This window comes from Protomyctophum bolini (assembly GCF_963924005.1).
Source record: "Protomyctophum bolini genome assembly, chromosome: 3".
Classification (NCBI taxonomy): Eukaryota; Metazoa; Chordata; class Actinopteri; order Myctophiformes; family Myctophidae; genus Protomyctophum; species Protomyctophum bolini.
The window spans coordinates 50,392,235-50,464,323 of NC_137864.1; the positions used below are offsets into that span (position 1 = coordinate 50,392,235).

At 42.8% G+C, this 72,089-nt stretch overlaps 1 protein-coding gene across 1 annotated transcript; it reads right to left on the bottom strand.

The window, feature by feature from the left end:
- Nucleotides 1-2,615: 2,615 nt before the first annotated feature.
- On the bottom strand, nt 2,616-43,232 carry cplx2a (complexin 2a). Its single transcript, XM_080759246.1, has 4 exons — nt 42,900-43,232; nt 41,695-41,825; nt 10,512-10,693; nt 2,616-4,601 (listed from the first exon to the last, which is right to left on the bottom strand). Exons 2-4 carry the CDS (start codon nt 41,723-41,725, stop codon nt 4,413-4,415), a joined length of 402 nt encoding a protein of 133 aa, XP_080615372.1. The 5' UTR covers nt 41,726-41,825; nt 42,900-43,232; the 3' UTR covers nt 2,616-4,412.
- Between the last annotated feature and the right edge of the window lie 28,857 nt (nt 43,233-72,089).

Here is a 72,089-nt window from a genome sequence, read left to right on the forward strand (position 1 = left end):
TCTACTACAATAATATATTAAACTGTATAGTGTACGTTGTGTATGTTTTTTAACAGTTACTTGTGTGTGTGTGTAATATAATGGATGGCAGCTATCTGGAGAAAGTATGGCTAAAACAGTTATCTCTATAAGGTCAACCAGAGAGTCAGATTCCTTGGGAGAATGTCCACGTTTCTGAACAGAAATGTGATTTTGTAATTTTCTTTTGTTTGGGGGGGCTCTGGTTTAATGCCATTTTGACTATGCCTGGCTGTTCCTCTCTTGGTAGGCCTACACCAGCGCCACCAAAATGCCCAGAACAAATTAGATAGATTAGTACTCTAAACTTAATCCCTGCAGAACTCGCTTCCTCCCAGCTCACTTTGACAGCTTGAAATGGCTCAGAGTAGATGAGAAACTGATGCATATACTGTAGGATTTTGAGTAATGTAGCTCGGACGTTTTGGACATAATTATGAGGTTTCCATAGATAGACGGACAATTTGCAAGCACTGTCGGGCCCGGATTAATGCACTAGATTTAGGGTCTGCGGCCCTGCAGCACCAAGCTCTCGGGGGCAAGTACAGTACAGTACAGTACAGTACAGTACAGTCCATCCCCGGCCCCAAGCTCGGCTACAGACCACCGGCCACCTCCGGGAGACCTCCGCCGACCGCCGGTGCCTCGCGCCCTATGGGTCCCGGAGTACCCGCTTTGAGAACCACTTTGACACCACTGGTGTCTATAGCAGTTCTTTCATTTTCTTGCAAAAAAGGTGAACTATCTATACAGGTGTTTGTTTTTGTTTAATTAAGAGATATTTACTGTAGAGTATATACTGTAAAACAAACTGAAAATACTGCCATGCAGTGAAGGTTTTATTCCTTTGTTGTTCAACTTCTTCAAGTGGTATTTTGCTATAGACTTAATCCTAATTTATGTCATGCCAACTTGGATTCTAGCTTGAGGCTAAATTCTCCCTCTGGTCCATTCCAACAATTCCAAAGCTCTTTTCCTTGACCTCAGATGTAGCGTCTGTCCAGCTCTTTCTTCCTCCTCTCATTCTCCTCACTTTTTAAGCTTTCTCCTCTTTTCCTCGTCTCATCCCATTGGATTATGTTTCAGTACCAAACAGAGACGGAACAAGTTGATTTAGTTGGCTGTGTTTCATGTGAACATTTACGTTCACTATTTACATTTTCTGATTCCTCATTCCTCCCATGTGTGCTGCTGATGAGGTCTTGTTGTGTCGCTGTCAACCTCCTGCAGTTATTTATGGCTTATAAGAACTCTGACTTTTTACTTAACCCATTAAGACCTGAGGTCGATTCCACAAATGCCTTCTAAATCAGCAGTTCTCTTTGCTCTCAGTTCTCTGATTGTCGTGTAGACATGCAGACACCGACATTTTCAAAAACGAAAAAGCTATGTTTCATAAAAATACCTGTGTAGGTGTGTGTGTACGACGCGAGCCATCTAAACGATGAACTAAAGCTGTTAAATAATTGTAGTTAAAAAGTACAATGTCGTAAATGTACCTCAAAAGTAAATTATACTGTACATGACTTGTGTAAATCTCCTTTTACAGTTACCTTTCACTACCTTGGTTTCATACCAAACTGATTAATATACTCAACACCTCTACCCAATTCTATTCTTTCCATGATTTTTGAGAGAATGCTGTCTATGGTTATTATTATCCAGGCTACTAAAGCTTCCCGCTTTGTCCTTAGTAACTGGGACAAGCAATTCTAATGGCATTGAGTCGGGTAGTAGTATATGCCATATACTGTAGTTGAGGAGAATAGGGATATTTCGCACCAATTCGTTTAAAAGTGGAACATTTTGTACAGATGTAGCCCAGGGCATGCTCTATTGATTTAGCTAGGGCATCCGAGCCGGCGACCTTGCTCGGACTGCTTTAACCCATTCTGACCTGAGATCAGATTCATACGAGGTTTCCACTGGACACACACTGTTCTGATTAACCCATTCTGACCTGAGATCAGATTTAAAAAAATGTCAGTCGTTCTTCGATTTTTCAAAAATAGCAGACCTACAAGCTCGTAGCGCGCCACTCGGTGGCGCACTATGAGCTTGTAGATCTGCTATTTTTCAATAGCTAAAGCATAACATGATGCCAACACCAAAATGGGTTCCCGTTCAGAATGGGTTAAGTAGTATGTGACGTGTCAAACTAGGGGGGTTTCATGATTCTGAATCCATTCCAAGCATTAGTTCTGCACGAAAAAACACTCCTTGGGCTAAATTCGGCCGTATAGCCACTTGCCCAATTGTGCCCAAATGTAATGTAACCTCATCACATTTGGGCACATTTGTGATGCCGCTTTTAGCCCTAGGAGGCTTTATCTCTGCTCCTCCAAGGAGGCTTATCTCTGCTCCTCCACTAATATGGATCATAAAAGCAGTAAAAGTGATAAAGCTATAGCCTCAGACTAGCATTTTCCGGGTGTTCTGCAGTAATCTAGTCCAATCTGGTCCATATGCCACAAACGAAACAAAACAATGATCCTATTTACATCTCGTCTGTGTGTGTGTACGTACAGTGTCTCTCTGCGATGATCAGACAGCGTCATAAAAAAAGAGATCACAGCACAGGTTTTGTCTGTGAACAAATTTTTAAAGATTTTTATTGATTCTCAGGCAGAAAACATACAACATGGGTCCTTTATTGCTTAATGGCATTCCATTCTGCTTTTCCTCGGCCGGCACATTCTCACATTCAGTCCAACGATGCGTAGAACAGAATCACGTCTCCTTTTAAAACGGTTTTTTTCCTCCCCTTTCTTTTTACTGAGTTATACTCCGTTATACAACAGTGTCACGCTCCGAAAATAGCCGATCTAAAAGTTCACGACTCGTTGAAAAAACACGCGTGTTGTGAGCTTGTAGATCGGCTATTTTGGATGCGCGACCCTCTGCCGAACGACAAAAGTAGAAGTCATGAGGCTTTAGGAAAACATCAATGAAAGCCAAATTGCAGTGTGTGTATATTTTACATATTATCTGAGGGGGCAAAAATATTGTTTCTCTGCAGAATAAATAAAGCCACCCTGCTTTTCTGGTCAAAATACTGCTTGACTTGAAATGTAGAAATGATTGTTTAACATGTTTTCACTGGTTAATCCCCTCTTACAGTTTGAAGTGAAATCTGATGGTGGTGCATGTACAGCATGTACAGTATACGGTTACATAGTTGAACTCTCAGTTTTGTGGCTTGAAAAGCTGAAGGTTTGTGGCTGTTGAAACGAGGCCTTTTTTAATTCCTCGTACAAACACACAAAAAAAAAAAAAACCCGTACACCTGTAAATGAAAATTCCTGAATGCAATATACACATTGTCATTATTGTTATTATTGACTCGTTTTTGTTGTTGTTGTTTGACAGGATAGTGAAACCACATTCAAAATCAAGACTTATTGCCTTTTAATATTTTTGCGTGACAAAGACGTAAAGGAGAAAGGGGGTGGGGGTCGTACATATTTTACACAATAAACACCTGACCAGACAAATGTCATGCAAGACAGTAAGAGATACAAATAACAGAGGGATAGCCTAAATGTCTTATAGAAAAATCCTTGAAACACTTTACGACAGATATGGACGTGATGATGTGTCGGGGGGTCTCAGGGGGGGGGGACGGGGGAACGGACAGAGAATGCATTATAACACTAACTACATATGTGTGTGCAAAAAGTTTTGACATAAATCGACATAAACATGGAAGAACAACGAAAACACAACATATAGCCTTAGTAGTACACTGATAAGAGTCTTCAAATTTCCTTTTTAAAATATGGCTTGTCGAGTTATTCTCTCATTTATATTTACTATTTTATAGACAGACACACAGTTAGTATGATTATTTTATTATTTTTAATATGATTATTTTGTCCATCATGAGCCTTTTTTTTTTGTATATACTTTGTTTTATTTACAAATAAATTTGGTGAAAAGCCCGGTGGACAGGAAGATTATTTTACGGTGCTGCTAAACATCTCTGCACACCCACTGCAGAGAGGAAGAACAAGTGGTTACTCTAAAACTTGTCAAACTAGAAGGATAAACAATCTAGTATATTGTGTCTTCAACATCAGCCAAGCTAACTTTCATCTGGCCATATTGGCCTTATACCTTTTGTCTATGGCTGCAATTCACATGGGTGGCTCAAATCATGATTTTCCCACCAATGTGACAAAAGACTAAACCCACATCCTTTCCCCACCCTCCTGTTGTCAGACAACAATGTCCCCAAAAAAAATCCAAAGCTTTGTCATTTTGGATGGGAAAAAACAACGACGACGACGACGACAACAACTCACACGGTTTGATTTGAGCCAGCATTGTGAACCTCTAGCCTCTCTGGTTAGCTAAGCTAAGATGCCGTCGGTGTCAGCGGTGTTATAGCGGCCCTACTTCTTCAGCATGTCCTGCAGTGGCCCGGGCAGGTACTTCATCACGGTGTCCATGATGCTCCCCTCTTCCTCCTCCTCGTCACCGCAGCCGGCCGGCACCAACTTCTTGGGCTTGGTGAGGCTTCCCTCTGATTGCTGCTCCATGGCGGCGGACTCGTCCACTACTTCACGCTTCTTGATGCCATACTGCAGGGAATGGATGGAAGAAGAACTGGGGTTTTACTTAACCCATTCTGACCTGAGATCAGATTCTAAAAAATGTCAGTCGTTCTTCGATTTTTCAAAAATAGCAGACCTACAAGCTCGTAGCGCGCCACTCGGTGGCGCGCTATGAGCTTGTAGATCTGCTATTTTTCAATAGCTAAAGCATAACATAGTGCTGACACCAAAATGGGTGCCCGGTCAGAATGGGTTAAAGTATAGCAAATCTTCTTGATGCCATACTGCAGGGAATGGATGGAAGAAGAACTGGGGTTTTACTTAAAGTATAGCAAATCTTCTTGATGCCATACTACTGGGGTTTTACCCATTTAGGCCTGACGTCGAAATTTATAAAATGTCTTCTAAATCCTGACAGTTTTCTGTCAACACATTTTCACGATTTTTCTAAAAAAGAAAATTCTATAAAAATAGCAGACCTACAAGCTCGTAGCGCGCCACTCGGTGGCACACTATGAGCTTGTAGATCTGCTATTTTTCAATAGCTAAAGTATAACATAGTGCTTAGTTAAAACACCAAATGGGGTTCCTGCCCAAAATGGATTAAAGTATAGCAAATACCACAATATTGAAATACTCTGTTACAACTAATTAATACTCTGGGGGAAAAAAGGTTTGTATTCAGATTATTTACTATACCAAAAGTATTGCAGTCAAAATATACTTAAAGTAAGCTGAAGTCTACAATAAGCCTTAATTGGTTAATGTAGTGTTTTGTGATAATAATGAAAGTAGCTAGTAACGTAAAGTGTAGGAAGTAGTATACCCATGTAAAGTATCTTAAAACTTTACGTAAAGTAAAAATACAGTAATTCAGTGAATGAGCCAAGAGCATTTAAGCCCTGTACACTACGAATAGCCAAAATAGCATATATCTACAAGCTCACTACACTGCAACACTTGGGGCCGATTCATACTCCTGTTTCAGAGCCGAATAAAAGTCGGTTCGGTAATGTCACGTAATTTGAGGTTCGGGGGGGGGAATTAAAAGACTTCAGTGCACTGTGCCTACACATGTTGCGACCGCAGGTATGGTCGGGGGGGTAGGACCAAGTCTCATGGGATTTGTTTATAAACATTTTGGTATTTGTTTATAAACATTTGGGATTTGTTTATAAACATTTGGGATTTGTTTATAAACATTTGGGATTTGTTTATAAACATTTGGGATTTGTTTATAAACATTTTGGGATTTGTTTATAAACATTTGGGATTTGTTTACAAACATTTGGGATTTGTTTATAAACATTTTGGATTTGTAAGTCTCATGGGGGGGGGTAGGACCACTACCAGTTGGCCTGTAGTAAGTCTCATGGGGGGGTAGGACCACTACCAGTTGGCCTGTAGTAAGTCTCATGGGGGGGGGGGGTAGGACCACTACCAGTTGGCCTGTAGTAAGTCTCATTGGGGAGGAGGGTGTGGGTTAGGTTCTGTCACCAGCTGTAGCTACAGTGGATGTTTGAAGGAAAACTACCAGACCAGAAGACACAGACACACACATCCAACCCGTCCCTTTCCTATTTTCCTTGCGATAACACATAAGACAACATTGTCCCAGTAAAATCAGAGCATAGCAGTGCTAAAAGGCTATTTGAGGACGCTTGGAGCAATGCTGTCAGACCGTAGGGATTTTGCGCACGCACGCGTGCGTGCATGTGTGCGTGCGTGTGTGTGTTGATAGCTGCTAATTAATCCATCCCTCCGTACCCCAGAGCCATAGCTTCCTGTTGACATGTTTTGAGCAGCGCTAGTCTGTCTGTCTGTGTCCTACAGCAAGAGAAAACATTTTGGTCAGAAAGTCAGAAATAGAACCTAGTTCCTCAGAATCTCTGCCGACTGCAGCTGCGCCTCTGATGTTGTTCCACAGGATGTCAAAAAGGCTTCACCGTGACAAAGTTAATCAACTATCTATGGCATTGGCTCTGACACGGACAGAATAATGTCTTAATCTACTGTACAACCTTATTGCTGTTTATTGGAAGTGTGAGGCTGAGCCATGCAGGTGTAACCCAGGTCAAAATAGCCAAGTCAATAAAATAAATATCTAAATATAAATGGATTTAGGATATAAACCAGGTTAAAATACACTAACCAAACTTCTACAAAAGCGCTTTAACAATGAAAACTAAATGGGATTTGTCTAAGACTATTTTACTATAAAGAGTACAATGTATGGGTTTATATTCTATCTGTATTCACATTCATCTACTTGTGTAGTATGAGAGCCCTGTAAGGTGCTCTGAACAAGCCAATGAACCAATTGACCAATCAGGTCTCTCAATTAATAGACTGCACTTTGAAGAATCACCAGCCAGGTGATGTGATTCAGCTAATTACATGCTGCAGAGCACAGAATGTTCTGGAGAGACTCCAGAAGAACAAGAGAGGAAGAGAGGCCCTCCCCAGACCACAGGCCCTGTGGACTTTAAAGAGACCTGGCCTGGCCTGTTTTTAAAGTCCACAGGCCCTGTGGACTTTAAAGAGACCTGGCCTGGCCTGTTTTTAAAGTCCACAGGCCCTGTGGACTTTAAAGAGACCTGGCCTGGCCTGTTTTTAAAGTCCACAGGGCCTGTGGTCTGGGTCTTCTGGAGTCTCTCCTGTCTTAGACAAATCCCATTTAGTTTTCATTGTTAAAGCGCTTTTGTAGAAGTTTGGTTAGTGTATTTTAACCTGGTTTATATCCTAAATCCATTTATATTTAGATATTTATTTTTATTGACTTGGCTATTTTGACCTGGGTTACACAGGCTTTAAGTATAGAGCACCGAAGTCTGACGTCACTTCCAGTAGAGGGCGTCAGTCCCCAGGTTCATGTATTTGTTTAGTTGCATTGAAATCCCCATTGAAGCGATTTTAGATCGCCTCATATAACAACTGTGTTTGAAAAATAAACATGTCACCCCGGCCGCTTCACTCATATGGATATGAAGAATCAACTGACTGAGAGAAAACGCTAATGTTACTGCTGCTGAATTAGTTATGTTTTCGCTAGAAGCAGACTGTATCATATTTGAGTGACTGACTGTTGCAAACGATACAGAGACACCTCCCTAACAATAACGCCGAGACAGCTTGTTTATTTTTGGACCACAACGCTTATAGTAGACGATATTAAGATCACCCCATGTTATTCTCCATAGAGAAATTACTTCCGCGAACCAGGGGAATCGTCGGGATGAGCGAGTTACGTCAGGACTTCGGTGCTCTATAGCATGTTGAATGTGTACACAGAGGGTAGTAGCATATAGTAGCTGCTATGCTACACCATCTATCTATATCCATATTTTAACTTTTTGTGGGGTTTTTTTGGTAAATTAATGCCCTACTTAATCATACAGAGTCACTCAAAAGTATCAAATCTAGCTTGCAGATATGTAGCATTTGAGCTTGTCTGCTACTTTTGGTATTTTTATACCAAATATTATTCATACTATATGAGGATTAAACCCGACAGACAAGATACTATATACTGTACGATATATTATACACTGTATAATGCACTATACAGTATACACACATACTGAATTATATTGCGGTCAAAATAATACTTATCTATTGGGAAATGAACCCTATAGTCTTTGATAACGTCTTCTTCTAAACAAAATGCCAACTCTCCAGAATAATCCATTCTATGTTTGTTTGTTTGTTTGTTTGTTTTTGTTGGAGCAGATCAAGGGATAAGCCGTTCAGGGAGATGATGACAGGAACGCTCGTAACAAACGCCCCGGGAGTTCAACCCGTCCTCATGGGCCAACAAAACAAACGCCCCGGGAGTTCAACCCGTCGTCCTCATGGGCCAACAAAACAAACGCCCCGGGAGTTCAACCCGTCCTCATGGGCCAACAAAACAAACGCCCCGGGAGTTCAACCCGTCCTCATGGGCCAACAAAACAAACGCCCCGGGAGTTCAACCCGTCGTCCTCATGGGCCAACAAAACAAACGCCCCGGGAGTTCAACCCGTCCTCATGGGCCAACAAAACAAACGCCCCGGGAGTTCAACCCGTCCTCATGGGCCAACATCCCAAGAAAAGGTACGGAAGCTTTATAATCTCTGGCTACATCTATGCTCTCTCTCTCTCTCTCTCTCTCTCTCTCTCTCTCTCTGCAGTGAGCTTACATAACATTATACCACCATGCTACAGTCATGCAACCTGAGGGCCAGTGCTGTCCCAATTTATAGGTGTTTTTACCAGTGTTTTCTTTATCTCGAGGATGGATGGTCGGCGGTTTATGCAACGCGTTAGCATTTCTGTCACGTGGTATACATACATTCACTTCAGTTGACGGAATAAGCGGTGTGGTAATAATAATGCTTATTATGACTGATCATTTTGTTTGTACTCTTGCCTGCCATTTTGTTGGTGTGTCCCACAAAAACAAAATCAAACAAAAAAAATAAACCTGTGTTCCGATGGAGCCAATGTAGATATTATTTAGGACCAAGCTCTTCTTAACCCATTCTGACCGGGAACCCGTTTCGGTGTTAGCATCATGTCATGCTTTAGCTATTGAAAAATAGCAGATCTACAAGCTCATAGCGCGCCACCGAGTGGCGCGCTACGAGCTTGTAGGTCTGCTATTTTTGAAAAATCGAAGAACGACTGACATTTTTTTAGAATCTGATCTCAGGTCAGAATGGGTTAATCAGACCAGTGTGTGTCCAGTGGAAACCTCGTATGAATCTGATCTCAGGTCAGAATGGGTTAATGCTTTTCATTGGTGCAATAGACAAACTTTCAACCTGTCATCCCTATTTTGGGCATTTGGCCATTTTAGACGATAAATATTTCTGAAATAGTCCAAATAGCAGATCCACTAGCTCCCAAGGTGCAATTCGTGACGCATTGTATAAGCTTGTATAGATCGGCTATATTAGCTACTTAATTCTTTCACAACAAAGTATGAAATCGGACATTAATTATGAAAAAACTAAACAGAAATATGGAGAAAAGATACAAGGTTTCTATAGACAGTTTGTGTTTTTCTTGTCCTGCCACTGTCCTTTAATAAGTCTTTAATGTTGACAGACTTGACACCCATTGGCAAAAATTGCAGCTTGCAACTTTAAACACAAAAACAGCATTCATCAAATGACAAATATGGGATAATGTACATGACTTTGTTGCGAACGCAGTGAGCACTTACTATGAGACCTAGCAGATCATGTCTGTCCGTGTGTCCGTCCGTCCGTGTGTCTGTCCCGCTATCCAAATATGGAGTGTGTTGCATCGCTTACTGTATATGTGGACCTTGTCCCTTTTGTGCCCATATATGGAGCTGAGTGATTTGTTTGTTGTGGACCTTGCCCCTTTTGTGCCCATATATGGAGCTGAATGATTTGTTTGTTGTGGACCTGGCCCCTTTTGTGCCCATATATGGAGCTATTTACGATCTGCGTTTGCTTCCCGCGTTCGCGCGTCTTACTCGTAGTTTTACCTCCTTAATTGTATACATTATGTTCGTCGTTTTGTCGATGCCCCTCAGGCAAGTGTATATACGGCTGGGTTATTATTTTATTGTTGATGTTCCTTGTACTGTATTTTGACACACCTGCTGAAAGAACCTTTAACCCATTCTGACCGGGCACCCATTTTGGTGTTGGCATCATGTTATGCTTTAGCTATTGAAAAATAGCAGATCTACAAGCTCATAGCGCGCCACCGAGTGGCGCGCTACGAGCTTGTAGGTCTGCTATTTTTGAAAAATCGAAGAACGACTGACATTTTTCTAGAATCTGATCTCAGGTCAGAATGGGTTAATCAGACCAGTGTGTGTCCAGTGGAAACCTCGTATGAATCTGATCTCAGGTCAGAATGGGTTAAATCTACAGTATCTACAGAGTGCGTGCATGCGTGTGTGAGTGCAGTGTCTTGTACCTTGTCCCTGATGCCTTGCCTCATGCCTTCCCTCTCGGCCTCGATCTTGGCGTACTTATCCTTCCTCTCCTCCTCCTCCTGCTTCAGCTGCTCCAGTCGCTCCGCCTCCTTCTCGGCTGCGTCGGGGTCCTCCTCCTCTTTCTCTCCCCCCCCCATCATTTTACCCACATCAGGAGGGCCTCCTGGGGGAGAGAGAGAGAGAGGAGGGGGGGGGGGGCAAGAGGGAGAGAGAGGGAGGGGGGGAGGGGGCAAGAGGGAGAGGAGAGAGAGAGAGGAGGGGAGGGAGGGGCAAGAGGGAGAGGAGAGAGAGAGAGGGAGGGGGGGAGGGGAGGGGGCAAGAGGGAGAGGAGAGAGAGAGAGGAGGGGAGGGAGGGGCAAGAGGGAGAGGAGAGAGAGAGAGGGAGGGGGGGAGGGGAGGGGGCAAGAGGGAGAGGAGAGAGAGAGAGGGAGGGGGGGAGGGGAGGGGGCAAGAGGGAGAGGAGAGAGAGAGAGGAGGGGAGGGAGGGGCAAGAGGGAGAGGAGAGAGAGAGAGGGAGGGGGGGAGGGGAGGGGGCAAGAGGGAGAGGAGAGAGAGAGAGGGAGGGGGGGAGGGGAGGGGGCAAGAGGGAGAGGAGAGAGAGAGACGGAGGGGGGGAGGGGAGGGGGCAAGAGGGAGAGAGAGACATTGATGATGAACTGCCCAGTGAAGTCTTAAAGATTAAAGGACGACACCTTTGGGGTGTGTGTGTGTGTGTGTGTGTGTGTGTGTGTGTGTGTGTGTGTGGATGGGGGGGGGGGGGGGGTTAACATAGAATCACAATAATTTTAACCACTTTATCCATTTAAAAAATAGCAAATCTACAAGCTCACAGTGTGTCACTTTGTGCCGTGCTGTGAACTTGTAGATCTGCTGTTTTTGAAAATCAGTTTCAAAGTATCAAATATCTCAACACATTTTCAGACGGAGGGTCCTTGGCTTGAAAACGGACTTAGACCCTCTATACTGAGTTGGCACCGTGCTCTTTCCTTCTACACCAAATCACACTGTGCTCTTTCCTTCTACACCAAATCACTTCGCCAAAAATTGCCACAACATGACACGTTGTAAGCTTCTACATTGGCTATTTTCACCATGTTTGAAATAGGGCTCAAGTGATTCATTTATTTCCTATAAATGTATTGGATTCAAAAGCACAATATTTGTCCAAAAAGACAAATACTCGAGTACAGCTACTCACTTATTTAAGTACAGTACTCAAGTAAATGCACTTCCTTACTATCTATCCACCACTTGACTCTGGTGAGACCTGAGAGTGGCGAGGGACAAGAAGGCCAAACAAACCGTACGCAGGGAGCTCTCAAAAAGTTCTCAAAACTCAGCTTATATTTTTAACAGCCTACAAAGGAAGAAGCAGAGGCTTTCGAATTCAGCTCACGCAAGCTTATTGTCCGCGGCACGACAAGCCTCGGCAAGCACCACAAACACGTCTGAGTTTTAGGCTGAGGCTGTCTGGCGGGGCGAGTCCCTGAAGTGCTGAGTGCTGAACAAAAGAACAAGAGAACGGAAGGGAAAGAACCTGTCGCAAGGCATTGGTGGATTAGAGGAGGGTTATTAGGAGGGTCACAAGGATTTGGAGGAGAGACCTAGGGACGGATAATGATGAGGGAAGGTAGGAGACATGCATGGAGGGCCAAGAGAAAAGAAGGAAGAAGGATTTAGCACAATTTTAAAAAGAGTCAAAAGACCCACAAGCTGCCCCTAGAAGCTGTGTTGCCTTCTCACACCCAGCTAGACCAAAGGGGTTTGAAACAACTGATATTTCCATACTTGGAGCCCCCACAGTATTTTGGCCGTAAAGGGTGCCTCTTTCCTCTAGTGACCTACGTATACATCAGCAGCTGGGTTCATCCTCCCAGGAGCACGAATCCCCAATTCCCCCACTGCAAAATCCATGGCAATCTGCCCACTACTAGATTTAGAAATATCTTCTCATATAAAAATGTTTGGCAGAAAGCTGCAGTTGATTCAGAAAAATCTTCTGCTTGCTAACACCAGAAAGTAGAGCACGCTCCAGTTCAAAATGTACTTTTGGTTTATGAAGCATTGAATTGTTTACATCCAAAATACATCTCTAGATCTTGTGCTACATCGTGAACAGTCCAGACTGCTCCGGTCATCTGGGACAGCTCTGGTTTGTGAGTTAGAGCATCGTGAACAGTCCAGACTGCTCCGGTCATCTGGGACAGCTCTGGTTTGTGAGTTAGAGCTAAATGCGGAGAAGCAGCAATGTTCTTTTTTTTGACACAACATACTACATCTGGTACAAACTCTCAGTTCTTGTAAAAAAAATCTTTTTGAATAAGCCTCGTTGAAATGTGCTGTACAAATTGAACTCTCCTCGCCTTGCCTTAGAGCCCTGCATGCCGCTGGTGGGGCGAACAATGAGGAATAGGAGAGAGTGTGGCAAGAGAAAGCAAGTCTATCTTGTCTGAAACTTTATAACTTTATAATAAGCCCAGCTGCTCCAGTTAGAGAGATTACACTGAACAGGATGAGAAAGAGAAAGGTATAGATGGAGAGACAGAGTTGGAGGAGAGGAGATAAGGAGAAGAGGAGAGGGTGGAGGAAAGGATGGGGGGTGGATTGAAGGATGACAGAATCGCATGCAAGCGGCAGAGGGAGGAAAGAGTCAGAGGAGGGAGGCCAAAGGGGGTGAAACGGGGAAGGAAGTGAAGCGAGAGAGAGAGAGAAGAGAGGACGGAAGGACCGGAGGGAGTCGACGGGGTTGTGGGGTGGAAAGAGGGATGGAGAGATACGCCAGAAGGAGCTAGAGGAATTAGAGGAAGAGAAAAGAGGGAGGGAGAAAGAAAGAAAGATGCAGTAGCCAACAGCAGAGCAGCTGGCCGTTGGATAGCCAGCGTACTGACAGAGACACCGCAGCGAAAGAAAGAGGGATGACATTGAGAGGAGAGAGAGAGAGAGGTGGGGGGTGAGAGACGGAAGACAGGGGAAGGCAAAGAGAGGAAATGATTGACAGAAAAACACGAGGAAAGTTCACGTCAGCGGCAAAAGAAGAGACAAACAGCGGGGAGGGTGTGTGTGTGAAGGGAAGCGAATAGGAAAAGGAGAGGTTGCTATAGTATACACTATGAAAATGTAGAGAAACGGAGAATCAGATATATTTTTGATACCCTGGTATTATATATTGATTTACAGTAATGATGTAACAGTGTGGTGATGAGGACAGATTTAATGCCGATACAGCAACATCTGCTTGACTGTGATTCACTCTCTCTGCTCTCTCATAACTCCAGGTGTAATGTGTGTTTGTGTGTGTGTGTGTGTGTGTGTGTGTGTGTGTGTGTGTGTGGGGGTGCGTGCGTGACACAGAGTGCTGTATGGCCCACATTTTGTGCATGTGGGCATGAATAATTGCAATCCTGCACCATTGCACGCATACAGTACCATTGTGAATGCATGCCTATGCAGTATTATATTAATGTATACATCCTGTGTGTGCCTCCAACTTTAACCCATTTAGGCCTGACCTCGAAATAAAAAGATAATCTTCTAAATCCTCAGTTCAGTTTTCTGAAATAAATATTTTCACGATTTTTCAAAAATAGCAGACCTATACAAGCTCGTAGCGAAATTATAACAATGTTTAAAACTCCAAAAGGGGTTCCCGCCCCCAAAATGGGGTTAACCATAATTTCCCCCCCATGAACACAAGAGGTTTAATCCTCATTGGATCATGATGACTCACCACCAGACCTGCGGCACAATTGATATCCTAATAAGATAACGGCTCAGCACTGGTTCTTTCCTATCGAGCACTTTACAAGAGACTCTTTCTTCATATTAATGCCAAAGCGAGCCCCATCGAGCCAGGTGTATGGTTTCTCAAAAAGCTTTTAGAGCACTCACATTTCTCTTATTAGTGGAGACGCTTATGGAGGTTCTAGGGAAACTGTGCTTGATTGTCCGTTACCTTTCAGAGACACTGAGGCACTATATGAACAGACATTTTGATTAGATTTTTTTGAAAACTGAAATGCATTAAAAACCACATGGGTATACCCATGTGGATTTTCACAAGAAAGTCCAGGGACTTATTTCCATTGAGGTCCTCTCACATTTACAGATTAATACGTTAAACATACATTACACTATACTCTTTGAAACGATCATTAAACTGTTAAAACCGCCAAAGTATCTGTCAACTTTATATTTTAGCGTTGGCTTTTCAAAAATAGCAGATATAAATCCCTTATTTAAATCCCTACGGAGGAAAAGAGCTGGCGGGCTTTAATAATAGAAGCCATTGTATGTGTGTAGTGTACTCCTCTATAAGGTCACACCTGGGAAAATGTTACAGCCGAGTAAATCATAGACAGCAGAATGTCTAGCCATTGTTGTTCCTGCCTGTTTATCCCCTAATGGGTGGCAGTTATTTTTAATACAAAGGACACGTTCTGTAAGAGCCAGCAATTTCTGCCAGGGGCCCATGATGAGCATATATATGTCGTTGGGTGAAAACTTTAAAGGTAGAGTAAGTGATTTCACTCAAAAAACCTTAGGTTTCGTTTTTGGCTGTGGGACCTAAGCCTTCATCCAATCAGGATAGAGAGTCAAAAACGAAACCTAAGGTTTTTTGACCCCCAGGGGTTAACTGGGGACAGGGAGGAACTCCTTATATGGTCAGCACACTCTATTGTAGAGAGGATTATCACAACAAAACAAAAAAATAAGTGATATTTGAATTAAGTGAAATCACTTACTCTACCTTTAAACGGTTACTTTCATGCAGGAAATGCAAAAAATAACCTGTGTTCCAATTGCCTCAATGTTGCGATTATTTAGTTACAAAGCTCTTGTTAATACTTTTCATTGGTTCATAATTTTATTTAAAAAAAACCCACACTTAACCACTTTCATATGCCACCAACTTTCATATAAAGCTAGATAAAGTGCCCCTCGGGGCACAGGTCTCCACCAGGGCAGGTCAGGTCAGGTTGTGGCCTCCTGGTGGTGCTATAATTGGTCAATGTGAAAAGGGTAACTTGTTGCACCCCAAGATGTAGAAGGTACGGGTTTTTTGTATGCAATGCTCTCTCATTCTTTGAGCGACTTAAGACCCTTTCCCACTTTCACTGAAATGCAGTAATCCACTGGCAATGTTCCATATTGGCATACTGTGGGAGCTGGAGCTATAGCGTGTATTTCCGTTGTACTCTCCATTACATTAAGGACCACAGGGAGTTCAGAGTGTTCTCTTTGAGCTACAGTCTGAGTCTTGTTGGCGGCGGAACACACGAGAAGGTGTCACGTGCATCTCTGAGCATTCATTTACAATTTAACCAAAAGTGTGTGTGTGTGTGTGTGTGCGTGCGTGCGAGTGGATGCATGGTCCTGTATCAGTATGCAGGATCATGTTGAGAATCACTCCATTACACTAACTCTAATGCTGTTGATTGTAACCTATGAAGAAATTAAATGGCTCCCAGCGTGACATGTGGATGCTGATAGGATTTAAATTCTGCTCCCTGATTATCCAGTTAAGAGTTATTTTATAGGGTATAGGCCGGGTGTGAAATCATCATCATCAAACCCGGAAGTTCTGCGGGAATGCCTATACTGAGTGGAAAAAAAACGACTTTCTGGCCTTGACAGCCCAGAACATACCCCATGCATCCAAAAAGAAAAGTCCCATCTCATTGTATTAAACGACGTTAAACTCACTTTGCCACTCGATTTGCCACTTACCGGTACTTTATGCATGTGCATACCCTCTATATACTTTGGGCAGTAAAGGCCGTCGGGATCGGCCTTTACGGTGCCTGGAACGCTGAGCCACGGCCCAGGCCTTAACCCATTCTGAACGGGAACCCATTTTGGTGTTGGCATGCATGTTATGCTTTAGCTATTGAAAAATAGCAGATCTACAAGCTCATAGCGCGCCACCGAGTGGCGCACTACGAGCTTGTAGGTCTGCTATTTTTGAAAAATCGAAGAACGACTGACATTTTTAGAATCTGATCTCAGGTCAGAATGGGTTAATCAGACCAGTGTGTGTCCAGTGGAAACCTCGTATGAATCTGATCTCAGGTCAGAATGGGTTAAATTGTAGATTTTGATTAACTCTTGAACTCCTCTATTGTTTTGTTGATTGATATTTAAAACATTCAGTCCCAGTCCCACATAAGACGCACCTGCAGGTACATGTTGTTAAAGACGTGGACCAAGGAAGATAAAAGTATTTGAAGTTGGAAATGCTCAAGTACAATTTTGAGGTATTTGCACTTTACTAGTACAGTACTTGGGTAAATGTACTTAGTTACGGTACACCACTGCCTGTAATTATTCTGTGGGTTCATGCATGTCCTTTAGTGGCTCAGGAGGAGGTGGAATCGGAGGGTTTGACCCCAGCCCCTCCCTGCAGCATCGTGTCCGAAGTGTCCTTGAGCAACAAACCTTAAACCCATTCTGACCTGAGATCAGATTCATACGAGGTTTCCACTAGGACACACACTGGTCTGATTAACCCATTCTGACCTGAGATCAGATTCTAAAAATGTCAGTCGTTCTTCGTTTTTTCAAAAATAGCAGACCTACAAGCTCGTAGCGCGCCACTCGGTGGCGCGCTATGAGCTTGTAGATCTGCTATTTTTCAATAGCTAAAGCATAACATGATGCCAACACCAAAACAGGTTCCCGGTCAGAATGGGTTAAACCCCAACTGTTCCTGAAGTGTAGGCCGTGCCGGGCTGGGCAATGTGGACAATATTTATACTATTTTGTACTAAATACCTCTGTAGATATTGTGGTTATTATTTATTTATTTATTCATCAATTCAAAATTGTATTGAACATTTAAAAAAAATAGCTAAAATAGCCAAAGTGCAGATCTGTTATTTTCACTTTTTGAAAATTGTTGAAAGTATATATTATAGTTTATATATCTATGAACTATAATACGAGGCTTAAGTTTAGTGATTCAAACGCTAATGTCACGTCACATTAATCCATTCTGAACGGGAACCCGTTTTGGTGTTAGCATCATGTTATGCTTTAGCTATTGAAAAATAGCAGATCTACAAGCTCGTAGCGCGCCACCGAGTGGCGCGCTACGAGCTTGTAGGTCTGCTATTTTTGAAAAATCGAAGAACATTTTTCAGAATCTGATCTCAGGTCAGAATGGGTTAATCAGACCAGTGTGTGTCCAGTGGAAACCTCGTATGAATCTGATCTCAGGTCAGAATGGGTTAATATGTCATTATCCAAAATCCCAGATAGTCTCATGTCATGATAACTGACCATGCACGTCGGCCACTTTGTTGCCAGGTGTAAACCTGGGCTTATGATCGCTCGTGCTTCCACGTACTTGCGTGCGCGCGCATGTTTTTAAATATAATTTTCGTCCGGGGATTAATTAAGTATTTCTATTCTATATAAGACTAGAGCAGCACTTTTATACATCTTCTCTGTTGGGTGAAACCTCATATGTCCAAAACTGTTTCTTTTCAGGATTCAAATTCAAAAGTAGCCGACCGAAAAGCTCAAAACGTGCCGCTTGTAGATCTGCTACTTTTGTATTATAACTTTTGAGTGGTGCCTAACCGCTCCAATGAACAGCTGTGTGTGTGTGTGTCTGTCCGTATGTATGTATGTATGTACTACTGTATGTATGTTTGAGTACGGACAGCTGCAATACCGCTGGGTGAACTAAATGGGGCACTGTTGAGCAGCGTGGCCATGCATGTCTCTGTATTTGACGCTGTTGTATGACCAAGCAGGACGTATAATGTTTGAGAAACAAATCACAAAAAGTTAAAATGTGGAGATGGACAGGTTTCGTTCTGACAGCACTAGAATGCAGTCCATTTGGCATTCACCATTGCTAGTGTCTCTCTTCCGTTGTGCAGACGCCAGTGATTCTGGACTGCGGTCTCCCAGGACCCGGGCAGCCACGCTGCTGCCTCCATTCTCATTCAGCCAGGTAGTGCATGGCATTCACCTGCTGTTCCACATCCAAATGAGCTTCTTCTAATTAACCCATTCTGAACGGGAACCCATTTCGGTGTTCAGCATCATGTTATGCTTTAGCTGTTGAAAAATAACAGATCTACAAGCTCATAGCGCGCCACCGAGTGGCGCGCTACGAGCTTGTAGGTCTGCTATTTTTGAAAAATCGAAGAACGACTGACATTTTTTAGAATCTGATCTCAGGTCAGAATGGGTTGATCAGACCAGTGTGTGTCCAGTGGAAACCTCGTATGAATCTGATCTCAGGTCAGAATGGGTTAAACAGAGTTAGAACACTGGCTCACCCAGGATCGGAGCCCAGAAACAAAAGTACATTTTTAGATTCTGGTTCTGGTCAGGATGATTTGGCCGCTCTCGTTGAGCCAGGAAAACATTTTATATATTTGCTGTCGGGCAGAAACCTCTTATCCCCCATATCCTAACTTTTAGTTTTTTTACGTAAATTAACTTACATACTACAACGTCTGGAAGTTTTGAGCTTGCATATCTGGTACTTTTTTGCTATTTTTGAATTTGAATCGTGAAGCGCCTTGGACAGTCAGAGACGATATCCATATTTAAACGTCCGTGGATAATGCCCTACAAGAGGGACACGCAAAGGACAGCCAACAATCTGGTACTTTGCTAAAGCACAGGAGAGAGAGCGAAGACAATGTGTGCAGGAATATAAAACATGTCTCGGGTGCAGAATGCATTTTTGTAGATGAATTATATTCTGTGCATTTCGGGGGCTAAAATGCACTCAAACAATTACTAAATGCCCCCAAAAATAATTTAAGGGGGTCAGAAAAAAGCCCCTCCACAGTTTTGTAATTGTATAAATATCCGGAGGCATTAACATTGCATTATCAAACATATTATGAAAATGAGTTGTAAGTAAAAGACTGGAGGATTTAGAAGATTTTTTGTAAATTTTGAGGTCTATTTGGTTGAGCAGTCTTGGGGGTCTGGTTCATATTAAATCTATTTGGTTGAGCAGTATAACCTGCAGGTCTTGGGGGTCTGGTTCCTAATTACTGAGAACTGTGCAGAATCTGAAGATTATATTTGAACATTAGTATGATATTTTCATCAAATATTCTTATAAAATAGTTGATATGTACCGTAGTTAGAGAACATGCTATTTGGACATACTGTACATAGGAGAGTGCTGACTGGGAACATATATACTGTAATGCGAGCACTGCATATCAAATCGCCCTCCCCTCTCGCCAAATTCCCCCAAAAAGTCCCCCTATCAGTTGAGGGGAGGTGGGGCAAAAAAAACAAAAAGCCCTGAGAAACAACGGTTAATTTCTAACCATGGGCTAATGTGTGTGATACGGTGTGATTACAGTAGAGCACACACACTGTATAGCCTACAGAGTTATAGCAGCTTCAATTCCACTTTTCACTTTTCTTGCACATTACCACCAAGGTCACACAGCCAGCCATCTTCTCATAAAATATCTCTCTTCCTCTGTTCTACTCTTTCTCCCCCTCCCCCCCCCCATTCTCTCTCTCTCTCTCTCTCTCTCTCTCTCTCTCTCTCTCTCTCTCTCTCTCTCTCTCTCTCTCTCTCTCTCTCTCTCTCTCTCTCCCCCCCCCCCCCTCTGCTCCCTGTCGTGACTTTGTAGGATAGATTGTAGAATGTATTATTTATAGAATCTCTGGACATGTGCCCATTTACACTCTCTCTCTCTCTCTCTCTCTCTCTCTCTCTCTCTCTCTCTCTCTCTCTCTCTCACACTCTCTCACACACACACACACACACACACACACACACACACACACAGTTTCACATACACACTTTTCGCTCTAAGAGGAACTCAAGGTCGGTTTGATGAATTGAATTTGATTTGCTTCAAGGGAGCGGATAGGAGGAGATGGAGGTGCGTGTGTGTGACTGTGCGTGCGTGCGTGTGTGTGTGTGTGTGTGTGTGTGTTGTGTGTGTGTGTGTGCAAGGAGAGGGTGAACCTCCAGGCCAATCAAGTGATGCAGAGCTGTAACCCTCATCCAATCACATTTACAGTGCCTCTACTGTAAATGTGATTAACCCTGTTTTTAAAGAGAATCGCATCTCTCAAGGTATAAGTAATCAATCACGTTTTCCCTCCCCCAAAGCCACAGAGCTCTGTTGAAGGCCAACTTGCAGGTTGCACATGTTCAATAACCAATGTGGGTCAGCGTACAGTAAGGCACTTTCAAGAAGAACATATTTTAGGACGGGATGCCAATTTGATATAAAATCACTTAATCAGAGGTCACACAGGATTCAGATTAAATAAGAACAACAAAACAACAAACAAAATTCGATTTGTCAGTTATGAAAATGGTCACACGTTGTTAAGCTTGTAGATCTGGTATTTTTTGCCAAATATTCACCCCAAAATAGGGACACTAGGATTCATGTAGTTAAACCTTGAATAAAAAAATGCACTTCAGACTACCTGGAAGTATGTGTGAAGTGTTTGCCAAGTGCTGTGGGAACTAACCATCTCTGTAGCCTCATTAAACAGGCCAGACCCGACACTGCTTAGTCATCATCGCGCAAGAAACATCTTCAGCCTTTTCAGTTATTTATTGACTATAAAATATCACAGCACTGGAAATTAAAGTTAAAGTTAAGTTGTTCAGTTTGTTTCGCTTCATTCTGTTCTGTTCTGTTTTGTCTTAATTGCTCACTTCTGTTCAGATGTATTTATTTATTTTGCTAGTTGGTCCACGAGCGGTAGAGGTTTGTAGTGTAAAGTTAACAAAGGCCTCGCGAACTGCTTTCTGCTTCCATGCGAGGGCGTAAAGTGCCGCGTCAGCACAGAGAAGGCGAATTAAACACTTTGAGGTGGAATACGTTTATTGTAATGCCTATGGCAGTGTAGCCTAAAGTATCATGGGTTGCAGTGTTGGAAGATTTTTATTTTTTTACTAAAGTAATAAACCACATTTATGCAAAACCGTAAAATACTGATCTACAAGCTCACAACGTGTCATGATGCTAGTATAAATATTTGCCTTTGGTAAAAAAAAAAGAACACAAAATAAAACCCTGCTGAAATGACTAACCAATCAGGAAGTAGACAGACAAATCGACCAATAACAAAGCTTCTAGGAAAATCTTTGAATGCACACTGTGGCTCCTATAGATGAGTCACAGACAGAGTTTTGGGAACGTTTTACCCATTTGCTGGCCAAAAACACAAAGTAAAAAAATAATTATGCACTATATTGCTTATAGCTACTTGAAGTAGAAGTACAGAAACATGTTTCTCCATCCTCTTGTGAGAAGCACACTTGCGTGTTAATAACTAGAAACATACATTTAATCCTTCTGGCTGGCAGGGTGAAAACCTCCAGGAATCCCTATAGGCTACAGTTATATTAAATTTGGATCCCCAGGTGTCCTTCCTTTGGTACACATGCAGGGGGCTACAGGAAAACTATGTTTATCTTTTCCATTATTTGGTTAACACAATGGAATATTATTTAACCCATTCTGAACGGGAACCCATTTTGGTGTTGGCATCATGTCGTGCTTTAGCTATTGAAAAATAGCAGATCTACAAGCTCGTAGCGCGCCACCGAGTGGCGCGCTACGAGCTTGTAGGTCTGCTATTTTTTGAAAAATCGAAGAACGACTAGACATTTGTAGAATCTGATCTCTGGTCAGAATGGGTTCATCAGATCAGTGTGTGTCCAGTGGAAACCTCGTAATGAATCTGATCTCAGGTCAGAACTCAGAATGGGTTAAAGGCCGACTTGCAACAAGCAGAACAGAAGGAAAGGAAGCAGTGGGTTGAGGTCTGAGGAGATGAACCTCATTAGGAAACGTTCTGAACCAAATCAACCGATGCATTGTATTGTCTTGGGCTGCAAAACACGTGATCGACTCAAGGGGGTCATGGCTCATGTTACTGCATACTGTTCTGGGATCAGCCACTATAAGCACAGGCACAGCAGGTGCTCCTGCTCGTCACGCACAGTTTGCTTTCCAAACTGAATTAATTTGGTTTAAAGTGATTCCCAACCTGTGGGCTGGGGCCCACTGGCGTGAGGATATACTGTATGTTAGTGGGCCTCCAATGCCAAAACACTCAGATTTGAATCATAATATTAAACATTATCTAAAAAAAAAAAGAAGTTAATTGTGATATTGATAAATAAGAATTCAATTGTACTATGATCCATTGATCCAGTGCAGAACACAATCGAATGATTGATCATTTAAGTATACATGCTCAAGCCCACCCATCTGACCACTTAACACATGGGTGGGCCACAAACACAGAATTTTGGCCATGCCATGATGGTAAACTAATGCTTATTGTACACTTACTTGCATGCTGAAAGTAGCCGATCTACGCATTGTGCTGCGGCACGTTGTGAGCTTGTAGATCGTCTATTTTCAGAGCGCAGCACCCGTTCCACTAGTCCCTCCCTAAGATTTTAGTCTCGTTTTTATTTGTTGGCAAAATTGTCAATATGATTTGTCTTGGTTTTAGTCATCATAGCTTAGTTTTTATGTAGTTTTAGTCCGTGAGAAAAGGTAGTCGACAAACATTTTCATAGTCGGCGAAGTGTTCACTGCGTGCGTGCGTGCGTGCGTGCGTGCGTGCGTGCGTGTGCGTGCGTGCGTGTGTGTGTGTGTGTGCGTGACTGTGCGTGCGTGCGTGCGTGCGTGTGTGTGTGTGTGTGTGTGTGTGTGTGTGTGTGTGTGTGTGTGTGCGTGACTGTGCGTGCGCACGCTCCAGAATCCAGATCATTGTGGCAGCGAGTCAGAAGTGAGTTAACAAAAGCATATTTAATCTGCCATCTGTTACTTTGCTCTTCACAACACTGTCAGATCTCACTGCAACTCATTTGAAGTCACTCATCCTGTCAAAATCTTTATTTTCAAAAGCTTTGCTTTTTAGTAAAAAATTATAAAATAAATAAATAACTGCCAAATTCAGATGAAAATGACAGTTTTGAAGTTTGTGCTATGTGACCAGTTTTGGTCAGTAACGCGTTACTCAGTAATATATTACTGTAATATTATTACTTTTAGTGTAACAGGCTATTCATTTTGCCAAGACAGTAATCACAGTTTGGGAACTATTGGCGTACAGTATGCAGGTGTGTGACTATAGTCTGGGGCAGATCCGTGCTCCTCGGTTAAATCTAGAGTTGATTTAGTCGACTAAAATGTATTTTGGCGGACCATGATTAAATCTAGAGTTGATTTAGTTGACTAAAATGTATTTTGGCGGACCATGATTCAATCTAGAGTTGATTTAGTTGACTAAAATGTATTTTGGCGCACCATGATTCAATCTAGAGTTGATTTAGTTGACTAAAATGTATTTTGGCGCACCATGATTCAATCTAGAGTTGATTTAGTTGACTAAAATGTATTTTGGCGCACCATGATTCAATCTAGAGTTGATTTAGTTGACTAAAATGTATTTTGGCGGACCATGATTCAATCTAGAGTTGATTTAGTTGACTAAAATGTATTTTGGCGCACCATGATTCAATCTAGAGTTGATTTAGTTGACTAAAATGTTTTTTTGGCGGACCATGATTCAATCTAGAGTTGATTTAGTTGACTAAAATGTTTTTTTGGCGGACCATGATGGTTTGATTTATACTTGGCTGTGTGCCAAAAATATCAGATCTACAAGCTCACAATGCTGCGACACGTTGTGAGCTTGTAGATCGGCTATTTCCGGAGAGTGGCACCTGCACACAACCGAGCATAAAATGACTTGTCTTAAGTTCTACTGGATCTCTTTCCACAATAGTCTAGTTTTTAATTTGTTGACGAAATTGTGAATATATAGTCTTAGCTTTAGTCATCATAGATACATATAGCTTCGTTTTAAAAAGGTAGTCGACGGACATTTTTCATCGTAGCTTTTGTCGACGAAATCAACATATATACAGTGTTGCTCCATACAGTTCAATGCAGCTCAGTACAGTATCATTTTCTTGTGACTAAAATTAATTAATAATGTTGGATCAACTGGAACAGGGTTCTATTTTCGTTAGTGCTAAACCCCCTTATCCCTCAATTAAACTTCTTCGCCTTTTTTTACTATTTTGAAAAACATTTTTGGATAGTTCAAATAGCCGATCTGATCTACAAGCTCACAACGTTTTGATGTAGATCGGTGAGTTGAACAATTTAAGAAAAAAATGTAGGGATATGGGGTTTACCACTAAAATAACGCGAAAATAGAGCCCATTTCCTGAAAAGTTAACACACCCAACAGTGACGCTATCCAAAGTATAGCTCACAACATTCCATGAAATGTCAGAACATTGTGAGCTAGCCCAGGGGTATGTGGTACTGTAATGTGGTACTGGTACTGTACCCAGGGGTATGTGGTACTGTAATGTGGTACTGGTACTGTACCCAGGGGTATGTGGTACTGTAATGTGGTACTGGTACTGTACCCAGGGGTATGTGGTACTGTAATGTGGTACTGGTACTGTACCCAGGGGTATGTGGTACTGTAATGTGGTACTGGTACTGTACCCAGGGGTATGTGGTACTGTAATGTGGTACTGGTACTGTACCCAGGGGTATGTGGTACTGTAATGTGGTACTGGTACTGTACCCAGGGGTATGTGGTACTGTAATGTGGTACTGGTACTGTACCCAGGGGTATGTGGTACTGTAATGTGGTACTGGTACTGTACCCAGGGGTATGTGGTACTGTAATGTGGTACTGGTACTGTACCCAGGGGTATGTGGTACTGTAATGTGGTACTGGTACTGTACCCAGGGGTATGTGGTACTGTAATGTGGTACTGGTACTGTACCCAGGGGTATGTGGTACTGTAATGTGGTACTGGTACTGTACCCAGGGGTATGTGGTACTGTGATGTGGTACTGGTACTGTACCCAGGGGTATGTGGTACTGTGATGTGGTACTGGTACTGTACCCAGGGGTATGTGGTACTGTAATGTGGTACTGGTACTGTACCCAGGGGTATGTGGTACTGTAATGTGGTACTGGTACTGTACCCAGGGGTATGTGGTACTGTAATGTGGTACTGGTACTGTACCCAGGGGTATGTGGTACTGTAATGTGGTACTGGTACTGTACCCAGGGGTATGTGGTACTGTAATGTGGTACTGGTACTGTACCCAGGGGTATGTGGTACTGTAATGTGGTACTGGTACTGTACCCAGGGGTAGGCAACCTTAGGCACCAGGGCCAACATTGGCACAAAGGAGGGTGTTCACTGGCACACTGGCAAGTGTGTGAGAGAGTATTTTTGGTTTTAAATAAACTATTTTAAAAAATGCAGTCAAATAAATGAAGTCCCCCAACATTTGTGTGTAAATTACATCCTGCATTCTACATTCATTAAAACTGAACTCTGTCATTGCCCGGACTAATGATCATTATAACAATGTGAAAGAAATATTTAAAAAGAAGGAAAAACTTTATATTTGTGGACAAGCAAAATATGATTTTTTCATGTGGTGTCATTAAAATTAATTAATGTTGATATGGCAACAATGACGATCTAGAAAATAAAAACATGGCACTTAATTTAAAAAAAGGTTGCAGACCCCTGAGCTATAGCCTATACTTCAATTATATTCCTTTTCTCCAAACTTTTGTCTGGTACATTCATATTTAATGTGACAGATTGTATCTCACTGAATATTTTTGGAGAACACCCCTATAGAGCGCCGCAGTCCCCGCCCCCTTTCAGAAAAGCGAGTGGCCCAGGAAGTGGAAGCCCCATGCATTCTGCCATCGGCACTTTTAATATAATTTATTTAAAGACGGTTACGCCGCGGACAAAGCCAATTCGGATCGTGACGAATCATGACAATGAACACAATATTTTGGGACGATCAAATCATTAGAAAGAAGAAAAGAAAGGCAGGAGACAACACTATTTGTTTTGTTTTTCGTCTTATAAATTATTTGATCGGCCCAAAATATTGTGTTCATTGTCATGATTCGTCACGATCCGAATTGGCTTTGTCCGCGGCGTAACCGTCTTTAAATAAATTATATTAAAAGTGCCGATGGCAGAATGCATGGGGCTTCCACTTCCTGGGCCACTCGCTTTTCTGAAAGGGGGCGGGGACTGCGGCGCTCTATAGTGTGTTGTTGACACGTGACATCACACTATAAATATAAAGTTTTTGACTTGTTTACTTTATTCGAAAGGAATCAACAACCTACAGTTAAAGTTATGGCCAAGGGACTGTGTGTGTCCACATACAGTACAGGCTCCACATATTCTGTCCAAGGGACCGTGGCTTTTATTAGCTCTTTAAAGTTATTTAAATTGGTATATTGAGTGGGCTATAATCTTTAAATATATTAAAATATAAGTTTCCTTAACCCCCACAAAACAAATGCTGGAATCTAATCATGTTAAAATGATTGCATGAACTGCTAAAGCAGTGGATGACGTCAACCAATTGTCTGTGGACCACCAGTGGTCCCTGAGGGGCTCCAGGTGGTCCCCAGCTAAATGGATAGTTGTTAACCAAATGTCCACATACAGTAGGCTCCACATATTCTGTCCAAGGGACCGTGTGTGTCCACATACAGTAGGCTCCACATATTCTGTCCGGCGTGCTGACATAATGAGGCGTCTACTATTACTAGACTCGTGGAAATCAACAACTTCTTATAACAACATCTGACAAAGTTCCATCTCCCCATCCAAAAAAGGATCAACTGTGTGTGTGTGTGTGTGTGTGTGTGTGTGTGTGTGTGTGTGTGCGCACACATGTGCACTGTTTTCTGTTTTAAGATTGTTCAAACATCTTCGCGTTGTGAGCTTGTAGATTGTCTATTTTTGTGTTTCCGAAATATAAAATAACTAAGTTCGCTGGGTACCCGGCCCCTGGGAAGCTCCTCAAGGACCCCAGCTGGGTACCCGGCCCCTGGGAACCCCCTCAAGGACCGCTGGTGGTCCTCGGACCCCACTTTGAGGAACACTGCTTGTGATCCGTGCACACCAATGGTTCTATGAATGAAATGCGGGAGGGAATGAAATGTCACATTGTACAGTATAGTACATTATATGACTGAAACGAGGGAGGGAATGTGACAGTACATGTTCACTGTAAAGCGTACACTTACTATACCAACATATTGTGGAATACCTTGTATGTCAAAAAACCGTTAATTTTCAGCAAATGGAAAAACATAACCTCTGTTCCAATTGTTAATACTTTTCAAGGGTTAAATATTTATAACACCAACAGACAGAATCAACCACATTCACTTTCAAAATCTTTCGTAAATAGCCGATCTACAAAATGGTAAATGGTTTTTTATCCAAAGCGTGTGATCGTGCATCACGCATTCACACATTCACACACCGATGGCGGAGGGAACCACGAAAGGCACCAACCTGCACATCGGGAGCAATTAGGGGTTCAGAGTCTTGCTCAAGGACACTTTGACACAAAGGGCTGTATTTTGCGTGTCTTAAGTACCAGGTCTTATTCCCTAACTTGAGTAAACTAAAGACCTGGAGGCGTGGTCAATGCTCTTTGGCTATTCTGAGTGGCCAAAGAGCATTGACCACGCCTCCAGGTCTTTAGTTTACTCAAGTTAGGGAATAAGACCTGGTACTTAAGACACGCAAAATACAGCCCTAACTCTGGGGAATCAAACCAGGAACCTTGCAGTTCCCATCCAGCTGCTCTACCGGCCTCTCTCTACCCCTGAGCCACTTGTACATGTTCTATAGTTTTGATGCTTTGGTGTGTTATACGCTGTAGTATGATCAAGTAGTTTACGAAAAAACAGTTAAAGTTAAAATACGGAGATACAAGGTTTCTGTCCAACAGCGACGATATAGCTGCTGGGATTAACTCTAACCCTATAATGAGAGTCTGCCACTATCTTTGGATTATACTGGTCAGTATAATGTGTAGAAATTGCAGTATTAACCCATTCTGACCGGGCACCCATTTTGGTGTCGGCATCATGTTATGCTTTAGCTATTGAAAAATAGCAGATCTACAAGCTCATATCGCGCCACCGAGTGGCGCGATACGAGCTTGTAGGTCTGCTATTTTTGAAAAATTCGAAGAACGACTGACATTTTTAGAATCTGATCTCAGGTCAGAATGGGTTAATCAGACCAGTGTGTGTCCAGTGGAAACCTCGTATGAATCTGATCTCAGGTCAGAATGGGTTAAATGTCATTGTTAAATACTTTATCAGTCTAAAGCAAGACAGAGCGGATTGTACACTGCCTGGCTCCCAGTGGAAGTACTCAGATACCTTCATTTTTATTAAAGTATCAATACCACAGTATAAAAATATAGGCCTATTCCCGTAACGTTATATACAGAACTAGGAACAGTACAAAGATAAATGTACTCAAAAAATAGAAAATCTACAAGCTCACAAAAGCTTTGGGGTGTGAGCTTGAAGATCTGCGATTTGTCCATGCATGTATGACTTGGTTGATGTACACTGTAATGTACACTGTACACTGTACACTGTAATGTACATCTACAAACTAAGTAACTAGTAACTAAAAAAAAAAGTAACTAAATTTGACTCTGAGATGTAGTACTTGAGTAAATGTACTTATGTTACTTTGTTCCTTTATCTTTATTATTGCGAACGCAGTGAGCACTTACTATGAGACCTAGCAGATCATGTTTGTCTGTCTGTCTGTGTGTGTGTGTGTGTGTGTGTCTGTGTGTCCCGCTTTTGTGCCCATATATTGAGCTGAGTGATTTGTTTGTGATTGATGCAACACACTCCATATTTGGACGTATAGCTGCTTTGGTGACTCCTTATATGGTTATGGCTAAGTTAAAAACTTAACTTAAAAATAACTTAACTTAAAAAAATAATAACTTAAAAATAAATCTTAAAAAAACCCAAATATGTACGAGCTGCGTTCGCTTCCCGCGTTTGAGCGTCTTACTTGTTATTATTGCGACTTAAGTCGCAATTACTATGAAAACCTGAATTTTCATGTCAGTTGTGTCGTGTCACGTTATGTCTCCATATTATGGTCACGCCTTGTGACAAGTCACGCCACATCACGCCTCATGACACACTCCATATATGGCTGTCTGGAGAAGACTGCATCATCACCTACATCTGCATATATGGAGCTGGCCAGCAAATCTACATCTGACCTCACTGACACCAGATTAATAGTTTGACTTCTTAATTTGTGCCGTATTAATATTAATTATAAGAAGCTCTGTTAATTGGGTCAGGCCTGAAAACGTCAATTCAAATAAAGGGGGGGGGGAAAGGGCCATATATGGGCATTCCCAGACGATGCCCTAATACAATCTCTGTTATGCCCGTATATGGAGATGCCGTATTAAGAAGCTCTGTTGTTTCAGCGTGACCTCGCCCTTTTGGTTATTATTATTATTTAATAACCAGTTAAATAACCAAAAAGCCTAAATGCATACAAAGTAAACACAAACCCACACATACCGTATTTGCTGATTTTGCAAACTTCTGTGGACAATACGTTTTTTTTATTTAGCATTATATACACACTGTGTGTGCGTGCGTGAGTGCGTGTGCATGCGTCCGCGTGCGTGTGTGTGTGCGTGTGTGTGTGTGTGTGTGTGTGTGTGTGTGTGTGTGTGTGTGTGTGTGTGTGTGTGTGTGTGTGCGTGTGTGCATGCGTGTGCGTGTGTGTGTGTGTGTGTGTGTGCGTGTGCGTGTGCGTGTGCGTGTGTGTGTGTGTGTGTGATTTACAACCATGCTGTCTCTTGAGGCTGAACAGAACAAAGATATATGGCTCACAACACAAAGCTCCGAGGTCACAGTAAAGGTCATTTAGGGACAACGGTGTTTGTCATTGACATTTTACAGCAGTGCCTCTCAAAGTTTCAAGGACCCACGACTTGGGGTGCAATAGCTATGAGAGTGTGGAAGTGGAACGAAATGAACCCATAATGGTGAATTACAAATTTGTAAAAGGGTCCATTTGTTTTCCAAATAGCAATAATTTAGCTTCTGTAATAATAATTTAGCAGTCTTTGAGACACAGTGGTTTAGTGGCAAAGGGCCCTCCATATACACAACACATCTGGATGACATCGACCCTGAATTGATGAACTGACCAACCCGCAGCCTGCAGTTAAATTGATGAACTGACCATCCGCAGCCTGGAGTTAAATTGGAATTTGTGAAATCGGTGGAACTCTTGACCCTCCCCCCCGAAGGATCGGTCAGGGATGAGTGAATAGGGATGAGATCAAAAAAATCTAAAAGAGAAAATCAATTTTTATTGGCAAATGTCAAGCTGACCTTAGTGGTTTCTATTAGCATCTTAAATGCTAACACGCTACCAGCTGACATGTCTCTGTTGTGCCATTGTTACTTTCCACTATAGCTACTGTAGCACCCCCTAGAGGCCATGCTGCTCTTTACACCCAAGACCCAACCTCAGTCACCAAAGTGGTTTGAATATTTACAATGGATTTGTATTTAAGGGGTGTGGTGGTGTATATTGTATTAACTCATAATTGTAAACACAGACAAAACCTTAAAGTTAAATTAAATAAAGTGTATATGTACCATAATTAGAAAGTTAGAAATGAGTGGTTTCCATCAACCAGTTTTCATGCACATTTTGGATTTTGCGCATAAAGCTTTCAATGTAAATGTAAATGTATTTCGGGAGACGGATTTTGTGGCTTAATGAAATAATGTAATGGGGAGGGGGATGGAAACACTTGCCTAATGCGTGTGCGTGTGTGTGCGTGTGCGTGTGCGTGTGTGCGTGTGCGCGTGTGTGCGTGTGTGTGCGTGTGTGTGCGTGTGTGCGTGTGTGTGTGTGTGTGCGTGTGTGTGCGTGCGCGCGTGTGCGTGTGCGTGCGCAGCAGATCTACAAGCTCACAATGCTGCAACAGGTTTTTCGTGCGTGTGCGTGCACACACAGTATACCGTATTGCACCGAATATAAGACGACATGATTATAAGACGACCCCCATTTTTCAAGACTCATTTAATGTCAAATAGTCTAGCCCCCCATTATAATACCACCCTGTTTAGTTTTTTAGGATATTTCCATTGGAGAAAAAAAAACGTAGTCTTATATTCAGGCCAATAGGGTATATAGTTTTACATAAATGTTCTCTTCTAGGGGTCCCCGACACAAAACCTTTTCAGAAGGGGGTTTGCCGCCAAATACACATCAAAATATTGAGAACCACTGCATTAACCCATTTTGGGAGGGAACCCTTTTTGGTGTTTTAAGCATTATGTTCTATGCTTTAGATATTTAAAAATAGCAGATCTACAAGCTCATAGCGCGGCACTCGGTGCCTCGCTATGAGCTTGTAGATCTGCTATTTTTGAAAAAATCGTGAAAATGTGGCGCAAGTCTTTGAATATGTATTCTTTCAGAGTGAACGTTTTAAACTCAAATCTTTGCTTCTGAGGGGGTCCCTGGAACAACATATTTTCATATGGGGGTCGGCGGACAATTGCATATAATCTTTGGGGTCCTTGACATGAAATATTGAGCACCATACTGATACAGAAACATAGTTATTTCAGAAAACTGTCAGGATTTTTGAAGAGATTTTTAAGTCTAAGTCTAAATGTTGGTGGTCCCCAGGGCCAGGCCCTATGTTGAGAAGAAGTGATGCATTTCAACTTGTTATCTGTAATAATTGCCCATAGTAGAGTAACGGCTTTAAGGAGCTCAGCCGTTGCTCCATCACACTCTCACACACGTCTCGGCTGTGATGTTGTGAACTGAAAACTGGAAATATTTTAATTGGGGAGTAGGAAGTCCTCAGCCAAAACAAAATCTAATTCTCTATTCCTGGCAACAGAATTCATTCTTCAAAGTACTATATCCCAATGAGATATAGTGCTCTAAAAACCTAGATGTATTGTAAACATTGCCTATCTCGAAACTAACTCATCTTAACCAGTTGAAGCCTGCCTGTTCAGGGGGTGTTAGCCAACAAGCCCACACAGCGTGTGTATCGACGTAAATAAGTGAAACCGCTCAGAGCAGAGCTGTGAAATGTTCCAAGAAATGTTTGTTATTGTTCAACATTCTAGTATTCTAGTATATTGTTCATAACATTCAAAATGCTCAGCTATTTTTTTTATAGACAAAGTATAAAATATGTCTTAATTGGGTGAGTACATGTTTTGTACCTCAAAGTTGTACTTATGTTCAGTGCAGTACTTAAGTAAATCTACTTGGCTACTTTCCAGCACTGGGATTCAACCAGTGCACATACAGTACATACGTACTGCAGTAGCAACAGTCAGAGCGACAGGCCAAGGTCATAATTTGGCTGCCAAAAAAGGGGGAAAAAGAAAGAGATTATTATTCTGTAGCCTTCAGGCTGAATCCTGCTGACTCATCATGCTAACATATATATATTTTCTTCTAGATCTAGAACCAAGGAGCCTTCTTGGCGAATAGCTTAATGTACCGCACTACCGCACGCACACATGCGCGAGCACGCACGCAGACATGTACGCACGCACCCACAGACACACACTATTTCTTGGCGAATGCCTATACTGTAACTGCCTTACTGTTGGAGTTCTCACCATCATGACATTTTAGTTGATTAATTGTTGCACAAATAAGTGTGATTAACGTAATTTAATTGTCACCCTGACGAAGGCATTGTTGCCGCAGCGCGTAGGTGTATTTTGTATTCTTGCCATGCAATAGCCAGACTATTAAACCATTCTGAACGGGAACCCCTTTTGGTGTTATAGCATCATGTTGTGCTTTAGCTATTGAAAAATAGCAGATCTACAAGCTCATAGCGCGCCACCGAGTGGCGCGCTACGAGCTTGTAGGTCTGCTATTTTTGAAGAATCGAAGAACGACTGACATTTTTAGAATCTGATCTCAGGTCAGAATGGGTTAATCAGACCAGTGTGTGTCCAGTGGAAACCTCGTATATGAATCTGATCTCAGGTCAGAATGGGTTAAAGGCTTTGGACATTTTCCGCAAGAGTGCCTTAATTGGTCTGTTACCTTTCTTGCAAATCAAGAGCACCCTGTTGGGGATGTTTGCTTCAGCCAAACATAGACACTCCTTTCTCTCTTTCTGAGTGGCGCTAACCACTCCTACACGCAGCAGTGTGTGCCTGTATGTCTCTGTATCCGCATGTATGTCTAAGCACGGAAGTACCTTTTTTCACCACCAAGAGTCACTGTTTCGCAGCCTAACACATTTTAATCATTTATTTATGTCCACATAAGAGATACAAATACAAGGACACAAATATTTACAAGGTGCCGTACAGAATGCAATCAGCAAATCCCGAACAAATACCCACACACCCTTCAGGGGTACAGGTAACAGCGTCTTCGCCATATTTGGCGGCTACCGATAGTGGAAGATATTGCACAGAATTTTGCAAGCCGTTTGGCTGCTTTTTTTGGCATCCCAAGTTGTTGGAAGCCTCTTACAACCAAACTGTGTACATGTCCTAGGCTGCACACACAAATATTCTCAGATCTACAAGCTCACAACGTACAGTACTACGAAGAACAGTACAGTACAGTACTATGAACTACAGTACAGTACAACGAAGAACAGTACAGTACAGTACAGTACAGTACAGTACAGTACAGTACAGTACAGTACAGTACAGTACAGTACAGTACATACAGTACCACTCACTTCAGATGGGTCTGATTTCTTTCGTAATTGCGAGGCAATTCTCATTTATCTCTTAAGTGTTTCTTAACTCTTGTAAAATCAGACGCAGTCCAAACAATGACAATGTACAATGACTGTCAAAGCTGGCAAGTGGCAATGCCACAAATGGTCCACCATTTGTGAGTTCGATCATTAGACACACAAATGCCTTGCTTGCATCTATGCTTCGGCAGTGCATGGTTCTCAAAGTATTTCATTTCAAGGACCCCTAATTTAGTATGCATTTAGGATTGGGCTATACAGACCCCATTCATTTTGAGTCAACAAATGGACCAGTATTTGATTACATTTGTACACTGGTTTCTTGGTCCCTATAACTATCAATAATTTAGCTGGGGACCCCCTGGCACCTCCCTAACGACCCTTGGCGGTCCCCAAACCCCACTTAACTCAATCCAATCATTTAACTCATTTTGTGGCGGGAACCCCTTTTGGTGTTTTAAACATTATGTTATAATTTAGCTATTGAAAAATAGCAGATCTACAAGCTCATAGCGCGCCACCGAGTGGCGCGCTACAAGCTTGCAGGTCTGCTATTTTTTTTTTTATCGTAAAAATGTGGCGCAAATCTTTGAATATGTATTCTTTCAAAGTGAATGTTTTTAACTTGGGTCTAAATGTGTTAGAGAACACCACCCATGCATTTACTGTAATGTAATCAAGTAGGGCTGCATTAATTTACGAACAAAAAACACAAAGTTAAACTAAGAGGTTTCTGTCCTATACAGCAATGACATATTCTTCATGCGGTTTAAGAAGCAAGCTTGAATCAATACTTAATCAATAATTGAATCAATAATTTGACCTCCTGTGGGCCTGCATTCTCAATGAGTATATCTGCAATAGCATGCAGTAGCTATCCGCAATAGCCTATAAAACTGATACCCACCCCTCAGAATTTCCCTGGGGATTACATGCCAGTGAATATTGTAATTCAATTGTATTTTGTAGAGAATTATTCACTTAAATGAATGTATTGACTGACTGACTGTTCTCAACAACGGATTGATGGTTTAGAATAGATAATTGATTTCTGGGATAATTGTTTTCTTTCATTATCTGCTTTGTCCGCAGTGGGAAGTACTTTTACTTATTACTCTATAAGTAATTATTGAGTATCTGTACTTGAGTATTTGGGTTTTTGGATACTTCTAACTGTTACATTTTAAAGATATATACACTCTACTTTTGACTCCAGTATACATATCTAAGAAGGGAGAATGTACATTATGAATTAGTATTATTAAAATACAGTGGAAACAGCCGATTTACAAGCTCACAAACGTTTGTTAATCACTAATATTGATATTTTATTTTGTGTGATATTCAGTATGCAGTCAGCATTTCTTCAGAGGAGAGATCAATGTTGTTGATCAACCGTTAGCCCTATAGATGAGCCATAGATGGATGAGATCAGTAAAACATAAATTAATTGACAACATAAACATTATCAATAGACTTTGGATCTCCTCACTCCCTCTTTTTTGCTCAAACTCGCATGCAGGAATTATGCATATTGTCACTGTTGGGCAGAACGCCTTGCGTGACCATATTTCATATTTTTATTTATTTTTCATAAATGTTTTATATTTATGAATATATATAAATAATATATTTATTGCGAACGCAGTGATTGCGAACGCAGTGAGCACTTACTATGAGACCTAGCAGATCATGTCTGTGTGTCTGTCTGTCCGTGTGTCTGTCCCGCTATCCAAATATGGAGTGTGTTGCATCAGCAATCACTCAGCTCCATATATGGACACAAAAGGGGCCAGGTCCACTCAGCTCCATATATGGGCACAAAAGGGGCACCATATAAGGAGTCCCCAAAGCAGCTATACGTCCAAAACCCAAATATGTACGAGCTGCGTTCGCTTCCCGCGTTTGCGCGTCTTACTCGTATATATTTTATACTTTGTCATATATGGCAGACTTGGCAGTGTCATGCAAGTGCCAATAATAGCCGATCACAATATACAAAATAAAATCACTGGCAAATCCTCAGAACTTTTGACCTACAGTATAATGACGTGCTGAAAATAGGAAATGCCAGGTCAGAAGTGGTTAAAAGTCTGTTGGTTTTATAAATATTTAACCAATGGAACGTATAGAGCCTGTGACTGAATACTGTACAATTTACAATTTAGGCATTTAGCAGACGCTCTTAATCCAGAGCGACTTACATTAAGCAAGAACAAAAAGCATGGGGAATACATCACATAAAAACATTTATCATATACTGTAATAACTACATTGGAGCTATTGTACCACAGCTTCTTCTTTTTCCCCATTTCATGAAATGTAAAGGGTTTTGGACATACAAGGTTTCATCTCCCCATCAAGAATCACAAGCCACGCAGACCATGCTGACACACGTGTGCAAAGACCAATAAAACCGTGTGATTTATTGTACTATGCTGTCAAATGTATTCCAAAAGTGCAAGTGCAGAGCGGAGAGTGCACGGTAAAAAGAAATAATCCCCAGTGCTCCTTTTCTTCCCACTTGTAACCCTTGAGAGTTTACAAATGTAACTAGACGGTTATATTCCCACTGTGTTGGTTCAGAGTAAAGCAGTGCAGTTGTACTGGTATATAATCGTAATGCAGTGCAGTTTACTTAACCCATTCTGACCTGAGATCAGATTCATACGAGGTTTCCACACACTGGTCTGATTAACCCATTCTGACCTGAGATCAGATTCTAAAAAATGTCAGTCGTTCTTCGATTTTTCAAAAATAGCAGACCTACAAGCTCGTAGCGCGCCACTCGGTGGCGCGCTATGAGCTTGTAGATCTGCTATTTTTCAATAGCTAAAGCATAACATGATGCTAACACCAATATGGGTTCCCGTTCAGAATGGGTTAAGGATTCAGTGCGCAGACGCACAGGACACGGCAGCTATGCAGAACTAGGCACCCGGAGGCACCTCCTGCATCCTAATGAGCTACTGTACCACCGCCTCCTCACATCCCTATACTGTAACTGTGTGTACAGTAAAACACCACTGTACCACCGCCTCACATCCCTATACTGTAACTGTGTGTACAGTAAAACACCACTGTACCACCGCCTCACATCCCTACTGTAACTGTGTGTACAGTAAAACACCACTGTACCACCGCCTCACATCCCTATACTGTAACTGTGTGTACAGTAAAACACCACTGTACCACCGCCTCACATCCCTATACTGTAACTGTGTGTACAGTAAAACACCACTGTACCACCGCCTCACATCCCTATACTGTAACTGTGTGTACAGTAAAACACCACTGTACCACCGCCTCACATCCCTACTGTAACTGTGTGTACAGTAAAACACCACTGTACCACCGCCTCACATCCCTACTGTAACTGTGTGTACAGTAAAACACCACTGTACCACCGCCTCACATCCCTATACTGTAACTGTGTGTACAGTAAAACACCACTGTACCACACCGCCTCATATCCCTAATGTTTTTACACTTACAGTATGAGTTACTGAGTTACTATTGTACAATTAGTCAATCCAGATAATCAGCCAAATGGTGCAGATTATGCAGGGGAATAATTTTTTACAAAAAGGGCACATAATCGCGCAAACGTCCCGCAATATTTCACAATTTCCCGCAATTTCACTGCATAAAATCATGTAAAAACCTGCATATTTCATAAGCATAATCAAGGATTGTTTTCCCACGTTTCTCTGGATGGTCTACAGTAACTGTCTTTACAGTCTTTACAGTTACAACAGTGTTCGCTACAGCAGAGGTTCTCGTGTCATGGACCACGTCACATTGACTGTTCACAATTATTCCAATTCCAATTTCTCACCATTTTTCCAAGATGACTCAAACCTTTTCTAAAACAGCCCAATCTACAAGCTCTGAGTTTTGAATACCTGAAAAGCATAAAATAGGGTTGAAGTGGTTGAACAGATTTGAATGCTATATTAAGGTCATAGTGTTCGCAAATTATAATCCTTACTTGTTACCTACTAATTGTAAGGCAGGTGCAATAGGGATGAGCTCAAAATAAATAAAATCCATCTCACTTTTCTGCAGCTGTTAGTAACCAACAGGAAATAAACAGATAATTGTGTTCACAAGTAGGGTGTCATGCCCTTCTGCACACGCACACACGCATGCACGCATGCATGCAGGCACACATGTACGCACAGTCGCACACACACACACACACACACACACACACACACACACACACAGCCCCCCAGAGTTATCGCTGCATTTATTACATGGCTCTAGAGCACTGTGAGGCACAGGAGAAGATGGGACATTTTGACTGCAGTGACAGGATAGGAATTCTTAAGTGGGATTAAAACTGTTGAGGATGCTGCCTCGTGCCGACCGCTGGCGACAAAAATGTTTTGACAAGAACTGCATACTGTGTATCGACACTGCAACACATGTAGTGTTCACACTTTGTCAGGGCTGACGTTGTGTTCGGCATTATGGGTTTAACCCATTCTGACCGGGAACCCGTTTTGGTGTTAGCATCATGTTATGCTTTAGCTATTGAAAAATAGCAGATCTACAAGCTCATAGCGCGCCACCGAGTGGCGCGCTACGAGCTTGTAGGTCTGCTATTTTTGAAAAATCGACTGAAGAACGACTGACATTTTTAGAATCTGATCTCAGGTCAGAATGGGTTAATCAGACCAGTGTGTGTCCAGTGAAAACCTCGTATGAATCTGATCTCAGGTCAGAATGGGTTAAAGGCATGGTATAATAAAATAATATAATAAAGGCACTAAATGCACCATTTACTATATTATAGTAAATGGTGCATTTAGTGCCTTTATCCAGAGTGCTTTACGACGTGCGTTTCATTCACCCGTTCATTTACACGCACGGCAGAGGAAACGTACAATTAACCCATTCTGACCTGAGATCAGATTCATACGAGGTTTCCACTGGACACACACTGGTCTGATTAACCCATTCTGACCTGAGATCAGATTCATACGAGGTTTCCACTGGACACACACTGGTCTGATTAACCCATTCTGACCTGAGATCAGATTCTAAAAAATGTCAGTCGTTCTTCGATTTTTTCAAAAATAGCAGACCTACAAGCTCGTAGCGTGCCACTCGGTGGCGCGCTATGAGCTTGTAGATCTGCTATTTTTCAATAGCTAAAGCATAACATGATGCTGAACACCATAATGGGTTCCCGGTCTGAATGGGTTAAGGCACTGTTGACCTGCTGAGCAGGAGCGGTTAGGGGTTCAGTCATAGTGTCTTGCTCAAGGACACTTCGACACTAACATTGAGGGAGCTGCCGGGCATTGAACCGGGAACCTTCCTTTTCCCAATTTGCTGCTCTATATACCTCCTGAGCCACTAGTTCATTAGGCTCCTTGTTCAGCTTAACAACTACAACTTGTACTAGCAGATAACTTACTGTGTAGCAAAGATACGGTAAGGTATACTCCGTGTACCGGGGCTCTCCTCGGCTAATTAAATTCTTATAGTCTCTACAGTCATTGGCATTCTGTGAAGTTGTGTTTGCTATAGCCTATATGATCATGCCAAGTTAAGCTTTTTAAAGAAGATATTTTTTCCAGTTTTATGCGGTGACAGTACTTCATTAGACCCCTTAGTAGTGCATGTGGTTGTTATTAATTAAGATTAAAAGCTAGCAGATACGCTATATGAAAACTGTAGATAGGCCTAGTATCCACCATACCTGCCAAGTGCCAACCCTCCTGAGTCTCCTGCATTTCGCAGGAGACTCCTTCTTTTATCTGACCATTCCTCCTGCAGTATAACTCCTGCGCCAGCACTTCTCCTGCTTTTCTCCTGCTTTGGGGGGATTTCACCCTTTTTGCGTGGTCAACAAGTAATAGTAACACTGGGCCTATTCTAAATTTACTTGAGTAAAGTAAGGTATTGCCGGCATCAAAATAAGTAGAAGTACTCATTATGCACAATGTCCAATTTCACAAGTTTCCAAATGTATAAAATAATGTGCAATGATGTCTGTTCCCTTTTGTATTTATGGATTCTTCCTGGAGGCTGAAACCTTGACAGTCAAACGTGCCAATGAAATTAACAGTGATATAGTGACATCACATTATCATCCTTCCCCTAACCCTTTATCATATACAACATCAACAACAGCTGTGGGTGCGGCTTCAGTTCTGCAGGTGGATCACCACCCATCACCCCCCCCCCCCCCCCACCAGGCAAACCAGGCACATACTTAATGCACTGGTGGGCATGTCCTCATAAAAACGACATTTAAAAAAAAAATACTGTACACTATTTTGAAAGAAATCTTCCTCCTTATATAATAATAATACCTGATGATCAAAAAATCACGGCACTCCATCTTTAAGTCTGGATGAAGCTTATAAATGAGCAGCATTCAACGTTGAAAGTCATAGACTGGCCAAATTATATGTATTGATTTTCAAGAAATGCTTGGAAAAAAGCATGTCTAATAAAAATGTCTAATCAACCAACAAAGTCTTCTATAAGTCGACTAAAACAAAACCAACTGATTCATTGACGAATTATGAAGGGACCACCCTGCAGCAGTGGGTGGCTCTCAAAGTGGGGTCCGGGAACACCCCAGGGGTCGTTATGGGGGGTTCCAGGGCATCAGAATCCATTTGACCACTTTGACCCTATATATATATACATCTGCTATCTCTAGCCCACATTAAAGGGTATATGTATGGAACAACCCACTAGAAACAGGTGCTCAGTGGGTACACAGCAGGCTGGCGTCAGCACCACAGCCTCTGTCCCATGGGGCTCATTGTCAGCATGGTCCAAGTCATGCACTGCTCCTGTGCTCTTATTACATGCACTGCTTCTCAACAACAGTGTCTCCGGGGACCGCCAGGGGGTCCAAATGGATCCTTTCAGTGTATTAACAAGCGCTATAGCAAATGGACCCTCATGGGTCCCACATTTTGGTTCCATTTGTTGAGAGCTATATGGAGGTGGGGGTGGGGTATAGGGGTGGAGCTGGAGGGGTGGTGTAGGAACGGCGGGAGTCATTAGTTTTTTTTGCGCAGGATGACTTATCATCCCAACCTATAGCAGCTCGTACTAGAGCCTATACTGAGTCTATACTCGTAGACTATGTATATAGACTATAGCCTTATACTATATACTATACACTGTATACCTATAGCCTATACTCTGCCGCAACAGTCCGTTAAATCCTTTCCACTGCAGTGCTGTTAAACCAGCCTCCAGACCGGCCACTCACTCACACACTCTCTCACATACACACGCACGCACGCACACGCGCACACACTCACACACTCACTCACTCACACACTCTCTCACATACACACGCACGCACGCACGCGCGCACACACTCACTCACTCACTCACTCTCACACACACACACGCACGCGCACACTCACTCACTCACTCACTCACTCACACACACACACACACACACACACACACACACATACACACACACACACACACACACACACACACACAGCTGTCACACTCCAACATAACTTACCTCCCATCGCTGCTTTCATTACAAAATTCATGATGAAGCAATTCTGTGTAGTACTCCTTCCTTTTTGGTCCTCAAATAATCACGGACAAGATCCGTTCCTCTGTTGGTCAGCTGTGTTTGGAGATGACAACCTATATGTGATGAGAAGGAGCAGAGAACAAGAGCCTATAGATGACGTATATAATATATACGGCTAATAATATAGTAGTAGCACTCAGCCTTTATGATGGTAAATATGCGATGGTGAAGCTACTATACGGTGACGGTGGCCGTACGGTCGGTATATGAGCCTATACTATAGTGAAGTTTGACGGGATGGGGGGGGATGATGACTAACGCTGCGTTCGGTACGTGGCTGCCTGGCTGGTGCACCTGCGTCCTCCTCCGTCCTCAGCCCAGGCTCCTCTGCTATGCTTTTATGCTGACTGTGCTTGTCTGACCGTGATGTGTTTTCGTGGAAATAATAAATAACTCGGGTCAGATATGAGGTATAGCCTATACTATAGACTTTAGAGCATATTTTTTTTGCTATATAGTATATTGGGTTTATGGACCGCTCTCGTTATGTCAGTATTCGGTGATACGCGACTGAGATAGCCACTGGGAAAAGCACAAGATATTACTACACTTGCATTATTATCCCAAAGTGAGAAACCGTATAGCCTTCTCCGACTAGCATAAATAGCCTATCTGGTGTAAATATAGCCTATACAATCTCCGATCGGTGTATATTTCTGTCCCAATTTAAAAAACCTATATCGGCTGTATTTTCCGCAACGTTTTCACGTCACATAACGATAAAAAGCCAAACCTCGGCCCGGGCTATAATTTACACGCTGCAGGGCGTCCAAACTATTGCAGTTCGAAAACAGCCAATCGCGTTATTTAAGTGGCTCCACCTGAGCGTCATCTATGCCTGCAGCATCCGCGGCACAACGATGATGCCCAGGCTAGTATTATTAGTATTATTATTTACCTCATCAAATGAACCGCAAAAAGCACCCGGTTCTATGTCTATGCCACCACGACGGCACCCCGTTTAGCGTGCATCGTATTTCAGCACCGTGTGGGGTGGACGGTTCCTCGGGATTCCCCGTCCTGTCCCGTGCACACAAACGCAAGCGCAAAACAGTCGACCGTCGTCTTTATTGCCACGACCAGCACGACATGACGAGCGGCGTTGACGGTCGCATATTATCGTTTACCTTTGAGCCTGTTTCTGTCGCCAAAAAAAGAGAGAGAGAGAGAGAGAGAGAGTCGTGGCGTTGTCGTGTTATCCTTGTGCGGGAAATGAAGTTGTCGCTCAAAACGGAGCGATCAGTGTTGTTGTTTTTTTTGTTGTTAGTTTTTTTTCTTCCAGGCACTCAGTTTGCGGTCATCATCCCTGTTATTTCCAAGTAGCTAAAGGTACACGGTCTCTACACAGTACACACACACACAGTCACACACACACACGCACACGCGCGCGCGCACACACATACATACACACACCACACACACGCACAGCGCAGGACGTACGCGACCGTTTCTTCCTGCAAAGAGAGATGAGGAGGGCGTCAGAGAGAGGGGGAACTGCAGTTGGCTGCCGCCTTCCTCCTATGATGATGATGATGATGATGATGGCAATCACATGTGCTCCTCTCCCTCCCTCCCCATCTCTCTCTCTCTCTCTCGCTCTCTCTCTCTCTCTCTCTCTCTCTTAAGTCACGCTAACACTTCTCATCCTCTCCATCACCGAGAAGAACTGTATTGTCCACCCTGTAAATTAAGATTAAAAGCTAGCAGATATACGCTATATGAAAACTGTAGATAGGCCTAGTATCCACCATACCTGCCAAGTGCCAACCCTCCTGAGTGATCTCCTGCATTTCGCAGGAGACTCCTTCTTTTATTTGACCATTCCTCCTGCAGTATAACTCATGCGCCAGCACTTCTCCTGCTTTTCTCGTGCTTATTTGGGGGGATTTCACCCTTTTTTGCGTGGTCAACAAGTAATAGTAACACTGGGCCTATTCTAAATTTACTTGAGTAAAGTAAGTAAGGTATTGCCCGGCATCAAAATAAGTAGAAGTACTCATTATGCACAATGGTCCCATTTCACAAGTTTCCAAATGTATATAAAATCCTTTGTAAATAACAGATCTACAAGCTCACAAAGCGAAAAACATCACACCGTGTGAAGTGAGCAGTGCAACGGTAGCGTGTGGGGGTCCGGGGGCTTTGCCCTGCATGTGTTGACTCCCACAGTGTCAGTGTGCTTGTTGCCACTATAGTTCCGCGTGCCTGACGCAGTGCCCTGCCAGCCTCATTCATCTCTCTCTGACCTTGTCTGTGACCCGTGGTAAACCCCCGTATAGAGGACCACATTTCATGATGTGTTTGATGTATATAATATAGCAACAGCATAGACTCACGCCAGCCAGCAGAGATGCATGGCTCACATCTCCACAAGGCTTGCGCCTCCGACTGACTAAGTGATAGTATTCTGGGTCACCTTTTAAACATTTTACATTGGTGTTGGGGGTCGACATGTGGTGCATATTATTAGTAGCAAAGCCTTTGATCAACCTGTCTGTCCCTTCAGGTCAACAAACCCTTTTGTTATGCCAATAGCCACCGGAATTCGGCTCCTAGCTTAGCTAGGACACCCTAGGTGACCACAGCTGCATCACCCAAAATAGGTCTAGCCTACTGTCTGTAGCCTATGTAAATTACACAATTGACACAAGACATTGCAACACTGTATAATTATGGAATCCCATATTCTTCATGTTCCGTCCATGTGACACCTACAGTAATGCCACAGTATAGGCTCCGTCCAGGGCAATGTTGATTTCGTCGACTAATACTATGACGGAATGTTTTCGTTGCGACGAGTTGTGAGCTTGTAGATCTGCTATTTTCAGCAAGTGTATAAAATCTGTCATTACTATACTACGGCATGCATCAAGGCCTGCCGAAATACATTTTAGTCGACTAACTCAACTGTGCAGTCGACTAAAATCTTCTGACATTTAGTCGACTAAAACTAGACTATAACACTAAAACATTCCAAGGTGACAAAAATGTGGCTAAAACTAAATGAACTATTCAAGAGACCAGAACCAAAATCAAAATGTGCTGTCAAAATGAACACTGGTCCACGGATCTCTCCTGTTGTGCTGATGAGGGTCCTTGTCTCAGCCCCATACTGAGTCCACTGTGGCTGTACGATTACCAACAGGACTTCTGTTCTGCTTGGCTGTGGGCTAACAACCCACTCCAGAGAACCTCTCCCCCGTTACGAAACGGAGTGTGTAAGTACCAGTAAGACGCGCAAACGCGGGAAGCGAACGCAGCTCGCACATATTTGGGTTTTGGACGTATATAGCTGCTTTGGGGACTCCTTATATGGTTATGGCTGAGTCATGGTGACACAAATCACTCGGCTCCATATATGGGCACAAAAGCGGGACAGACAGACAGACAGACAGACAGACAGACAGACAGTATGCAACACACTCCATATTTGGACGTAGCTCCATATATGGGCACAAAGGGGGGGGACACGCACACACAGACACACACACAGACATGATCTGCTATAGGTCTCATAGTAAGTGCTCACAATGAAGTATTGAAAATGTTTAAATACTCAGGTGACGTAAAAGTCAACAGTTTTGCTCAAGCACAGTAATATATACTTGAGTAAATGTGCGTGGTTATACTTTCCCCTCTGCACTGCAACAGTATACAGCAGCACAGAGTGAGTGTTAACGGCCTGCTACTTATTTACTTCAGGAGAAGAAATGTCATGGAGAATGAATGTACCTTCACTGCTGCAGCACTGTGTGTGTGTGTGTGTGTGTGTGTGTGTGTGTGTGTGTGTGTGTGTGTGTGTGTGTGTGTGTGTGTGTGTGTGTGTGTGTGTGTGTGTGTGTGTGTGTGTGTGTGTGTGTGTGTGTGTGTGTGTGTGTGTGTGTGTGTGTGTGTGTGTGTGTGTGTGTGTGTGTGTGTGTGTGTGTGTGTGTGTGTGTGTGTGTGTGTGTGTGTGTGTGTGTGTGTGTGTGTGTGTGTGTGTATCCCATTCTGACCGGGAACCCATTTTGGTATTAGCATCATGTCATGCTTTAGCTATTTAAAAATAGCAGAGCTACGAGCTTGTAGGTCTGCCATTTTTGAAAAATCGAAGAGCGACTGACATTTTTAGAATCTGATCTCAGGTCAGAATGGGTTCATCAGACCAGTGTGTGTCCAGTGGAAACCTCGTATGAATCTGATCTCAGGTCAGAATGGGATATATATGCTGGACCCATATTTGCACGGAGCGTCTCACTGGCAGCATGGAAACCCTGGCATGGCCTCCCTGTACTCGCACTAATGCTGCCCAGAAGGCTGTTGCCTGTCGTCGCTGTCAGGCAGAAACCCTGTATCTCCATATCGTTTCTTTCTTTTTTTTTGCTTACTTTGTCGCGTTACACAAAACAAGCAGCAAATAGCCGATCTATACGAGTAAGACGCGCGAACGCGGGAAGCGAACGCTCAGCTCCATATATGGGCACAAAAGGGGCCAGGTCCACAACAAACAAATCATACTGGCCCCTTTTGTGCCCATATATGGAGCTGAGTGATTGCTGATGCAACACACTCCATATTTGGATAGCGGGACAGACACACGGACAGACAGACAGACAGACGCACGCACAGACATGATCTGCTAGGTCTCATAGTAAGTGCTCACTGCATTCGCAACAAGCTTGTAGATCGGCTAATTTTTCACAATTTCTGAAGTAGTTTGAAAGTGAAAGTGAATAAGTGTGTCTGTGGGTTTTATGAATATTTAACCAGTGAAAAGTATAGCCTATTAAAACCAGGAAAACATCTGTGTCATGTTACATTTTTGTGTTGGCTATTCAAAAATAGGCGCAGATATACAAGCTCACAGTGTGTCACATCGTGCCGCACATCTATTTTTGAAAAACGTTCTTGAAAAATCTTGAAAGTGTTGAATTACTTTGAATTACGAAAAAGAACTACTGATTTAGATGGCATTTTGTAGAATCTGCCTCAGGTCTAAAATGCGTTAATATTAACAAGAGATAGTGACAAAAAAAAACAACTAAATTGGATCCATCGGAACAGGTTTGGGACATACAAGGTTTCCATCCGACGGTGTTGCTGTAATGCATCAGGGCCAGGGACGGAGGTGGGTGTAACACATTTTGACAGTCCTTTGCAGTAGAATTCACACAAAATGGAGTGAGGCACATAATGTGCACTTCTAGTTCCTTGTTCCTAGGGTTGGATTTGCTGGAGATTTTGCTTTTGATATCTCCACCCACCCCCCATCCCCCCCGGTCATTAATTATTATGGTTCATAATTATGTTGCATCCCTGCTTCTGATATAAGACTGCCTTTTAAGACTCGCATTTCTTTTTGGGTATGAATGTCTGGATTGTCTGGTATGTTTGATAAAGTCACAATTTAACAAGTTCCTTAAACCACAATAACACTTACCTACAGTATTTTTGGAATTTGTTTTATTTTTGAAATCACAAGTAGATTTCATTGTTTATTGTGTTTTTTGTTTTGTTTAGTTTAGTTTTTTTTTTTTTTTTTATGATTCAAAATTTTATTGCTTTTTTCCATTAATTTCACAAACATTTAAGACAACAAACGAAACAAAACTAGACAAGAAAATAATAATTACGTTACACAACAAAATCTTTACAGAAAAGATAAAACAATACATAAAATAAAATAAAATAAAATAAAATAAAATAAAATAAAATAAAATAAAATAAAATAAAATAAAATAAAATAAAATAAAATAATAAAAAAGGGAAAAATAAATGCCATTACACCTGGGTAGTATCAATTTACAATGTATTCACGGAAGACAGAAAACAAGAGGAAAAGAGACGTTGCGCTCACGCCATAATGGGATTGACAGCGATGTGCATTATGTAACCTCCCCATTTCCGTATACATTTGTCCAGTCTGTCGGACCTCCTGTATAGTTTTTGTTTTTTACAAGTGGAAACCTATACTTATTCCTTTCTGAAATATAGATCCAAATCAGAATCACAACACAAAGTACTGCACATAAAGAAGACGGGTGACTTGTTGTCACAGCGGGCTTTCTTCCTATACTGTACTGTTCTACACACTGATATTCTTCAAGCTAAATACCTGAGCATATTGACACCTGCAGGCTACACACAAACTCATTCTAGTGTTGTTTTCACGGTTGGAAGTTGAACTCATTTTCATGCTTTTGTCTTTGTCTTTTTTCAGGTCCAGGAATCTGACGACCTTTCCCAGCATGCAATGCTGACTGGACCCATTCTCAGCAAACCTAGCTTAAAGGGAGTGTAAGTCGTATTGTTTGTTTTTAAAATAATATATTCCCATTATCCCATAGTATATCACTGCTGTAATAGAGAGTTTGTTCCCCACCCCACATCTCTTCAGCTCTAATAAACAGAACATATGTTTTCAGGTTGGGATTGGAGTAGGCCTAGTTAAAGTTGAAGATGATAAATCAGATCACTCTCCTGATTGGATGAAATTGGTCACCCAGCTGAAAATATATTTTCAGTGTATTAAAGAACCGGAGAGACGGGGAGACCCCTGTTACTAAACACACACCGCAAACATTATTCCTATCACTAACCCCAAAAAATATCAGTTACATCACCTGTAAAAACTGTAGGCTAATACAATTTTACAATACAAGACAAGACTATAACTAAAAATACATCGCATGGATGCACCTGGGATGTATCCTCAGTGATGTATCCCGAGGTCAACGGGGTTTTCAGGGTCTACCGTCATCATACCCCTCACTCAGGTAACCTAGTCGGGGTTGATCAAACCCCGACTTACGTCTTCGTAGCTACCCTCGATCAGTCCATCAGGGAATGAGCAAGGCCACACAATCCGTTGCTCCGGAACTACTGTGCCGGGACCGGGAGAACCAGATTCTGGTGCGTGGAAGGACTAGGCTCTGTGGGTTGACTCCTGTCCGGGCCCCTCCTATACGTCTCACCAGGTCCACTCCTGCCCCGGTCCTGTGCGTTGCACCAGACTCCAGTCCCAACACCAGGCACTTCATTCAGTAGTGGTGGATTATAATGGCCCTCCTAAAGGCTTCACGGAGGACACAGGCTGCGGCACTAACCCATACTGCTCACCCGGGTGCCGTCTACATTCCGGCTGTCACCCGTCTCTCCGGTGGTCACCAGACTATACCGATTGTCACATAATCTATTCCTATGAGTCACTATAAATAGAATAACTATAACTAAACATACATCGCATGGATGCACCTGAGACGTATCCTCAGTGATGTATCCCGAGGTGAGCAAGGCCACACAATCCGTAAGACAATAGTATAATAAGACAGAACAACTACAGTGAAATGTGAAAAGTGAAACCATTGACAAATGGACTATGGAGCTGATAATGGTTACACATTTGGTTTGCTTTAAGTCACCTCTTAAGGTTGAATTTGAAGTTCAAGTAGGCCTAGTTGCTGGTCTGGACTATTCCAGTGATGGGAGGCTCTAACAGAGAGGACTGTTTTACCAAACACGCTACATCTGGTACTGTACTGTTATATATCTGGTTTTAGAACTACTGATTTCGAAAGCATAACGTAGAATCGGCCTCAGGTCTTCATGACCCCTGACCCCTGGGGTTCACCAGTCAAAGGGATGAGGCCATGACCCCTGGGGGTCACCAGTCAAAGGGATGAGGCCATGACCCCTGGGGGTCACCAGTCAAGGACGTATAGGGTGTTTCTTTAGGGGTTATCTTCAATGGAACGTGATCGGAGCTATAGGTGATCAGACCTATAGGTGATCAGAGTTATAGGTGATCAGAGTTATAGGTGATCAGAGTTGCCAGACTGGGAACAAGATAAAACTAAAAGTGACAAAAGGGCAGAATTTATTGGCCAACCGCCAAAGTGATAAACAAAACAGAACACAACAGAACCAGACACAAGGTCGTTTTAAAAACCAGACACAAGGTCGTTTTTCTCCCCGGTGAATTCAGGACAAATAAGCACAGACGTGTGTTGAAATGAGAGGGTCTTCTTCAGGCAACCTAAAAGTTTTTCGAGGTTCCAGAGCTAAACGTTCATTGCGAACGCAGTGAGCACTTACTATGAGACCTAGCAGATCACGTCTGTCTGTCTGTCCGTGTGTCCGTGTGTCTGTCCCGCTATCCAAATATGGAGTGTGTTGCATCAGCAATCACTCAGCTCCATATATGGGCACAAAAGGGGCCAGGTCCACTCAGCTCCATATATGGGCACAAAAGGGGCCAGGTCCACATATACAGTAACAGCGGGACAGACAGACACACAGACAGACAGACAGACAGACAGACAGACAGACATGATCTGCAGGGTCTCAGCTGCGTTCGCTTCCCGCGTTTGCGCGTCTTACTGGTATATACATAGTGGTTACACATACTGTATACCAGAAACATACCGTATAGAAACTATACTCAATGCAGAATATATCGTCTCTGTCGGGTGGAAACTGTTACTGTTCAGGATGAAAATAAAAGGCAAAAGTAGCAGATCTAAAAGCTCGAAACTTCCAGCTTGTGGATCTGCTGTACTTTTGCCGCTTTTGTGTGACACTGTAGTGTGATTAAGTACAGCGTTAATGTACTTAAAATATGGAGATAAGATGTTTCTGCCCCGACAGCAACGGTACTGTATGTTTCATTATGTAACGGCATTTCTGTTACATTGCAATGCTGCTTTGCACATTTCCATGACTCAAGAATCTCCATGTGTGGGTGTGGGTGTGGGTGTGTGTGTGTGTGTGTGTGTGTGTGTGTGTGTGTGTGTGTGTGTGTGCCCCCACACATTCAGCTCCAGGACAGATCCATGTGTGGGTGGATGTGTGTGTGTGTGTGTGTGTGTGTGTGTGTGTGTGTGTGTGTGTGTGTGTGTGTGTGTGTGTGTGTGTGTGTGTGTGTGTGTGTGTGTGCCCACGCATCCAGCTCCAGGACACTGATCGTATGCAGCTTGCACTGCAGACTGCAGTGCTTCTCAAACACGTTCATGCCAAAAGGAGCCCCAAATATCACCATCGCAATCAGAGTCCGTTTCATTCAGTGGTAGAAGAAGTTCTCTCGGTTCACAAGTACAAGTCCTAGACTGTCCTTCAAAATTGGCATCAAATTCACTTAAAGTATACCAAAAGTAGAAAGTATGCAAAAGGTTAAGTTTTCAATATGAAATGTATACAAAATAATAATAATAATAATACAAATCTAACAATGCAATGCATTGTAGTAACTAAACCTTTCTAATAATTGTAGTGGAGTAAGAAGTGTATAACTAGCCTATACGTTATACTTTTTTTTTATAACCAAAAGTACAGAAAAATGGAAATACTCCAATAATGTGCTGACTCAGTTACTTTCCACCTGATTGTATTTGTCACATGAAGGGTTACTGGTGTAAAGCAGTGAGTGAAATTCTTAATCATTTTATTTTTTTATCTCATTTCTTACAGGGTGAGAGCGAAGGGGGAGAGACAGAAAACATGGGTCTACACATGATGTTTAGAACATCATGCAGCGTCACATCATGCAGGTGAGTACATGTTCTCCTATAGAAACATGAGTGTCATAATGCACCTGCACATGATTTAGAAACATTAGCATCATATTGTATGCACTACGTGTGAGCATAATGTGAAGCCATACGGCTGGGTGAAATAAAGTCGCAGCGGGTATACTGTGTTTCTTAAGGTGCTGCTTCAAAGATCAGTTCATGGAAATGTCAAAACAACAACAACACATATTTTAACCCATTCTGAACGGGAACCCATTTTGGTGTTCAGCATCATGTCGTGCTTTAGCTATTGAAAAATAGCAGATCTACAAGCTCATATCGCGCCACCGAGTGGCGCGATACGAGCTTGTAGGTCTGCTATTTTTGGGAAAAAAATCGAAGAACGATTGACATTTTTTAGAATCTGATCTCAGGTCAGAATGGGTTAATCAGACCAGTGTGTTGTGTCCAGTGGAAACCTCGTATGAATCTGATCTCAGGTCAGAATGGGTTAAATGGCAGGCCTGAGGCAGCCTCTGCGCCCACCTCAGGCACTTCAATGCCTTGTTCAGCAGTCTGATGACGGCTGCGTAGAAACTGTTCAGGAATCGGGTTTTTGTCGCATTAATTAATGGCAGGAACCGATAAAGGCTGGAGTGATTGACTGTCCATGACAAATTGCAAAATAGTATGTACCGATATTTGACCCCCATCTGAAAATATTTCGCGCCAGCAGGGGACCCCCCATACAAGATTTGTGTTGTAAAATGTTTCAAGAACATTCAAGAATCTTTTAAGGATATATTTTGAAAATAGCAGATCTGGCAAGCTCAAAACGCGTCACATTGCGACACATTGTGAGCTTGTGGATCCCACTTTGAGAACCACTCAAGTGTCCATATAGTGTATCCATGCAGCGCTATCCATCTGCCCTTTGCAGCAGAACAGGACATGTTGGTGCAGGGCCAGAGGCAGTGTGTCCCTGTGGACTGTGCTCAGCTCAGTGTTCCCTGTGGAATGCTCAGCCTCAGCATCAGGGAGGGCCAGGACTTCTGAAACACACACACGCACGCATGCACGCGCACACACTTTCCCTTTTATTTTTTACTTTATCCTTCACGTCCTAGCTTCTTACTCTCACACTAATCATATCACCTTGACTCCAACTTCATATTCTTCTAACCCCTCTGTTACCGTGCAAATATTTGTAATAGTGAGAGCTTCTGTGCTTAGCGAAGGAGAGAGAGGGGGTGGGGCGGGATGAGAGAGAGAGAGAGAGAGAGAGAGGTGATGAGCACACAGAGCAGGGCGGTGGAACGTTGAACTCCTGTGGGTCCGTCAATTAATCAATGCAGAAGAGCATGTGTCTGGTCAACACACTGTGACACACACATCCATCACCCTGTTTATAGCCTACACGCCCTGTAACGTCAACAACAACACACGTGTGTGTGTGCGTGCGTGCGTGCGTGCTTGCAACGGCAATTTCATGAATGGCAAAGTTTTTGCTATTTGTATCCCTAACCCTGAAGCCAAATCTATATAAAAAAAAGGCCGATCTACACAAGCCGGCAGTACAAGCTCCTGTGAGCCTATAGTATAAACCAGGCATACTTCTAACCCTAACTGCTAAAACGTCCTAATTATAACTCCCCAATTTTGCCATGAAACAATTAATTATTTGTCTTGTCAGGACCAGGAAAATTGTCTATACTTGGACCTGTATTGTAGGCTAATAGAAGTAGGCTACACACACACACACACACACACACGCACGTGCACACATGCACTTGCGCACGTACACTGTTGTGGAAATTATACTACCACAAAACCACTTAAACTAAAAGTTAAAGTGAGGACAAGATGATATGAGGCATTCAGTTCAATTTAATAGAGATCTCTAGAGCACAACCATCTTCCAGCATGTCGGATGACTGAACTCCAGAACAATACATGCATGTCAATTTTATACAGTCTTACTCAAAGGAGGAGGAGTACCTGTTGGTCACATGACCAGACAGGTAGCCTCCACATCAGACAATGGGACAAATCTAATTAGAATGACAAGTGGTCGAAGTCTAGTAACCTTGGATGGGTATGAATAAACTGTGATGAACAAAAACAGAGGCTGGGCTGGTGTTGCTAAACAGCTGGAGTCCAGGAACTGTCTCACTGACACTTTGGTCATAACAAAAGCCTATTGATATGGGAAAACGGTTGATTAAGAGTAAGAGAGGCCTAGTACTCAGTGTGAACCACACCCAGTTTGACTAGACATCAGGATCAGTAATTTACAATTAGTGGTGTGAATGCACAATTTCATATTTCCCATTACAACACAAGCATAAGCACACACTAATACAGGTACATACAGTATACATACACTGCACTAGCAAGAAATATACACCCACTACAATAACACGTGATACAATAGATGCACACGCATGCACGAACGCACACACGCACACAAAGGCTCTGTGAGTGTTCCCATGTGAATCACTACATGAACAGACCATACTGTAGGTTGGTTCTCTCATGGATTTTACGGTCTCCTGGGTTTCTGTGCATTGTGTACATGTTTGGACAGTCTGATAGTTTCTCCTGGGTTTCTGTGCATTGTGTACATGTTTGGACAGTCTGATAGTTTTTACCCCAACAGCCTATAGGGCTCCATGGGCAATAAACCAAAACTATATCAGCATTCAGCACCAATAATAACTCATGTAGGTTCATCGAATAAACAAGACGTATAAACAGGACTTATAGAAGGCGGTAGCTCTTGTTGTCCATATATATCAACAAATCGCACAAAATAACATAATCGACTAAACCACTTTATTGTCTATCGGGGGGGTAGACAATAAGTTGTTCATTACTCAAGTAGTCATTCATTAATTGTGATCGAGGCAGGAAGTTTTAAATAATAGCAATACTGATTTGAAATCATATTGCCCAGGCCTATTTAACAGCCTGACAAGAGTCCTTTCATATTACACCTAAAAGGTTAGTCACTTGAACTTTATAGCATCCCTTAACCCATTCTGACCTGAGATCAGATTCCTACGAGGTTTCCACTGGGACACACACTGGTCTGATTAACCCATTCTGACCTGAGATCAGATTCTAAAAATGTCAGTCGTTCTTCGATTTTTCAAAAATAGCAGACCTACAAGCTCATAGCGCGCCACTCGGTGGCGCGCTATGAGCTTGTAGATCTGCTGTTTTTCAATAGCTAAAGCATAACATGATGCTAACACAAAATGCGTTCCCGTTCAGAATGGGTTAATCCCGGGCGAATACTCCGTGAAAATAGCCAATCTACCAGCTCAGCTCACAATGAGACGTGTACAATACACACAATACAATACCTTTTGTATGCACTCCCCAATACTCCCAGAGCAGCCTCCACCCTCCAATCCTTCAACACCCACCTCACCTTCATTATGGTATTCCACAACTGCACACCTCACAGTTTTCTCCTCCCCCCATGTAAAGGGTCTTTGGGTGCTCAAAAAAGTTGAGATATTATCATTATTATTACTAGAGTGGTGCCCGTTGGGCACTGGCCTACTTGGAACGGCATGCCCAAATATGGAGTCTCTGCTACGGGCCGTCGGCATGGAACAAGCTCCCACTGTACCTTCGTCAGGCAGCCTCTGTAGACATTTTTAAAGCTCAGCTCAAGACTCACTTCTACAACATTGCTTTTAATTGATCTTTTATTTTTTATTTTTGTTATTCATGTCCTCACTGTATTGCATTACTGCTTGTTTTTAATGTTGTTGCCTTGCTTTTCTTTTATCCTCCATTTCTCTGTAAAGCACTTTGAGCTGCATTTCATGTCATGAAAGGTGCTATACAAATAAAGTTTTATTATTATTATTATTATTATTATTATTATTATATTATTATATTATTTTATTATTATTATTATTATTATATTATTATTATTATTATTATTATTATTATTATTATTATTATTAATTATTATTATTATTATTATTATTATTATGCTGGTGTCAGAACAGCATTGTGATGTCAGAACAGGCCAGCACCATATATGGAGAATTGGAGATCTAGGGGTGATCAGGGGTGATTTATTGGCTCATCTGGGCCCTGTCCAGAGCCTGCAGCGTGTGTCACATTTGAAGTCGGTGCGATGAAAGGTTTTCGAGTTACGTGGATTACATCCGTACGTACAAACACACAAACACACACAAGTACAGAGACTTTATTTATAGATAGAACATCATCATCGTTGTTGTTGTTGTTGTTGTTATTATGTTAGTAGTATGTTGGTCACATACAGGGCAGCCAGACATGTGTATGTTTCTAGAGTAACGTCTGGGCGTGTCATGTCTATGGGGTTTTCCATTATTATGTTATCATGCTGATGCCATAAGCATCTACAGTATGACTCAGGTCTATGGGGTTTTCCATTAGTATGATGTATGACATAATTATGACATCAGCATCTCCACTTATATAAACCATATAACATCATATCAGCATCTTTATTATATATAAAGTCTAGTGAAATGTATATGTATTACAAAACACTTATATAAACCATATAACATCGTATCAGCATCTTTATTAAAGAAGTCTAGTGAAATGTATATGTATTACGAGTAAGACGCGCGAACGCGGGAAGCGAACGCACTCAGCTCCATATATGGGCACAAAAGGGGCCAGGTCCACAACAAACAAATCACTGGCCCCTTTTGTGCCCATATATGGAGCTGAGTGGACCTGGCCCCTTTTGTGCCCATATATGGAGCTGAGTGATTGCTGATGCAACACACTCCATATTTGGATAGCGGGACAGACAGACAGACATGATCTGCTAGGTCTCATAGTAAGTGCTCACTGCGTTCGCAACAAAACACTTATATAAACCATATAACATCGTATCAGCATCTTTATTATATAAAGTCTAGTGAAATGTATTACAAAACAAGAGGCAAAAGAGGCCAACCACACTTGCCGTTGCTAATCGCATCATTATATCACTGTAACCCATGCATGTCTGCACGGTTGTTGCCACTGTCAGCGTGTCAGTGAAGGAGGCTGCGTGCACATTGAGCTGCGGTCCCACGAGGGTTTCAGCAGATCCTCTGATCATTCATCACAAACCAATAATGAACAGGGGACTATTAAAAGCCCATCCTGTCGTTTTAAAAATACATGAACCTCCATCCCAAAATAGTCGTCATCATGGATTCCTGAAAAAGATTCGCTTCTAGGAGGTTTTCATCCAACAGCTTGTAACATCATACAAAATAAATCTATGTCATGAGATATCAGATTCCTGTTGTGTTATTTTGTTTTGTAGTAACATGTTATTGTGTTTCCTGGTGTCTTTGTTTTGCTTTACGGTATATTCAGTGATTTCACTTAATTCAAATATCACTTATTCTTTTGTTTTGCTGTGATAATCCTCCCTACTATAGAGTGTGCTGACCATATAAGGAGTGATATTTGAATTAAGTGAAATCACTGAATATACCTTTAAGGTTTACTTACTTACGTTTCTTGTTTTCCTTTGTAGTTCTTCCCTGGCATGTTTCTCCAATCCTGTGCTTGTGTTAACTTATTGCTGAGGACCCTGGGTAGTGCGGTTCTTATTGCTGAGGACCCTGGGTAGTGCGGTTCCTGGTGTGAAGGACCCTGGGTAGTGCGGTTCCTGGTGTGAAGGACCCTGGGTAGTGCGGTTCTTATTGCTGAGGACCCTGGGTAGTGCGGTTCTTATTGCTGAGGACCCTGGGTAGTGCGGTTCTTATTGCTGAGGACCCTGGGTAGTGCGGTTCTTATTGGTGAGGACCCTGGGTAGTGCGGTTCTTATTGCTGAGGACCCTGGGTAGTGCGGTTCTTATTGGTGAGGACCCTGGGTAGTGCGGTTCTTATTGCTGAGGACCCTGGGTAGTGCGGTTCTTATTGCTGAGGACCCTGGGTAGTGCAGTTCCTTATTGCTGAGGACCCTGGGTAGTGCGGTTCTTATTGGTGAGGACCCTGGGTAGTGCGGTTCTTATTGCTGAGGACCCTGGGTAGTGCGGTTCTTATTGCTGAGGACCCTGGGTAGTGCGGTTCCTTATTGGTGAGGACCCTGGGTAGTGCGGTTCTTATTGCTGAGGACCCTGGGTAGTGCGGTTCCTTATTGCTGAGGACCCTGGGTAGTGCGGTTCTTATTGCTGAGGACCCTGGGTAGTGCGGTTCCTTATTGGTGAGGACCCTGGGTAGTGCGGTTCTTATTGCTGAGGACCCTGGGTAGTGCGGTTCTTATTGGTGAGGACCCTGGGTAGTGCGGTTCCTTATTGGTGAGGACCCTGGGTAGTGCGGTTCTTATTGCTGAGGACCCTGGGTAGTGCGGTTCTTATTGGTGAGGACCCTGGGTAGTGCGGTTCCTTATTGGTGAGGACCCTGGGTAGTGCGGTTCCTTATTGGTGAGGACCCTGGGTAGTGCGGTTCTTATTGCTGAGGACCCTGGGTAGTGCGGTTCTTATTGGTGAGGACCCTGGGTAGTGCGGTTCTTATTGGTGAGGACCCTGGGTAGTGCGGTTCTTATTGGTGAGGACCCTGGGTAGTGCGGTTCTTATTGGTGAGGACCCTGGGTAGTGCGGTTCTTATTGCTGAGGACCCTGGGTAGTGCGGTTCTTATTGCTGAGGACCCTGGGTAGTGCGGTTCTTATTGCTGAGGACCCTGGGTAGTGCGGTTCTTATTGCTGAGGACCCTGGGTAGTGCGGTTCTTATTGGTGAGGAGGACCCTGGGTAGTGCGGTTCCTGGTGTGAAGGACCCTGGGTAGTGCGGTTCCTGGTGTGAAGGACCCTGGGTAGTGCGGTTCCTGGTGTGAAGTCAGTCTGAAACGCTGTAGGCTATACCGAACCCTATGCCCATGTATGGACATATATTGAGGTCCCTGATGTCATCAATATGACATCATAGTACCGACTGTAATTCTAGCCTCATGGTGGTGAATGCATTGATGCATTCATAATTTGCATTGTTGCCGACTAGGAATGATGCTATTAAAAAAATATGAAAGTCTCTGTGTGCCGTGCAGGCATGTACGCGTGCGAGTGTCCGTCGCTACAGACGAGACGAGACGAGAATCAACAAGATTTTAGTCTTAGAAGATTTCCTCACAGGACCCATAGAATAAGAACGAGTAAGACGCGCAAACGCGGGAAGCGAACGCAGCTCGTACAAGTACATATTTGGGTTTTGGACGTATAGCTGCTTTGGGGACTCCTTATATGGTGCCCCTTTTGTGCCCATATATGGAGCTGAGTGAACCTGGCCCCTTTTGTGCCCATATATGGAGCTGAGTGGACCTGGCTCACTGAGTTCGCAATAACATACTGTATAGGCAGACATGGTGTAAAACTGTATACAGTACGGTAATACTAGGGGTGCACGATTATGAAATTATGACCGATAGCCGATCTCCGATTATATGCAGGGTCATATCTGCCGACACCGATTCTGACCGATTCCGATATTATACAGAAGACCACAATGACTCTACTTTCTACTGAATGACATGAGTACACAAATTAAATGTAGATTTTTGCTAGTGAAAACCGATTAAATAATCTGTATTATTTTGAGACCGTTCCGAGACCGATATGGCATTTTCATGGCCGATATATATGGCCGTTTCAGATTATGCTATACCGATAAATGGTGCATCACTAGTTAACCCATTCTGAACGGGAACCCCTTTTGGTGTCAGCATCATGTTATGCTTTAGCTATTGAAAAATAGCAGATCTACAAGCTCATAGCGCGCCACCGAGTGGCGCGCTACGAGCTTGTAGGTCTGCTATTTTTGAAAAATCGAAGAACGACTGACATTTTTAGAATCTGATCTCAGGTCAGAATGGGTTAATCAGACCAGTGTGTGTCCAGTGGAAACCTCGTATGAATCTGATCTCGGGTCAGAATGGGTTAATACAGTACATTGCGCTGTACTATACGTAAAGAGATGGCAACATTTTGGACTACAAAGTATATTCTTCCTTCCTGCAGTACAAGTGTAATCATTATAGAATTCCCATTACACTTCTGCTTCACCCCCAGGAGGAATTGTTTTGGAAAATCCGGCAGTCTTAAGCAGTGTGGGAAAAAGTACTCAAATGTTTTAGTTGAGTGAAAGTAACAATACTGCATTATTTGTACAGAACTATTCTGTTACAAGTAAAACTCCGGAATTCAAAATGTACTTGAGTAAAAGTAAAAGAGTATTGGCATCAATATGACTCATTGTGAGCTTGTAGACGAGTAAGACGCGCGAACGCGGGAAGCGAACGCACTCAGCTCCATATATGGGCACAAAAGGGGCCAGGTCCACAACAAACAAATCACTGGCCCCTTTTGTTACTGTATATGTGGACCTGGCCCCTTTTGTGCCCATATATGGAGCTGAGTGATTGCTGATGCAACACACTCCATATTTGGATAGCGGAACAGACACACAGACAGACAGACAGACGCACGCACAGACATGATCTGCTAGGTCTCATAGTAAGTGCTCACTGCATTCGCAATCAGCTATTTTCAAATGGTCAAAATGTATATAGAGCTCTAGTTAGCTCTAGTTAGTTAGTGTATATTTTGAAGTAAAAGTACCTAGAAGTAAAAGTAAAAATCTTTTGACATACTCAAGTAACGTACAAATACCTCAAAATTGTACTTACAGTATAAGTAGGCCTACAGTACTTAAGTAAATGTACTTAGTTACTTTCCATCACTGGTCTTAACCCATTCTGACCTGAGATCAGATTCATACGAGGTTTCCACTGGACAACACACTGGTCTGATTAACCCATTCTGACCTGAGATCAGATTCTAAAAATGTCAGTCGTTCCTCGATTTTTCAAAAATAGCAGACCTACAAGCTCGTAGCGCGCCACTCGGTGGCGCGCTATGAGCTTGTAGGTCTGCTATTTTTCAATAGCTAAAGCATAACATGATGCCGACACCAAGATGGGTTCCCGTTCAGAATGGGTTAAGTGCTCCCAAGTGGAGCAATTTCTGCATATATGCTGTTGTGAATGTTATTTATGGTTGAAATCAAATGAATTGGGGGCCAGTCGGGGGTATACATTATGTCACATTGTGACAATGACAGATTGTTTCTTTGCCGTGTCTTGGTGGCATTGCAATATGTAAAAACCCTGCCAGTGATTTATGTGACTGCGAGTGCAGATGCTCTAGTAGAATTTGCAATTTAGCGGTCGCTCTTTTGCAGAGCGATTTACAGTGCGGCAAGAGGTCAGAGGTCAGAGGAAGTGCCATGAACATAATATCAAGGTCAGAGGAAGTGCCATGAACATGATATCAATGTACAATAGGGCAAGTGGGACTGGGATTAGAACGTTGTTAACGGAACAAAGATGTTGTCGATGTCGCGTGGAAAACTTTTCCATTTCCTGACATTTTGTATTTCAGGAAAATTAAAAATAAAAGAGCTTAGCGATCCAATGGATCCAATGTAGTTATTATTAGCACTATTCACAGGCTCTTGTTAATAACTTCAATTGGTTAAAGTAGGCCTAAAAACGTGGTCACTTTCGGAGTTTTTCCAAATTAGCAAAAATAGCTGATACGGTACCTACAAGTTCACAACACGTTGCAATGTGACGTCACTGACGTGTTGTTTGTGGGCTTCCAGATCACCTATATCCGCTATACTTTTGCGTGACACCCTTCTATAACAAAGTATGGCATTCATAAAATCATTTTAAAACGTTGAGATATGGTAAAAGGTTTCTGCCTGACAGTGGCAATATATGCTACTGTAGCTACACCAGTAAGACGCGCAAACGCGGGAAGCGAACGCAGCTCGTACATATTTGGGTTTTGGACGTATAGCTGCTTTGGGGACTCCTTATATGGTGCCCCTTTTGTGCCCATATATGGAGCTGAGTGGACCTGGCCCCTTTTGTGCCCATATATGGAGCTAAATGATTGCTGATGCAACACACTCCATATTTGGATAGCGGGACAGACAGACAGACAGACACACAGACATGATCTGCTAGGTCTCATAGTAAGTGCTCACTGCGTTTGCAACCAGTAATTTAGGTGAGCAAGTATAAGCAACACACCTAGCAACAAAGCTACATACTATAACGTGCAGCTATTGTAAAGACAAGATTAGTGAAAGGCCGTTTTAAAAATCACCACTGCTATCTTGTGATTGATCGTGTATCAACCGGGCCGGCACTGAGCCTCTGAGGGAGTGTTTGTGCCTTTGAATGAGCTGCATGCTGGCTTCCACAGATGCGCCGCCCAAAATCCCATGTGAGTCAGAGTACCCAATAACAACCGAGAGAGGTCATTCAGCATGTGATGGAAAACTACTGCAAAACATATGCATGCACGCAGTGGTGTAAAGACAAAGTATAACTACTAACTAAGTACATTTACTCAAGTACTGTACTGTACTGTACCGATACACTTTTGAGGTAGTTTTACTTTACTGGAGTATTTCCAGTTTTCAACACTTTTCATTCTACTCTTACTACATCTGAGAGGCAAATTATTATTGTACTCTTTTAAACTGTATACAGTTACTAAATGGTAAATGGTAAATGGTGCATTTATATAGCGCCTTTATCCAAGGCGCTTTACATAGATTGTGCATTACATTCACCCATTCATACACCGATGGCAGCGGAAACCATGCAAGGCACCAACTAGCACATCGGGAGCAATTAGGGGTTCAGTGTCTTGCTCAAGGACACTTCGACAGTAACTCTGGGGGAGCCCGGGTTCGAACTGGCAACCTTGCGGTTCCCATCCAGGCACTCTACCCCTGAGCCACCGCCGCCCCCTACCAGTTACTTTGTAGATTTAGATTATTACAAAACGTGCATTAACCACTTCAGCAATGGGGCCATTTGAAAATTCTACAAGCTTATACAATGCATCACATGGGACATTCTGCATGTCTACTTTTAGTACTTTAAGTAGCCTACATTTTGATACCATTTTGTACTTACTCAATTAAATGTTGAATTCCGCACTTTTAGGCCTCACTCACACCTTTCGATCTAGCATACAACATGCTAGATGTAAGCAAGATGTAAGTGTCATGGCCGCCCCCAATGCATTTCCAATGGAAGTCACATGGTTTGATACAACATTTTGGACTACAAGCTGTTGTACGGCTTTCGGCTGTGTTTCGACTGCCTGTTGTGTCAAACCTAATGTTGTGACTCCCATTGGAAATGCATTGGGGCAAGATGTATCACACCCTTTGTATACGACAAGCAATAGCATACAACAGTCTGTTGCGAAGGTGTGAGTGAGGCCTTACTTGCAACAGAGTATTTCTACATTGCAGTATTGATATTGAGTACATTTCCTTTATTCTATCACTACACGCATCTCTCATGCAGATTATTTTCCGCTTAACCTTTGTGGTTCCCGGTTTGTCTTTGCACACTGTGGTTGGTATTTGTCTTGTCTGTGCTACTATCATTTGAAAGTTAGTCAGAGGTTGTTGTAAAAAAATACAATATGGGCTACTGTAGGCCTATCTGAAGAAACAACGTAGACGCTCAGCTGAATAGATGTACAAACATGTCTGTAAATGTAAAATGTATCAAAATTCCCTCTTCATCGGCCATCAATCTCTCTGGCTGATACAATATCAAATAACCAAATAAAGTATGTGATACATGTTGGGATGAACACAAAGGACTCGGAACCGGAAAACCAATTAAGCTCTGTGATCACTCATTTGAATCACCTGAATTAAGAGATCTTTGGACATATGAGGTTTCCACCCGACAGAGACAATATACAGTATGAAGGAAATACATGTAAGACACGTGAACAAAAAGCATTATATCTAAAGCGAAAATCTAAAGCGTCCTGTCAATGAAATTATGTGTTATTTATTACACACACTTAACTTAACACACGCTAAACAGAAATGGTGTTAAATAGCTGTAAAAATGACCAGTTTGCTCATAATCATATAGGAACCTATTTAATTTCAATAGCACCTATATCTTAGAACCACTTGATGGGGGATGAAACCCTATAGGCTGATTTGTTAGTCTGTTTTCAGTAGTTCTCAAACATTTGAGAACCCCACTGACCTACTGTAACCCATTTAGATGCCGACGCCGGTTCTACAAATGCCTTCTAAATCCAAACAGTTTCCTGATAAACTGATGTTGCTATACATGTAGCCTATAGCTAAAATCTAAAATGACACAGATGCTTTCCTGGATTGAATGGGCTAGTCACCAGTCTGCTGTGTTTGAGTAGTTTCATACGAGTACACTACATGATGCTACAACACCCAACGCAGATGGATGGATTCATTGATTCAGTTAAAATGCTGCAATCAGCAGAACATACTATATTCCACAGTGTCACTAGATCCCCCTCTGTTCCCCCACCAGAGATTGGGTTTCAATCTATTTTCTTTCTTGTTGTTATCAACTAGGCACAATACTACTGTATACACACACACACACACACACACACACACACACACACACACACACACACACACACACACACACACACAAAAAATGGTTGTTCTTCAGCGGTTCCTTTGAGTGGTTGAGGTGCTTTCTATAGCAGCTCAGCGCTATGTACAAAGAACCTGGTGTATAGGCAAAAGGAAGCGTCCCAAGTATATAGCCCTGGGGGACTCCGTTCAACTATCTGTATGGGGTTTATATGTTTGAAACCAGGACAGTCTAGTAAGCAACGCAGTTGCCGCTAATACATTTAATAATGGGCGTGATATATTTACAGGGTGCCCACGTACTGCCCAGAGCCGTGCGGGTGCCAATGTGCAAAGCATACAGTAGGCCTAGTCATATATTTCCAATGCACAATGACACCTAAATCTAACACTCTCTCTACGTCGTCCTCAGACGAGCCCTCCATCGTCGTCTCCAGTCATCTCGGTTCTCCATACATCTGGCCAGCTCCTTTGTGCTTTCCGCACCAGTATCTCTCTTTAGTACGTCCACGTAGGTAGGTGTGGGACGTCCTCTCGATCGACGCCCGTGTGTTGGTTCCCACAGTACAAGCTTTTTGGCCGGGAGTTCTTGATGTCGGTGGCAGTGGCCAGCTAGTCTCATCCTCCTTACTGCTATCTTCTCCGTTACACTTGGTAATGCCCCGTACAGACGCTTGTTGGTGATGTGCTCATCCTGGTTGATGTTCAGTACCACACGTAACATTCTGGTGTAGCACCCGTCCAGGGATTTCTGTAGGGCTTGTGTAAGTGTCCAGCATTCACAGCCGTAGAGGAGGACGGACTCCACGGTAGCAGAGAAGAAACTGATCTTGATGTGATTGATCTGATCCCGTTATTAATTTGATTCAAGGTCAAGGTAAACTTTATTGTCCACAAGGGACATTTGTCTTGGTTTTTAGCTGCAGCTGTGTTGCTTACAATACATCATATATACTATAATAAACTATTATTATTATTATTATTATTATTATAGTATACTATAAGTCCAGTCTTTGGGGACTGACACACGTGCGTTTATGCAAACTTCTCCACTAGTAGTTGTGATTGGATGGTGTTGAAGTCACAGAACATCATTCAGACGGTGTTGCATGACCTCGATGTCAAGATGGATGTATAGGCCTTGTTCGGGTGCAGTACTTAGTGTTATAATCATGATCGCCCATGTCTGTGTACTTGAACGTGAGACACAGTGTACTTGATATGTATTGTGTACTGCCTGATCTGTAGCATACTGTATAGTTAGGCTACGAGAGACATCTCAGACAGCAAGGTCAGCCTTGCTGCAGTTAGCGGTTATTATGTCTCATATCTTGTTGTCACGTCAGCACTATATATATATGTTCCTGTTACAATTACAATTTACAATTTAGGCATTTAGCAGACGCTCTTAATCCAGAGCGATTTACAGTAAGCAAGAACAAAAGCATGGGAATACATCACATAAAAGCATTTATCATGAAACATGCGTAAGCTAAGAAAGTAACAGTGGAATATCTATATAATGAAACTATACATATAAACCAGTAAGACGCGCAAACGCGGGAAGCGAACGCAGCTGAGACCCTGCAGATCATGTCTGTCTGTCTGTCTGTCTGTGTGTCTGTCCCACTGTTACTGTATATGTGGACCTGGCCCCTTTTGTGCCCATATATGGAGCTGAGTGATTGCTGATGCAACACACTCCACACTGGATAGCGGGACAGACACACAGACAGACAGACAGACAGACAGACAGACAGACAGACAGACATGATCTGCTAGGTCTCATAGTAAGTGCTCACTGCGTTCGCAACTATACATATATACTACTATAGGGTTAGGGTCCAATGAGTTTACAAGTCACTGGTTAGACCAGTCATTAGTCCTACAACTACAACCTACTGTATCTCAACCCCCCCCTGTTGGCGTCCCCAACCCCCATTTCCGCCTACGGCGAACAGGAGGCTGTGAAGGTCGTCCCTCACCAGGTGCAGGGGAAATGTTGGGCAAGGTTACGTTACAGCCTATTCAGAGCCCCTTTGATTATGAAATCAAGTTGAATATTGTGTGTATATAAACAACCGCAGATCGGTCCAGCAGACTCCTGCCGAGCCACACCGTAACAATAACATTAAAATATTTCATTCAAGTTTTATTTATTCTGGAAAAATTACACTGAGTAATTAAACTCATTTTCAGTGTCGTCGAGTAATACAAAATCATTATAGAAAAACATCACAATACGTCAGAAGATCAGGAAAAGAATAACAAAAGGTATGCATGAAATGACCGGGTGTGGTGGTAGGGTTATGCATTCCATACATATTACAACGTATCAGAATCAGAACACTTGAGTACACCAATGTTCCAAATATAAAAGGAAGACACAGCCTGGCAAATTCAGAAGCCAAAAGACTCCTTGTTCCAGACAAACTCAAGAGAGAGAAGGCCACACAGAGGCCTATAATCTCATAGGTATATTAACCCATTCTGATCTGAGATCAGATTCATACGAGGTTTCCACTGGACACACACTGTTCTGATGAACCCATTCTGACCTCAGATCAGATTCTAAAAATGTCAGTCGCTCTTAGATCTGCTATTTTTCAATAGCTAAAGCATAACATGATGCTAACACCAAAATGGGTTTCCGTTCAGAATGGGTTAATACTTCCAAAAAATATGTATATAAGTCGCAAGTGGGTCAAAAACAGTTCCAGGTACCAACACCAACTGTCTGTGCAGTATAAAGTAGGTTAGCGGGTGATAAGTAGCATGCATGGCTGACCCTGAAGCAGCTGTTAATGCTAATGACCTTCAGCAAGGCACTGATGTACAGTATGGGGTACATTGCAAGAGCTAATCATTTTAACCCATTCTGACCTGAGATCAGATTCATACGAGGTTTCCACTGGACACACACTGGGTCTGATGAACCCATTCTGACCTGAGATCAGATTTAAAAAAATGTCAGTCGTTCTTCGATTTTTCAAAAATAGCAGACCTACAAGCTCATAGCGCGCCACTCGGTGGCGCGCTATGAGCTTGTAGATCTGCTATTTTTCAATAGCTAAAGCATAACATGATGCTAACACCAGAATGGGTTCCCGTTCAGAATGGGTTAATCGATGTAGAAAAAATACTATGAAAGCTCTATTGGATGTTTTTCATTTAAATGGATAGGATAGGGCCTATATAGTATAAAACAAATGTATAAAATAACACACTTCTTGATTATTAGATTCATTGAAAAAACAGAATCAACAGAATAATCATTAAGACAATCAATAGTGTCAGCCTCTGTACTGAAGTCTCTCTGTCGTTGCTGTCAGATGAGAGTTCTCTTTGTGGAGTTTTTTCTCGTAAATGAATGCCCTACTTCCGTTCCGTGGTCTTCAACGTTTTTCAGGACCCCTTATAGCTGAGAGACAGATTTAACAAGGTACCCCACTACATATTTTATAAAATTGTGTTGTAGATTAGTTTTGTTTTATAGCAGGTCGTCATCGGTGTATGTTATTTAACCACTTAAACCGTCAATAGTAAACTTTCACCTTTCACTCTGTACTTGGTCTGCTCTTTTCCCCTGTAAACAAAACGTCTTTGCTGAATTAGCCAATCTACAACAAGCTCACAATGCCTCACAGCGCGAGACGTTGTGAGGCACTCATTACAGTTCACTGCTTGCACCGCTTAACACATTTCTTATCACAGAATAACTGCATCCATTTTATGTTGCAGAATACCATGTCAGCTAACAGGTACTTTTTAATGTATGTGTATTTATGAAACGTCATGCTATATTAAATCGTATAATGTTATCGCTCTTCTCCACTGGTCTGTGTGCGTGTGAAGGACATGGTTTCCTATAGGCTCTCTTCTCCACTGGTCTGTGTCTGTGTGTGTGTGTGTGTGTGTGTGTGTGTGTGTGTGTGTGTGTGTGTGTGTGTGTGTGTGTGTGTGTGTGTGTGTGTGTGTGTGTGTGTGTGTGTGTGTGTGTGTGTGTGTGTGTGTGTGTGTGTGTGTGTGTGTGTGTGTGTGTGTGTGTGTGTGTGTGTGTGTGTGTGTGTGTGTAAGACATGGTGTCCTATAGGCTCTCTTCTCCACTGGTCTCTGTGTGTGTGTGTGTGAAGGACATGGTGGCCTAGGCTCTCGAACATGGGAGGAGGGGCAGCTTCCTTTGGATATTACTCCGTTGTCAATCACTCACAGTCTGCACCGTGAGATACAGAGAGAGGGGGGGGTAGGGAGAGAGAGGGGGGGTAGGGAGAGAGAATGACGGGATAGGAAGAGAGAGCGAAACATGAGGGGGGAGGAAGTGAAGGGGGCAGAGTGATTGAACGAGTGTGCACACACACACACACACACACACACACACACATGCGCGCGTGTGTGTGTGTATGTGTGTGTGTGTCAGAGAAATAAAGAGAGAGAGAGAGAGAGAGAGAGAGAGAAAGCAGGAAAACGGTGTCCATCAAATGAAAGCACTCCTCTCAAAAGGCCCCCAAGTAGACACAGTGGATGGAAGGCGTGTCCTGTCCTGCACTGCACTGCTCTGTTCTCTGGATCCCCCTCTGACAGCACAGCGCTCACTGCTGCAATGCGCATAGGCTGCCTTGGATGCAGACAGACAGACAGGCAGGCAGGCAGACAGACGGACAGAGATAATGCAGGCAGACACTAGACAGGTGACCTGACTGACTGACTGACTGACTGACTGACTGACTGACACTGAAGAAGACTTGAATTACATTTTTAATTTGTCTCCGTCGGGTGTAAATTCCAATATATCCAATACTAATATTATACTTTATGGGATTCAAATTTAAAAATAGTAAAAGTAGCATATCGACAAGCTCGAAACAAGCTTCAATCGTCTACTTTTGATGCGTTTGTGTGACGCTGCAGTATATATGATCACGTAGTTAATTTACCAAATAACACTTTAAATATGATGCGTTTGTGTGACGCTGCAGTATGATCACGTAGTTAATTTACCAAATAACACTTTAAATATGATGCGTTTGTGTGACGCTGCAGTATGATCACGTAGTTAATTTACCAAATAACACTTTAAATATGATGCGTTTGTGTGACGCTGCAGTATGATCACGTAGTTAATTTACCAAATAACACTTTAAATATGATGCGTTTGTGTGACGCTGCAGTATGATCACGTAGTTAATTTACCAAATAACACTTTAAATATGATGCGTTTGTGTGACGCTGCAGTATATATGATCACGTAGTTAATTTACCAAATAACACTTTAAATATGGAGATTTCTGCCCCTCAGCGACGATATTCAGTATTTTTGTGAGGTTTGGTCCCAGGGAGACAGTAACACGGTACACCACATTAATATGCTGGCTGGCTGACTGACTGACTGGCTGGCTGACTGACTGGCTGGATGGCTGGCTGGCTGGCTTGCTGGCTGACTGACTGGATGGCTGGCTGGCTGGCTGGCTGGCTGGCTGACTGACTGGATGGCTGGCTGGCTGACTGACTGGATGGCTGACTGACTGGATGGCTGGCTGGCTGGCTGGCTGGCTGACTGACTGACTGGCTGGCTGGCTGACTGACTGGCTGGATGGCTGGCTGGCTGGCTGGCTGGCTGACTGGCTGGCTGACTGACTGGATGGCTGGCTGGCTGGCTGGCTGGCTGGCTGGATGGATGGCTGGCTGGCTGGCTGGCTGGCTGGCTGGCTGACTGGCTGACTGGATGGCTGGCTGGCTGGCTGGCTGGCTGGATGGTTGGCTGGCTGGCTGGCTGGCTGGCTGGCTGGCTGGCTGGCTGGCTGACTGACTGACTGGCTGGCTGGCTGCCTGGATGGATGGATGGCTGGCTGGCTGGCTGGCTGACTGGCTGGCTGACTGGCTGACTGATTTGTGGTTCCAAAACAATTGGTCCGGACCCCCAGTACTGACAGACTGTACAAGCAGCTGACTGCGAGGGGGAGGTTACAGAAATGGACTGAGTAAACAGCTGGCTAATGGGGTTAGATAGATGGCTGACTGTTTCAATGCTTGGCTGGGTAAGTGACTCGACCATGGCTGATCTGCAGCGGGCTAGAACTACAGCACTAACTGGTTGTGTGGCTAGTATGTGTGCATTAATGTCCCAGTTCCAATCCACATACTGGTTTGCTTTCTTTGGAGAAAAATGTGTGTGACAAGTTTAAGCATATAATAAGCCATGATGGAAAACGTCAATCACATGAGTTGGTCTTTGGGCATGGTTGTGTCATCAACACAAAAACTCTCATGTTCTTTTGCTTGCACAAAACATCTGCCTGGGAGTCAGACTGATATCGTGGCTGTCGGACAGAAACCTCTTATGTCCATAATTATTCTAACGACATGTGAACAGGGATCAAGTAAATACAAAAGTCATTTGTGTGTTTTATCTTTCGTTATAGATACTGTAAGTCAGAAACTTCTTTTTGACAAAATAGCAGTCAAAAGTAAAACATTGGTAAGCGGTGGGCTATAGGATCGAGGGTTAGGGAAACGTACATACAGTGTTCCTGTCCGGGCTTCTTTTTGTGACCCCGTCCCCCAGGGGGGGATTCTGTGAAACGGGAGAAGTAGGTGTGCGCGGTGATACAATTTTTTTCCCTATCAAATCCAGTCCCCATCAAACATCTAGCATTGGTCGGTCTCTACTACTAATAATAATAATAAACTTTATTTGTATAGCACCTTTCATAAATAAATGTAGCTCAAAGTGCTTCACAGGGCAAAAATAGAATACAATAAAACATAAGTAGTTAAAATGATAAAACAATGGCAAAGAACAAAATTGAATATAAGAACATAAAATAAATAAAAACAAATAAAATAACAATAAAAACTCCACATGCAGCAAATCAGTCAGGGCAGGGTAGGAACGTGCAAATTAAAACTCAATTAAAAGCAATGTTGTAGAAGTGGGTCTTGAGCTGAGCTTTAAAAATGTCTACAGAGGCTGCCTGACGAAGGTACAGTGGGAGTTTGTTCCATGCCGACGGCCCATAGAAGCAAAAAGTTGCTTCCCCGTACTAGGAACACATCTTCACCACCCTCATTCATTTATTCAGTCTGGCAGAATCGTGCACCTGTGATGAAGCCGTTGTTGAGGTCAAGAGAGTGTTCCCTCTCGCTGCTCTGGCAGTGAGACTTGAAGGCCGAGGGCCAGTATAACAGATCCGGAATCAGACCGACGTATGCAAAGGCAACTACGAATCCATGGAGCAGTGTCCTGTTTGCCATGTGTAGCTAATAAGTGCTGAGTAATCCTGGTCTCTAAAACTACCTCCCCCTGGTCAGCTGGGGCACCTGATGGAGGGGAAATGAACTGGTCGGAATAACGTGTCCCTTCCACGCGCTACGTCCGGCCAGGGAATTCCGGCCGGGGAAATTCCCCCCGGTCAGGTGAAAAGAAGCAGCTTGGACTCCTCATGCATAGAAGGAGGCATGAGGTCAGTCCGCTGCCCCCCCCCAGGTTGGCAGAGGAAGTGTAGCGCCCAGGATTACATTAGATAATTGGCACTGGGTGAAAAAACTGGGTTGTAAAATCGTGGGATAAAGATTATTTAAAAAATAAAAAGTGCTGAGATGTAAAGCTGTGCTTAATGGTGCACCTCAGTAATGGCTGCGTCAAGGGAACCCCTCTGTGGATTCGTCTAGATATACAGGGTGGCATACGATGCAGACAAAAAGTGAATGTTGTGTTGTTATAGCTTTCAGTGTTTCTACTTCCTGGCCCTTGTTTAAGTGGGACAGAGGGGAAGGAAAGGAGCAGCCTATACAGACCACAGCCCCCCCGCCCACCCCGGAGAAAGTACATTCTGCTCTGCAGGTGTAGCATGAGGACAGACATTCAACTGCTCTACCTCTTGGGAGGAACAGAAATAGTGTGGTGAAAGTTACTCTCCAGATAGCTCTGGTCCATAGCTCTAATGCGTGCATTAGAGCTATGTTACTATCAACTTCCGCCGCTCGCATGAATGCAGACCAGCCTCTACTCTTTAGTGTAAATAAAAAGAACGTTTTTGCTACTCACCAAAACAAAGGCGGGTTGTGTCAATAGAAAGACTACTTTCCTTAGTGGAAGCACTCTGAGCCCCCCCCCCCCCCCCACCACACGTATAAACGGTACTTTTTGGCCAAAAAGGGATTTTGTTTCCACCGGAAAAAAAACATTTTTAGTTACTCTGCTGCGCCCTCTACTGATATTGCCCAGAGAACTGCCTCATAGAGGATATTTTTCCTCCGGTGAAAAAATATCCCTTTTTGGCCAAAAAGTACCGTTTATACGTGTGGTGGGGGGCTCAGAGTGCTTCCACTAAGGAAAGTA

Excerpts from the sequence above, each read along its gene's own strand:
- cplx2a (XM_080759246.1), bottom strand. The coding sequence starts at position 41,725 with ATGAATTTTGTAATGAAAGCAGCGATGGGAG. Across the intron at positions 10,694-41,694 it reads AATGAAAGCAGCGATGGGAG|GAGGCCCTCCTGATGTGGGT; the intron begins GTAAGTTATGTT and ends TCTCTCCCCCAG. Across the intron at positions 4,602-10,511 it reads GGCAAGGCATCAGGGACAAG|TATGGCATCAAGAAGCGTGA; the intron begins GTACAAGACACT and ends CATTCCCTGCAG.